Source organism: Sapajus apella, unplaced genomic scaffold (genome assembly GCF_009761245.1).
Source record: "Sapajus apella isolate SASKATOON/1434 unplaced genomic scaffold, GSC_monkey_1.0 scaffold32, whole genome shotgun sequence".
Classification (NCBI taxonomy): domain Eukaryota; kingdom Metazoa; phylum Chordata; class Mammalia; order Primates; family Cebidae; genus Sapajus; species Sapajus apella.
In genome coordinates, this window is record NW_022436972.1 from 15,213,439 (window position 1) to 15,285,527 (window position 72,089).

The 72,089-nt window shown below is 43.8% G+C and overlaps 1 protein-coding gene and 1 long non-coding RNA gene across 3 annotated transcripts; both read left to right on the forward strand.

The window, feature by feature from the left end:
* Positions 1–13,023: 13,023 nt before the first annotated feature.
* Positions 13,024–38,977, forward strand: CUNH13orf42 (chromosome unknown C13orf42 homolog). Its single transcript, XM_032294571.1, has 4 exons — positions 13,024–13,986; positions 34,218–34,365; positions 36,309–36,549; positions 37,520–38,977. The coding sequence occupies exons 1-4, from the start codon at positions 13,573–13,575 to the stop codon at positions 37,692–37,694; spliced, it is 978 nt and encodes a 325-aa protein (XP_032150462.1). The 5' UTR covers positions 13,024–13,572; the 3' UTR covers positions 37,695–38,977.
* A 10,035-nt stretch (positions 38,978–49,012) lies between these two features.
* On the forward strand, positions 49,013–66,413 carry LOC116562380. 2 transcript variants are annotated; one of them, XR_004273904.1, is made up of 3 exons: positions 49,013–49,448; positions 52,801–52,939; positions 66,321–66,413. It is a non-coding gene; the product is annotated as an uncharacterized LOC116562380 (long non-coding RNA). The 2 variants fall into 2 exon arrangements; XR_004273903.1 differs by having other exon boundaries at positions 52,801–52,917.
* Positions 66,414–72,089: the final 5,676 nt, after the last annotated feature.

Genomic DNA, 72,089 nt, shown 5'->3' on the forward strand with positions numbered 1-72,089 from the left:
AGGATGGACATGTTTGCCAATCTTCCTGCAAACCTTGAAAGATTTATGACCTCTAGCTATACCTGTTGCTATTTACTTGTCACACAGAGACTGTTACTGAATGGAGAGGCAAGGCAGGCTGCTAGAAGTACTGTACTTTTAGAGCTCAGAAACGATCTTTAGGCCCTTTTTCCAGCTAAGACTTGAGAAGAAGAACCCTAGTAAACCTTACATAGGGGGCTTGACTACAGAGTAGATGTTACAAGTTTCTTTGGAGTGTGACCAAAAGGAAAAAAAAATTTCATTTAACTCTCAGAAAAAAATAAAGGAAGACCCTGCATTAAAGCCACTCTGTGTGTTATGGGGACAAAGAGATTTAATATAAGAATTAGGGTTTACATGACGGGACAAGAGCTGGCAGAGTGAAACCAGCTGGAAGGTCATGGAAACAGCTGCAAGGTCAGACTGAACACCTAAGTGGGTGGTTCTCTAACATTTGCCTGGAAACTGCGGCAATTTTCAAGAAACTCTGGAAAATCTCCCACCAAACCTAGTGCTTGACAAGAAGCCCAGAAGCCGCTGTGAACCTTGTGGCTGCTGTGGCCCCCATGACCTGAGGATAATTGCCTCTCTTCTTTCTCTTCCAAAGCTCAGGCAAGTTTCTCTCATTGCAAAACTGAACTCTACCCATAAAAGGAGGAGATTCTAGGAAAGGAAGATCCAGTGAGAAGCAGATGAGAGTGATGCAAAGCTGATGACTAACAACACAGCACAACCTCCAAGCACCTAAATTCCTGCATTTACCTCCTTCTTATGTAACCACCCAATGGGTTCACCTTGTCCGCAGCCTAGACAGAGTTGATTTATCAAGACGGGAATTACAGTAGAGAAATAGTAATGCACACAGAGCTGGCTTTGCAGGAGGCCAGGGTTTTATTATTACTCAAATTAGTCTCCCCAGAAACTCACGGATCAGGTTTTTTAAGGATAATTTGGTGGGTAGGCCAGTGAATCAGGAGAGTTGATTGGTTGGCCTGGGGATGAAATCACAGGGAGTTGAAGCTGTTCTCTTATGCTGAGTCCGTTTCTGGATGGAGGCACAGAACTGGTTGGCAGGTCCAGGGGGGCATCCAGTTGTTAGAAATGCAAAAACCGGAAAAGAAATCTCAAAAGGCCAATCCTAGGTTCACAATAGTGATGTGAACCAAGAGTAAGTGGGGAGGTTGCAAATCTTTAACCTCTGGAATAAAGGCTGGTAATATTTAGAATTCCGGCTCCTCTTATTCTAACTTGGTGGTGGTAGCCTTTCATTTGTTTTACAGGGACAGTTTAACTTTTATTTTTCTTTTTTTGACAGAGCCTTGTACTGTCGCCCCCTGGGCTGAGTGGCACAATCTTGGCTTACTGCAACCTCTGCCTCCTGAGTTCAAGCAATTCTTCTGCCTCAGGCTCCCAAGTAGCTGGGATTTCAGGTGCCTGTCACCATGCCCAGCTAATTTTTTTGTAGTTTTAGTAGAGACAGCTTTTCACTATGTTGGCCAGGCTGGTCTTGAACTCCTGACCTCATGATCCACCTGCGTTGGCCTCCCAAAGTGCTGGAGTTACAGGCATGAGCCACCATGGCTGGCCAGGGACAGTTTAGCTTTAAACTATAGTTTCCGTAGCTAGTTAGAACTACACCCAGGAATGAACAAGGACTGTTTAGAGGTTAGAAGCAAGATGGGGTCCGTTAGGTCTGATGTCTTTCACTGTCATAATTTTCTCAGTTACGATTTTGTGAAGGTGGTTTCAGTTATGTGGGACAAATTATTCATTAATGCACTCAATAAATTGTGATGTGTCAGGCATTGGGTTAGGTGATAGAGGTGGATTTTACTATGTAGAAAAATTGATTCCTGCCCCATGTGAGCTGACATTGAACTAAAAGGGAGAAATGGTTCGCATATGCCAACCAGGATGATGTACAGGTATTTTTAGGGCTGTTCACAAATATTCTGGCTCTCCTCCAGACACATGCTAAGATTGTACTTCCCCACCTGCTTTGAAATTTGAAGAGACATATGACTTGCTTTGGTCCACAAAGTGTAAGCAGAAGTGATGCATGTGATTTGCATTTGGCAGGTTTAGGGATCCATGATTCACCATGCTGTCTTCCCCCTGCCATGGTAAATCCGTTGAGCTGAAGCTTGGGTCAGCCTCAGTCCCAAGAGACTCATAAGCAGAGCCCCCAGCTGACCTGCAATAGATATACAATATGCAATATGATTGAGAAAGAAATCTGGGTAACAAGCCAGTAAGAGTTTGGGGTTATTTGTTGTCACAGCAAAAGTAGCCCATCCTAACTGACCTGTAGCAAGAGTGAGAACAATGCCCAGTGCTAGGGTCCCTGGGGGAGGGGAGGAACTCTTTCCAGATTGCCTTGTATATTGGGTAATCATTCACCACGTGTGGCTTTGGCTTAGCTTGCTCTCTGCAGAAGATCAAAGAAAACAGATTAACTAGGGAGACACAGCTGTGGGCAAAAGAGACCACAAGTATCAGTCCTTCTTTCTAATGCTATCAGATCATCTCCTTTCTCCCCCATTTTTTCAGCATGCACTGCCCCCCCTCTTGGTTTGACTTTAGATGATGGTGTACTGATCACTACCAGATTGGCAAGGATAGAATAACAGTGGGTGTTTTAAAAATGTCTTTTTTAAACATGATAATCAGACACAAGAACAAACCTGAAGAAAGGAAATGATCAGAATAGAGATCCACAAGGCCCCGAGGATTTGCCATCCAACTTTAAGACTGGTCACAGGTTATTTCAGGGGAATTGAGAGGCTCTACCTTGGTGTGTCAGTCAAACCTACGTGTAGCGGCTGGAACTCAAGCACAAAACAGCTGAGTTAGCACTTTATAACAAGATGACAGTTAAACAACTTTTTAAGCTTATAAATGCTTTCTTTCCTTTTTTTTTTTTTCCTTTCTTTTTTTTCTTTTTGAAACAGTCTTGCTCTGTTGCCTAGGCTGGAGTGCAGTGGCTTGATCTTGGTTCACTGTAACCTCCGCCTCCTGTGTTGAAGCAATTCTTCTTCAGCCTCCTGAGTAGCTGGGATTACAGGCGTGCACCATTATGCCTGGCTAATTTTTGTATTTTTGGTAGAGATGGGATTTCACCATGTTGGCCAGGCTGGTCTCAAACTCCTGACCTCAAGTGATCCACCTGCCTCTGCCTCCCAAAGTGCTGGCTGGGATTACAGGCATGAGCCACCGCGCCCAGCCCAATGCTTTCATTTCTAATCATATATTTTGGTCATATGTATTTCTGATATATATACACTTTATGTATAAAAAATATTTTTAACATTTACATTATACTGTATTTACTATTTATATATTTTCTGACCTTTTTCTCTTAATATACTAAAAATATTTGTGTATTTAAATATTCTTTTTCTACATGAGTTTAAAGCAACACATTTTTGTACTTAAAAATAATACATGAAATATTTATTATACAGACACACAAAAGGGGATGTATTGTATATACTGTTTTACATTGGACTTTTTCCGCTTATTACATTGTGAGTCTTTTTGCATTATTAATTATTGCTCTAGGACATCATTTTTAGTAACTGTTGTTTCATCATATGAGTGTAGTTTATTTAATTAATTCTCAGTTGTAGAAAATTTATGAGTCCAGGCGCAGTGGCTCACGCCTGTAATTCTAGCACTTTGGGAGACCGAGGTGGGAAGATCACGAGGTCAGGAGTTTGAGACCAGCCTGGCCAACATGGTGAAACCCTGCCTCTATTAAAAATATAAAACATTAGCCGGGCGTGGCAACACATGCCTGTAATCCCAGCTACTCAGTAGGCTGAGGCAATAGAATCGCTTGAACACAGGAGGCGGATATTGCAGTGAGCTGACATCGTGCCACTGCCCTCCAGCCTGGGCAACAGAGGGATACTCCATCTCAAAAGAAAAAAAGAAAATTGTAGCCAAATATTTGTACATATCTATGATTATTTTTATTTTTTCAGGTTAGATTACTAGAAGTGGAATAGCCAAATCAAAGTGAATGCATAATTTTAAGGATTTTGATACATATTTTCAAAATACCCCATACAAGAGTTATTCCAATAGGTGGTATCACTAACAGAGTACTAGGATAACTTTTCCCTGAAACTTTGTCCACCCTTCCAACACTGGGTAGTATTTTTCTCAAAGTCTGGTTTAACAGGTATTAAATGTGGTCTTATTTTAATTGAAATGTCTTTGGTCGCCAGTGAGGCATGCAATTTGGAATCATTCCACACTTCCTGCGGCACCATTCTGGGTCTCTGGGCTCTGATTTGCTTGGTGAATCCTTCACAGTGTTCCTCAGGACAACTTGGGGCCTTTCTGAGTGTAGGAGGAGAACTCCATCCTGTTCTCAACCCTGGGCTCAGCTACCAACCACTATTAAGTGTGTGTGGCTTGAGAATCCATTAAACCCAACCAGGGGGCAGAAGAGGGCAGGGTTTATTTTGACGGGCATTTACTGAGACGGAGCCTTGCTCTGCTGCTCAGGCTGGAGTGCAGTGGTGCAATCTGGATTCACTGCAACCTCCACCTCCTGGTTCAGGGGATCCTCTTGTCTCAGCCTCATGAGTAGCTGGGATTACAGGTGCCCACCACCACACCCAGCTAATTTTTGTATATTTAGTAGAGATGAGGTTTCACCATGTTGGCCAGGCTGGTCTTGAACTCCTGACCTCAAGTGATCCGCCTGCCTCAGCCTTCCAAAGTGCTGGGATTATAGGTGTGATCCACCATGCCTGTGACGGGCATTTTACCGAAGGAGAAACCAAAGGCTTTCCCAAAGTCGCACAGCAATAATTGAGAGATCCGAAAATAGAACCCAGGTCTTCTAACTCCACATCTGGTGCCTTTCAGGACCTCTGAAGTTAGAGACAAATGAAAGAAGCCGGAAAGTGGTGGAAACAGCCTCAAGGGATTTCTCCCTTGACAACTGTTCAGATAACTATTTTTTATGACCACAAACGGGTTGAATCTGTCATTGAACACATATTTATAAAGCTCCTACTACATGCCTAGAAGGGCAGTGTGGATACAGCAGGGAGCAAGAGAAGCCACAGTTCCTGCCCCCGTGGAGCTTCTCATAATGCGGCGAGCATACCCGCTTCTGGTGACACAGCTCCTGGGTTCATTCACATCTCGGCTCTATCACATGACAGATACAGGATGCCGGGCACGTTTCTTAAACTGTCTGCCTCTAAATGTTCCCATCTCTGTAGTGCTGACAATAATCACACCTGATAACTAAAGCTGTAGGATTAAGTGAGATGACACAGGTAAAAGCCCAGCATACATAGTCAGTGCTTGCAAATATTAGCCATGATTATGACTGTAATTCTCAAGTGGAACCTCTACAGACGAAACCATTTACATTATTAATAACAATTACAACTATTATGGAGCGACCATTTATTGAGTGCCTATAAATCAGTGTGGACTTCAATACTTTACATCTGTTGTCCTGTTATGAAGCAGGACAACAGACGTAAAGTGTCCTAAACTTCCTTGGTGGTAATAATCTTCTGAGATGCTTTTTTAAAAAAAAGAAAAAGAAAAAAGGAAAAAAATTCCTAGATTCTCCAATCTCCTTCCTCTAGAGGGCCTTGGGAATCTATTTGTTTTTAAATTTACTACTTTAGCCATTTGTAAGTGTACAATTCAGTGGCATGAAGCACATTCACACGGTGCAGCCGCCACCACCGCCTCCCAACTCTTCTCATCTTCTCAAACTGAAGCTCTGTCCACATCAGACACTAACGTCCCATTTTCCCTCCCCTCAGCCCTCAGCAACCACCATTCTCCTTTCTGTCTCTGTGAATTTCATTATTCTGGGCACCTCATATAAGTGGAATCATACAGTATTTGTCTTTTTGTGTCTGGCTAATTTCACTTAGCATAATGTCTTCAAGGCTCATCCATGTCATCCACGTTGTAGCATGTGTCAGAATTTCCTTCCCTGTTAATGGTGGATGCTATTCCATGGCATGTTTAGAGCACATTTGGTTATCTGTGCATCTGTTGATGGGCATTCGGGTTGCTTCCACCTCTTGGCGATTCCCCTCTCACTCTGTGCACCGTGGCAGCAGGAAAGCATTCAGTGCTTTTCTGACTCTGCCAGAGACAAGCTGATCAGACAAATGTGGACTCTTTTTGAGCATTTAGCACCCTCTGGCATCACCTGTGAATTCACCACGTTTAGTGAAGGTTACTAAATTCCTAACGAACATTCCTTTCCCAGTGCACCCAGGTGCTATTTATAGAACTAGTTCTGAGACCTCTCACTTCCTCTGTATTGAGGATCTGCAGCTCATGCCATGCTTGCAGCCACAGGGCATGCCATACACCTGGACATTCCATACACTTGGGCATGCCGTATGCCTGGGCACACTGTACACCTGGGCATAACACACACCTGGGCATGCCGTATACCCAAGCACACAAATAAGGCCAGACCAGCTGTGGCACTAGCACCCTAGGCTACAACATCCTCTCTTTGGGGTGCTATTCATTATTATGCCATAGACAAGTGGTCAACAAGCTGGATGCATTGTCACTCTTTGCAGGGATTGCTTCACCTAAATATGTTCTGAGTTCTGCTGCTGCCTGAAGAAGAGTTACCACTTCTCGTGGATAAAAGCAGAAAATGTCTTCGTCTTCTTTCTCTTCTCCTTCCTAACTCCACAAATTTATTCTGGTCAATGGGAGGTGATTACAAGTGAAAGGAATGTGCAAATCCTTTTCATTTTTATTTTTCCATTGGCTGAAACAAGGATACTTTCTTCTGAGCCCCTTTGGACCATGCAAGCAAGAGCAGCATACCTAGGGAGCGAGGGAGCAATGACATGGAAGGAGCCTGGGTCCCTGAATGTTCTTGTGGAGCTGCGACATCTCTGCTGGATTAGCTTCCTCTGCACTGTTACACAAGAGAAAAATAAATATGCACATTCTTATCTCAGTCAGTTGTGGAAGCCAAACTGATACTCTAATATAATAGCCTTTGATTAGAGAAAAAAAAAATGGGGGGAGAGGAAAATCTGGGAGGAGAGGTAGGTAGGAGGTAGGTGCAGGAGAAGGTGAAAAAAATACTGGACAGCAGATATTTCATTTATTCCAAGCCCAAAAATACTGTCAGGCTCAGCCTTCTACCTTGGGTTTGGAAAATCACACTCAGTTTTTCTGTTGATTGTCATGTAAATGTTCGATAAAGAAGCATAAGCATTCATGAAGAAGACTATATCTTTTTTCTAAAAGTTCCAATAAAATGCTGTAGTATATCACTATAAAATGATTAAGCCTTAAAGATAAGACTGAGTCCCTGAATTTGTCTTTCCAAAGTATGATATAATCCACCCCTAATTATTCACTTTCCTTTTACATTTTGGGAAAATGAGACCTATTCCTACAATGATTTATGAAACTCAATTTTGGGTGCTCTAATCTATTTTGTTATTAATCTTTGCTGAAAACATTTAGAAAAATAAACTGTCTAGGATATAAAGTATTCTCAAAGTCAACTACAAATAATTTGGGGATTATCCTTAGAAAAATCTGTTCACTGGCTGCTCTCCAATGAAGTCCTCCCCACTCCCACCTGGATGGCCATCTTAGCTTCCTTAGGAAGTGTGGCAGTCTTCTATACCTGTGGCCCAATGAGCCGTTCTTCTAGTATTCACACCCTTGTGTAGTTCCCTCCCCTTAACCTGAGCTGGTCCTGTGATTTGACTAAATCCATAGAATTTGGCAGGAAAACCAGGGTGCTAGTTCCCAGTTTCAGCCTGAAGGCTTGGCCATGTCCAGCTTTGTACTGTTGGGCCCCATGAGCAGCCATTTAAGTATTTCAGCTGCCTGGCTGGAGAGACCGTGTGGAGAGGGAGAGTCTCCCCATTTGCGCCTAGACCCAGACAACCCACTACTGACACTACTGAATGTAGCCACACAACACTGGCACACGCAGCGAAAGCCTAGCTAAATTGCAGATTTGTGAGCAAATATAATGATCATTGTTTTAAGCCAGGAAAGTCTTGGGATGGTTTGTACATAGTGATAGATAAACAAATCATTAACCTTTCCTGAATCATACAAAGCTCCTACTCAAGTTTCCTAAATGGAATATTCTTACAATTCCATTTGCCACACCATCTTCTGTTCTAAGTTTTTTAATCAGTCAGGGTCACCATATACTGTTGTATGGGTTGTACACTGTACCAGGGCAGCTGCTAAGGAAGCCAGTGGGGACTGCTTGCCTGGCCTTTGCCTGGAGAGGGCACTTTTTCTAAAGTGAATGAAAATGTCTTTTGGGCTCCCAGGGGCCTGATAACAGGTACTTTGTAGAATTGAACCCAAAGTCGTTGACCTGGCCTTTAAGACCCTCCTTTAACAGCCTACCATCACCTTTGCCCATCCCTTCCAACTTTCTCCAACCCAGCCTCTCATTACTCATATCCAAGCTTGGCTTAGCCAGGTTGCCCTGCCTTCCACAGTCAGATGTGCCCATTCTGCCTGATGGGTAGCAGTGTACACGATGCTCCCAAATTAGGGCCATGCCTTCTAAAGGAGGATATAGTCCCATCACCAACCCTTTGAGTGCTCAGGCACCAGTACATTTTTCAGTTTTGTAAACCTCAGAGGATCTAATGTTTGCTTACAGGTGCATATTTTGTAGAGGTTTCCAAGCATGCTAACGTAAGAAGGGATGGTGTAACGTGTTATTCTGCTTTTGGTCTTCATAGGTGGAGGGCCCAGGGAGATTTGGAGCTGCTCTTTCCCCAGGAGACTGTGTTTCATCTGTCAGATCTGAAGCACAGGGCCTCGCTGTCTGAGCCAGGGAAGTCATTCTCCAGGGAAAATTCTTTCCTCACTATTCATAGTGCAACAAGAAAACTAAATGTTCCAATACCCTGTGCCAGTGGACTTTGTGACACGGGATACGCGTTGTCGAACTTTGTAATCTTATCCTTCATTCAATATTCAACACATTTATTTGATCTCTTCCTTTTCTCAGTGTCCCCTTCTTCCTCCATGCTCTTCCTTCGTTCCCCCCTTCCCCCACCTCCCTGCCTTCTGGGAAGGGCTGGCTCAGAGTCACCTTCCTGTCAGGGAAGTGACCAAGGGGATTTCTAGATGTGCAATAGGGACCAAGGTGCTGACTGTTTTCTTTGACTCAGGACTCTAGATGAAGTACAGCTGCAGGCTGGTGGAATTAAAGGAGCCATGACCTCGAGAGATGTTCCCACACACTATCCCAGGTTATACCATGATACAAGGCAACATCCCCAACTATAGGGAGGGAAATGATGGAGTGCTCACCTGAATCTATGCCAGAAAGGGACAGGTTGCCTGGTCACGTGCCCTGCAAGCAGATATGCTGTTCACTATAAGGGGAATTGTTGAACATCTTAGGGAAACTTAGCGTTATTCAGGGTAGGGGGTGAAACTAGCAGTTTCTAGCTGATTATTATTGAGGCTGGCCCATTTGAGCCTGTGATCTCTACAAATATTGCAGGATGAAAGGCTTCTTGAATTATAATTGGATTCCAAATATTTGCCTGGAATAATATCTTGGCAGCTATATGCTGGGAGCTGTAAAATAGAAGTAGTAGTAACCATATTTTTATATTCCTATAAGTAACAATTACTATGTTTGAGTGAGCAAATATGCATATTAAGTGCTTTCTATTCTCTCATTTATTTTTTGTTGTTTAATTGTATATATTTAAGGTATACGACATGATCTTTTGATATACAAAGTGAAATGGTTACCACAGTGAAGCAAATTAACGTATCTATCATCTCACATGGTTATCCTTCCTTTCCTGACCAGAACACCTAAAACCCATTCTTTTGGCAAAAATCTCAAATACAACACATTATTATTCGATGTACTCCTCTTGTTGTATGTTAGAGTCCTCGACTTATTCATCTACATATCTGCACATTGCAGCATTAGTCACAGTAGCCAAGATATGGAAACAACGAAGCGTTCACTGACTGGTAAATGGATAAAGAAACTGCCTGTCTGTCGTCCATCTACCATCATCTATCTATCGTGGAATATTATTTAGCCTTAAAAAAGAAGATTCTGCCACTCGCCACAACATGGGTGAGCCTGGAGAACATTATGATAAATGAAATAAGCCAGACCCAGAAATAAAAATTCTTTTTTTTTTTTTTTTTGAGAGGGAGTTTCGCTCTTGTTACCCAGGCTGGAGTGCAATGGCGCGATCTCGGCTCACCGCAACCTCCGCCTCCTGGGTTCAGGCAATTCTCCTGCCTCAGCCTCCTGAGTAGCTGGGATTACAGGCACGCACCACCATGCCCAGCTAATGTTTTGTATTTTTAGTAGAGACGGGGTTTCACTATGTTGACCAGGATGGTCTCGATCTCTTGACCTTGTGATCCACCCGCCTCGGCCTCCCAAAGTGCTGGGATTACAGGCTTGAGCCACCGCGCCCGGCCAAATAAAAATTCTGTATGATTTCACTATATGTGGAATCCTAAAAAAAAAAAAAAAAAAAAGTCAAATACACAGAGATAGAGAATAAAATGATATTTACCAGAGGCAGGGTGGGGGTACAGGGAAGAATGAGAAGTAGGTCAAAGGATATAGTATCTCATTTAATCATTACAGCAGCCCTATGAAATAGGTGGTATCTAGTTTTGGAGGTAAGAGATCCAGAGTTCAGAGGGTTTGAGTAACCTTAAGCTGGTAGGTAGTCGAGCTGTGATTCAAACTCGGAGTGAGGCCCATACTCTCATTCTCTCCTGCCACCCTGGCCTGCCCTTCCAGTCCTGAGCAACATTACAAGACCAGGCTCGTCTAGGAGCAGGCAGAGGCTCAGTCAGCCCTTCTACACCTGCTGCCTGTATCTGCCCCTGCCCAGCATTGCTACACAGCAAAGCCTCTGGACTGCTCAGCCATCACTCTGGGCTCTGCCCTTTACATTCGAGAAATTCTGGAGTAAAGCAAGTTTTGTTACACAAGTCACTTTATGCAGATTCTCTGGCCAAGCCTTAAGGTTCTGATGCCACCAGGAAGACGAAGTCTGGTGTGAGCTCAGTGGGGAGCACACAGTCTATAGTGGGGCTGATGTGAGGGGCTAGGCTGTGGGAGAGGATACAGGCTCTTTTCTCTCCCTGCTTAGATGTTTGTCCACATTCCATGAGGTGTAAAAAGAACCAAGCCTGGGGGCCTGACTTGGGTTTGATGGGAATTTGTAGTTTTCTTGAGATACACTTTGTGGCTAGGTCTGGTGGCTTACTCCTATAATCCAGCACTTTCGGAGGCTGAGGCAGGAGGATTGCTGAGGCCAGGAGTTCAAGACCAGGCTGGGCAACATAGCAAGACTCTGCCTCTACTTAAAACACACACACACACATGAAATACACTTTGCAAAACCACAAGGTGATTTCATACCCGCTTCTTATAGCTGAGGCCATGAGAAAATCTAAATAAGATATATTAGAGAGAGTCACTATTCTGGATGAATTTCCTCCACCAGCAGAGGTGACGAGTGTTTTGTAGGGAGAAAGCAGTCTTTCCCCTCACCCACTTCAATAGGAGCTCCAGGAGGGTGGTGGCTTCAGGACAGGACTGGCACCAGAGGTGACTGATGGGAGTCAGCTGCTGGGTCATGACTGCTGCTTAATGTCCTGTCCAGTTCGGGTTCATGAAATGTTGATGTCAGTAGAATTTTCTCTCAATTTTCTTTCTAGGTCTGACCCTTGGGAAGGATCCAGCAGGAGGTAGGAGTGGAGACAAGAGAACATAGAGGAAGACAGTTTTATTCCCTTTGTGACCAAGAGGTTAGGTCGCTTGTGACGTTCTGGATATGAAGGTAGACTTCATCTTTATTGATTTAAACTCTCTAAATCCATGTAGAATAAGCATAATTGTAAACCCACTGGCACAAGCTACTGAGAAAGGCTGTGTAGTCTTAGCCTCTGGATACCTCTGAGAAAAAGTTCAGTCAGCACTTGTCCATCCTGGGTGCTTCGATATTGTGCCTGAGTCAAGTCAGAGAAATGGGTCAGAGAGAGACTCCCTCTGGAGACCTGGGAACTCAGTGACTTCATGAGTTCATTGAGGTCAGGGGGTAGTAGGACCAGCATACCGGGCTGGAAGCCGGACAGTGGGTTTGTAAAGCTGAAATGCTGCACGTGTGAGGGGCTGTGCCGCCCCAGTGCCTGGAATAATGCCACAGGCAGAGGATGCCCTCAATAGGAAAACATTTGTAATGATATTTTACAGTCACATACAGAAAAGTATGGTTATTGTTCTAATGTAGGATAGAAATATTTAAAAATGTTTTTATTTGCATCACAGACCTCTGAATATCTGATAAAACCATGAATCCTTTCTTTCTCTTAAAACACACACACACCCCCACATAAACACACACCACAGACAGAGCAAACAACAAAAATAAACTGTGCTAATACATTCATTCAGTCATGCTTTACATACAATTTCCGGGGGCTCATAGTTTATCTAACACCCACCCAGCTTAAGAAAATGCCTGACCTAGAGACCGGTGCAGGCTTCAACTCTCTGATTGCAGTCAAGGAGAGAAACAGACCACCATTATCAACAAAATAATGTTTAGCATCTGCCTGAGCAAAATGCTACAGAGGACATCTCTGGAATTCTAATAGATTCGTACAACCCTCTTGAAAAAATAGTTTATGTCTGATCTTAACCAGTCTAAGTTAAAAATGTGCTCAGGCTGAAGAATGTGTCTGCCCCATGAATGTGGCCACCCTTCAGCTCACTGATGCTTTTGTGCAAAAAGTCGTGGTCCGGATATCTGAATCCTCCTCCTGCCCCATAATGGGCTGCTATCCGGTAACGGCTGTGAGGTCCCGTTACCATGGGGCGAGGCTCCTCCAGGACACTCAGATGCCTGCCCAGAGCCCGGCTTATCGGGGGATCTGCAAGCTCCTGCCAAGGCCCTGGCTGTGTCCACCCTGGCCCATCTTTGGGTACTAGATTTTACCCTGAGCAACACACATTTTTTGGGTAAGGGCTGTCCCTGCTAAGTAGAATTTTATTTTGGATTCAGAGAATTCACAACCGGCGCCAACTCAACCCAGGTGGAAATGTAAAAATCCACACCAAGATCAACTCAAACTGAGTGAGCCCATGGCCAGCGATGGAGAGTGAAAAGGAAAGAAAATAACTGAGCAGGCACTCTCTCCCTCCAGCTGCAGCCTTCCACGGGAGAGCACAGAAGGTATTTGTACCAAATGCTTCATAAAGCCAGCCTGGGCACTCGTTTTTGACACCACAGTGCACTACCTTCTATCTTCGGGTTGTTTCTGGCGTCTTGGTTATAGGATGTAAATATCCCCCATGGGAGATGTGCAGGTCACCCACCTGACCAAGCCTGTGCTCCCTGGGATCCCAGAGATCAGAGGCCTCCTGGAAGGCAGATGGTGCCAGGCCTGGATGTCGGCTCCTCTCCCCACAGCTAGATCAGGTGGCGGCAGCACAGGCAGCTGGAAGGTGCCCACAGAAAGAAATCGAGCACCATGTTCAGAAAGATCCACTCCATCTTTAACTCCAGCCCGCAGAGAAAGGTGGCGGCTGAGAGCCCCTTCTACGAAGGAGCCAGCCCCACGGTGAAGCTAATTCGAAGCAGCTCCATGTATGTGGTCGGGGACCACGGGGAGAAATTCAGTGAGTCCTTAAAGAAGTACAAAAGCAGCAGCAGCATGGACACCAGCCTGTACTACCTGCGGCAGGAGGAGGACCGGGCGTGGATGTACTCCCGCACCCAGGACTGCCTGCAGTACCTGCAGGAGCTGCTGGCCTTACGCAAAAAGTATCTCAGCAGCTTCAGTGATCTGAAGCCCCGCCACGCTCAGGGCACCTCCTCAACCTCCTCCAAATCCTCCAAAGGAGGGAAAAAGACCCCTCTCCGGTCTACTCCCAAAGAAATAAAGGTAAGTGCTGCTGAGCAGTACAAGCTAGATGCGGGCTCTTCCAAGAGCCTTGGACAACTGTTTGAAAGCTTCTTCCCACCTGTGTGTGGCCTAATGAAACTGACACATTCTGAGCCACAGCGCAATAGTGCTCAGACACTTTACGTGACCATCTCCCCAGCCTGGCTAAGGGTGGCTACACCCATGTTTATTACTCATTTATTTATTATTAACTTTTATTTTTGGTCAGGGGTACACATGCAGGTTTGTTATATAGGTACATTGTGTGTCACAGGGTTTGGTATACAGATTATTTTGTCACCCAGGTAATAAGCATAGTGCCTGATTGGTAGTTTCTTGATCCATGTTTATTTTTAATATCCAGGAAGTAAGAAGGAGCAGGTAATAGTGTCCACAGAGCAGCTCGGTGGGGAAGACGTGGGCTTTGGTGTCAGGCGGCCCTGTATTTGCATTGCATACCTGTCAATAATGTTTGCCTGGCATTTGGATGACAGCAAATTTTTTCAACAAATTGTGAGGTGTTTTTTTTTTTTTAATTATTATCACATCTAAAAATTCTGGTGAAAAATACAATCATCATATGACTGGATGTTTTCAAATGTTGAGGCGCTTAGCCCCTTCAAGCCTGACAACCATAAGACTCCTCCATCTGTCCCTCGGACCCACGCACTGTGGTGACTCAGGTATAGCCACAGAGAGAGTCTTTGTTTTTTAGGAGATTCCCGGATGGCTTTGGGCACTGGGGACCTCCAGGCAGTCATAAGCCAGAAATGAGTGAAAGAAATCACTTGCATTTATCTCATTGTTTATGCTTATTGCAGTGTTTTGTATATATCATCTTTTCTTGAGCATCCCAATAAAGCCAGTACAGAAGGTGGGGAGGAACTCCTTCAGTATCACAGAAGGCCAAACTGAGGCTCGGTGACCTGCCTGTAGGTGCTAGGTCACCTACGTTTAATTATCAGCCAGCAATTCATTCAGTTACTCTTTCCTTCATTTCCTCAGACTTGTTTTTATTTAGAGACAGGGTCCTCTGTTGCCCAGGCTGGAGTGCAGTGGCACAATCATAGCTCACTGCAACCTCAAACTCCTGGGCTCAAGTGATCTTCCCATCTCAGCTTCCCAACTAGCTGGGAATACATGCACCTGCCACCACATCTGGCTAATTTTAAAAGCTTGTTTTTTTTTGGCAGAGACAGGAGTCTTCCTTTGTTGCTCAGGCTGGTCTCAAATTCCTGACCTCAAGCAGTCCTCCCGCTTAGGTCTCCCAAAATGCTGGGTTTACAGGTGTGAGCTGCCAAACTCAGGCTGTTTTTATTTATTTCTAATGCCTATAGGTTGAGGCTGTTTTGTTGTATACTTCCATCAATCATTTTCTTGGTGAACTGATGAGATGTTTGAAGCAGGCATGTCTCCAGCTTTCTTGCTTTCTCCCCAGAGTGTCCTGTAGGTGGTGTAAGCTCCATTAATGTTGAATGACTGATTGGCCCACTATCAAATCTCTAGAGCTTGGCCTAACTCAATTGGTTTCAACTGTCTGCATGCTATACCAGGTGGGAGCAGTCTAAATCATCATTTTAACTCTAAAGCATGTCAAAAGGGTCCTAGTCGTGGGTCCTGGTGCTAACTCTGTGGTCAGCCAGCTGTAGATCTGTGGGTCAGCAGCCTCTGATGACAGAGGGGGTTGCAGTGCTTTCTAGACTCCTTTCCAGATTGAATATTCTGGGGTTCTAGCCATTGGCTAGGTTTCCTCTAGGCACTACGTTTCCCTGCAGATGGAGCGCTCTCTTATAGGACCTACCTTCCTTCCTTGTTGAGCTCTCTGAAGATAGAGGGAGGGAATAGAAGCAGAGTGACCAGCTCTAGACCTTTGAATGGCTGTGAAGAGGCACCTGGGCCTGATGTAATGTAGGGTTCTCCTTCGGAGATGCCTCTTACCACAGTGCAGTCAGGAAAGAGTTTTGAAAGGATACTGCACTGAAGTCGGTCAGACCAAGATGTGAATTTTAGTTCTGCTGTTTACCAGAGGTGTGCCTTTGTCAAGGGAAGTTCACCTCCCTGGGTCTGTTCTTCTGTCAGGTAGTGATGGAAATGATAATATGAGAAGCAGGCTCCTGCACGTAGTTGTTCCTGGCACGTACCAGGTGCTTCCTCCTGTGCTCACAGACTCTGAAATGTTGGGTGCAGGGGGCTCTTAACAGTCTTTAGCAAAGCTGCTCCCCTTCCCCATGGCTCTGACAGAAACAGCTGTATGATGGGCCTGCCTGTGAAATGATGGGTATAGCCAGGGTGCACCCTGGCTGGTGGGGTGGCCCATGGCTGCCTGGGTCTTTGTGCACTGCAGGGACAGGGGGTCAGGAGGACTCCTTCACCCTGGAATGCCATCACCCCATGCTTTGGGAGAAAACCCTGCTGATGTTCCAGGTTTAGGGAAACCCCATTCTTTCACTTGACTACCTGCTATGAGTTGAACTGTATCTCCTCCAAATGTAAATGTGGAAGTCCTAACCCCCAGTACCACAGAAGGTGACCTCGGTTAGAAATTGGGTCACTGCAGGTGTAATTAGTTAAGATGAGGTAACGCTGGAGTCGGGTGGGCCCCTGATTCCATAGGACTGGAGTTTTCATAAGATGGCCATGTGAGGACACAGAGACGCAGGGAGAATGCCATGCAGACACCTTGATCTCAGGGTTCTGGCCCCCAGAACTGTGAGACCTGTAGCTCTAAACGACAGAAGCCACCCCGTTTGTGGTGCTTTGCTATGGTGGTCCTAGGAAATGAATAGACCACCCTATAGAATTAGCCTCATCTCTTCTCCAGGATTGTCTGAACACACCTCTGTTTTAGCATTCCTCACATCCTACTGCAGTTTGTTAAAATGCGTGTCACCCTGGTGGACTGCAGTGAACTTGGTGAGCTTGAAGCTGAAACAGTACCTTTCTCATTTTTCTGTCTCCCAAGCATAGGAGTGAATACTATCAGTCATTTGTAGATGCTTTATGGACTTTAAAATCTGATGGCTTTTGTGCCTTAGAGAGGGGAGAGGCCTCCATACAGGGAGGGAGCAGTGTTCTCTGTGGCCATGGGGCACCACGGCAGGCCTTCCCTGCTGCCCTCCTTCCATCTAGATACCAGTCCTCTGGCCTGGTCACAGGACCTGAGTTCCCTTGTCTATTCTTCTTCTGTGGTAAGACTGAGTTTAAAAATGGCTTTTAAACTATTTTGATGAAGATCCACTGCAGTAAGAAATATATTTTGGATTTTGACCCAGTTTACCTAAACACACAAACAAAACAAAAGCTTTATGAAATAGACTACTCCTGTTCCTTGCTTAGCACTCTAATGTTTTCCGAAGCATTCTATGCTATTCTAATTTTTTAAAAACATCAATGTGACACAATAACTTGATTTTCCAAGCGATTGCTAGATCAAAACATACAGTTTTCATACTGTGGGGTGAGGCTTTCTAACAGGTCCTGTTGACATGTGCATGACATCCAAGACCAGGGTACAAAATGGTCTGTTATCCGAGTCCCCTGGAGATACCCGGAGCCTAGAAGACCACCCATGAGGGGCGATGGGAGGAGAAGGTCAGGACATACTAGATGCGAGGTGAGCCTCGGGTGGGCTGGGAGCTCCCCCTGGGACCCTGTGTGGTGGGGGTCTCTGCCAGGCCCTGTGGCAATGTACTCCTCCCTCAGAATAGGCCCTTATAAAAATGAATGTTAAAAATCAAAACAACACCACAAATCCATATCTGAAGATTTTTGTGTCAGTATTGGGAATAAGCCGCAGCTTGGGACTCATTGTTTGGACACTAAAAGGTAGGAATTTCTAACCCAGGGCATGATGTGTGCAGCAGAAGGTGGCATGTTTGAAGTGTGTCTGTTAAGGAATTTAAGTCTCTGAACCAACAGGACAAGCCTCCTCCTGCTCTGGGCACCTTGGGTGTTTCTTGCCAGTGAGGAAGAACAGTGATGTTCTCCTCTATACCCACTTCCTCTGCTCCCATCCCGCAGCCCAGGCACTGTCAGAAACAATCAGCTGTTATTCCTGACTTCTAATCACCCTCCAAACCTGACATGTTGGCTATTAATCACAGTCTACAGTGGAGAAAACTGGGGCTCAGGGGTTTTAAGATATTTGTGTAAGGCCATGCACCTGATGGAGAGAAAGCCAGGATTTGATCCCAGTCTCTATCACGACAGAACTACACTCCTGTCGATGTATCTATAGCATCTTTTGACTGGATAACATATTTTGATCTTGAATAACATACAAGATGCAAGAGTGCACCTTAAGATGCAGTGCAGAGGCTGATTTATCCTGCACGCCTGGCCAGGGAGAGTCACTAGGGAGGCACCTGCTCCTACTGCACATGGCTTCTGTGTAGGGTGAAGCTCTCATAAAACGGGAGAGACTGGGCTGCTTTTGTTCAAGAGAAACTTGGCAGAAAGGAAGTGGCCAGAAGGTATGCTTTAAGCTGTTTTCTCCCCACAATCCGTGGATCAAATTTATCTCCATCTTTACTTTCTTCACCTGGCTACCTGTGATTCCAGTTTACTCTAGATCCCCATAGCATTGAAATACTGGTTTATATATCATCTGCTTTTGCACTTCTCAGTACACACTAGGAGAAGAGCTGAGGAAACAGTGCAAGCACAGCTATGACGGAAACTTCATGATGGGTGGGCATTATGTCCTCAAATCATTTTTCAACAAAATACTGTCCTATCTCCCAACTCATTCTACGAAGTATCTGAGATGAGTATCTATGGCAGCTGAATTAGCTTCTATGTAGCTGAATTAGCTTCTGTATCATGTCAGAACTCACACTCTTGTCAGTATGTCCACAGCATCTTTTGACTGGAAAACATATTCTGATCCTGTATAACATACAAGAGGCAAGAGCATGCAGAATTGTTAAGCAGCAACAGAAATAGGAAAATTGGGAGAGAAAAAACATCCATAGAAAATCGAGACCATTCAAAAGAATACGCAGATCATAGAAGCTAATTGAGCTGCCATGGATGAGCCTTAGATTTGGCTCTGCTCTTGCTGGAAGCTGAGATAAAAAGAGCTGGACTTGTTTCAAAATTCTGATGATCTGAAAAGAACCATACCCATTGCTTAGGGGAGTGAGATTTTTCTCCTGACTTTGAATTTCAGAATATCTCATATAGCACCTGACTTAGGGAATCTCATGTGATGTGGTTAATGATGCCCTTAATAATATTTTAGTAACAGTTTATTAATATATTGTTCATTTGTCCATTAACACATATTTATTGAGCACATACTATGTGTCAGGGGTTGTTCTAAATGCTGGTGAAGAAGACAAAGTCCCTGTCCTCATGGGGGGAATCAGTCTTGTGAGAGAGCAAGGCCAGAGTTGCTGGCGGTGATTTCTCAGAGCCTCAGCTGTACCAACACAGGGTGTGGTGCTGAACTGCATCTTAGTGAGAGACGACGGGTTGGCAGCTTAGCTGAGTTCAGTAGCTTCTGCCAATCTCTTCTGAGCCCAGGGAAGAATTCAAATGCCAGAGGTATGGTTAGATCGATCACACACCCTTCCAATGGCCTTTGTCAAAATTCTCTGAAGACGTGGTTCACCCCAGGAGAGAAACATGTCTGTGAAAAGCAACAAGTTGTGCTGCTGTGTTTTTTGCTATTCCTACTGCACCCTGCATCCTAGCATGTTAGACAGCCGAATGCTCCCCGTGCGGCTTGTCCCAGGGTCACGTATCAGATGTGACTGGCTTCGGCCTCTCTGTGTGTCTGTCCTCACTTTCTCGTTCTTACTCGTTTCTTCAAGCTGCAGCCCTCTGCTGCCGTGACGAGCCCTGAGTTATTTTACTCCCCTTTTTTCTCATCTTTTCATAAACATCGCTTCTCTTAGCTTGGCTTTTTTTTTTTTTTTAATAATAGCTTTAATTCACATACATAAAACTCACTCAAAGTGTACAAGTCAGTGGTTTTTAGTCTATTCAGAATTGTTTAATCTTCACCACCATCTAATTTGAGAACGTTTTCATTAGAAATTTAAGCTTTCTTTTGATGGGGTATAATAAATGTAACATAACTTTTACCATTTTCACGTAGCACTTCAATGAGTGCATTTCAGTGTCCTCAAATTATGAGTAATGAAGCCTATTACAGTAACAAATTCTTAAGAAATTAAATGCTTTTCTTAAACTCTTGGACTCAGGTGAGCCTGAGTCCACTCACCCTAGCCTCCCAGAGTGCTGGGATTAGAGGTGTGGGCCACCGTGCTCTGCCTACTAAATGCTTTTCTTTGAATGATTTTGTATCAATTTTTTAAAAGTAAAAGTGCATACTGCTAGATATCTTTTAAAATGTTAATAGCCAGACAATAACCAGGGTCCTTTACACTAGACTCCCATGAGCTTTTCCAAATTATCATGTGTATAAATGCATAATAATTCATCTAAAAGACTATTAAGCCCTAATTAACATATTTTTAGAACACTTTATGAAAGTATTTTTAGTAGTAGCCTAGAAAATGAATTCCTTCGAAGCTTGTGGATACTCTCAAAGTACCTCATTAAGAAATCAGGAGAATGTTTTGATAAAAGGTTTGACAACTATTTCTTTAAATATGAAACAGTCTTTTAAAGTAAACTACTTTAAAATTACCATTTTAACTATTTTAAAGCATACAATGCAGTGGCATTAAGTACATTCACAGTGTTGTGTAGTGATCACTACCATCCACAACTTTTTCATTCCAAACAGAAACTCTGCACCCATCGAATGCTAACTCCTCATTTCCCCCTTTTCCCGGTCCATGGGGGCCTCTATTCTACTTTCTGTCACTGTGAATTTGCCCGTTTTAGCACCTAAGTGGAATCACGCAGTTCTCCATCTTCTGTGTCTGGCTTATGGCACTTGGCATACCGCCTTCAAGGCTCGTCCGTGTTGTTGCCTGTGCCAATTTCCTTTCTGTCTATGACTGATCAGCCTGGGTTTTAATGGGAGGTGAAGAGGAAAAGTTGAAGCCTGTGCTCTGCATCTGACTAGAGTGCTTGCTGGCATTTGGGGTCCTCCCTGAGGGACAGCTCCCCATACTTTTAGGGCCAAAGGAACAGCAACAACCACAGCCACTTTGAGAAATGGGCCAGGTAAGTGGCCCAGTCCTGGCTAGATCACAGAGAAAAGCCTTAGGAGGCTGGCGACAGAGCCAAGCTGCTGTTTTGGGGTTGGCAGCAGAACCTATGGAGCCCCGTGGCTACCGTGCAGTTCAGATGGTTCACATTGGACATTTTCTCAGGTGGGGGTTATTGGTTGATATTGCTTGGCTCTGTGTCTCCACCCAAATTTCATCTCAAATTGTAATCCATCTCATGATAGAGAGGGAGTTCTCATGGGATCAGGTGGATTTAAAAGTGTGGCACTTGCTCTCTCGCTTGGTCTTCTCTTTCCTGATGCCTTGTGAAGAAGGTACTTGCTTCTCCTCACCTTCTGCCATGATTGTAAGTTTCCTGAGGCTTCCCCAGCCATATTGAACTGTGAATCAATTAAACCTCTTTCCTTTATAAATTACGCAGTCTCAGATATTTTATAGCAGTATGAAAACGAACTAACATACTGGTCACAGAAGAAACCTCATTAATTCTTTCATGTATCTCTGAGTAGCTTGGATTTCTGATCTATCTGCCTAGATGAACTATTTACAAAATATTTACCCCTCCTGGTCCCTCAACTAATGAAATTCACCTGTTATAAAAATGGTTTTAAAAGAACTGATTGAATTCTAAAGAATACCTGCCAAAAGTGATTGATTTTTAGTGAAAATAGTTTTATTCTGAAAATAGTTAGCTTTCAGAATCAATTTTCTATTAAGGCCACTTGGCCTTGGTTCATAAAATGAGACCATATCAATAGCCTGTAGGCTCTTCCTCCTATGGCAGTAGGGTCTGAGTCCAATTCATCTAAAAAGACTCCAAAATCATCCATATAATAATTACATATGGGATAGGAAGCAGGTTCTGGATCTGTTTTACACCACTGAGATTTATTTTTCAGATCCGTTGAGAATTTCTGCAAACACAGTGATATTAAAATGCAGGTTTTCTGTGAGCATTGGTTACTGGTGGGGGCTGGGGAGCTGTCTCTATCACTCAGCCGGTGTCTGGTTTACAGAGTTGAAAGGCAGTAAAAATTCAATATGAACTGCAAAAAAATTTCCTATTATGCTTGGCAGAGCTCTCTGCAAGATGGCAGACAGTATAATAATGATTGATAACCATGCATATGATTCCGGCAGTCCCTCTCAGTCAAGCCACAGGACGTGTAATTATATTCCTAATCTATCCTCCGAGCACAAGCTGTTTGCTCTGCCTAGAAACAATGCCTCCTCCTCTCCTTTTTCTCTCCCTCACACTACCTTGTTCACCTGGCTAACTTCTTGTCCATTGAGACAGCAGAGACAGCACTTCCAGAGAAGCCTTTTCTCACATCCGCAATTTAACACAATGGATTTCCCTCCTCCCTGTGTCTGAGCCTTGTTTTAGCACTCAGCACACTAATTGTCCGTTCTTTTGCTTATCTATGTCACCAACTGTGAGCTCATTGAGCAGAGGCATTATATCTTATTTATCTTTTTAATTCCAACCTCTAGCATGGTTTTAGGCACATAGTAGGTGCTCAGTAAACCAATTACCTGAGATACTCCAACTGTAATTTAAGAAGGAAACTGTTACAAACTTCGATGAAAAATCTGGAAAAGTCATAGGTCTGTGGTTTTGATGAGCAGAGGTTTGCCTTTTCTTTTTTTTAGTGGAGTGGAATATAGTTTGAGTATGCTTGTATGGAAGCATATCCTAATAACTAAAATAGCCACTATGTAACTGATTAGAGCCCACCATCAAAAACACATGATATATATTTTTTCTGATAATAAAGTTATATTTGCATATAGGGTGAAATTCATAAAACAGTATAGGGAAGAAAATAAAAATATCTTAGAATCCCACCATCTAGATGGAGATACTCCCTATATAATTTTTAGGTATATTTTCTTTTAGTCATTTTTTCCTGTGTATTTGCACATATGTGTATTGGGGTCATAAGATAAAATGAAGAATGCCTAGAAAAAATTAGAATTTTTTAGTACAAGGATGTCCCATACAATATTTGGCATGTATTTATATGAAAAATTATTCATTGTTTATCTGAAATTAGACTTCAGCTGCCATGCTTTATTTTCATTTGTTAAACCTGGCAACCCTAATGTCCATATATGTATAAATGCACTAAATTTGGTTCATACCATATATACATCTTTGTATTCTCTTCTTAGTGTTATATATTGTGGGTCCTTTTCCATCTCATTAACTACTTTTTAAAAACAAAAGCTTAAAAGACGAATTGAACAACTCACCTTCTTTAAACAATTGTTGAAAGTTATGAAGAAACACATTTCACTCTATGTCTGTAAGGCATTTTTTTAGTGGAGATTCCTAAAGTGTGATTGATGAGTTGAAGGCCAAAGGTCATTAATTTTTAGGAGTTCTTTTACATATTACTTTCCAGAAACATTTTACCAATTTATGCTTTTCATCAACAGTGGGTTTCCAATAGGCTTTTCTTATTGCACTTTGTCAGCATCAAGTACTGCCATCAATTTAAAAAGTTTTCCAGTTTGATAGATAAATTGCAGTATCTTAAGGTACTTTTTTTATTGCTTGCATAATGAGCTTTGCAAAGGGTCATTGAGGAATGACCTTTTTTATCGTCATAAAAAATGTGTATATCTTATTTAGTGGATTGTTCATTCATGTCTTTATACATTTTCTTCTGGCTATATTAAAGTTTGTTATTTATTTATAGGGACTCTTCTTATATTTTGTCATGTACAGGGGTTTTTAAGGATATTGGTGCATTGTCTTCCATATGTGTTAAAATATGCATAACCTTTTCCAAGTTGTTATGCATCTTTTCATTTATGTGACATTTTCTGATGTGCAGGTACTACTTATTTTTGTGTCTTCAATTTTTGTTATTTCTTCCATTGCTTTCATGCTTAGAAAGTCCTTCCATTTATCAAGATCAATTGCATATTTGCCATATTATCCATTTTTAATAGTTCTGGTTTTCTTTCTTTTATTTTATTTTAAACCAATCTCTTTGTCTATCAGCAAATTATTTGGATATGTAGTAGGAACTGAGAATGCAACTTGAATGTTTCCCGAATAGCAAAGTTTCCCAACACCATTTATTGAAAACTGGCATTTATATAATGGTGTACATTCCTTCTCTTAGTGGATTGTGACATTTTACTTGCTGTATGTGAAGATTTTACACTATGCTTTAAGTCTATTAATTTAGTTCTGTCAGTTAGGCTTTTAACAGTTTGATATATATGAACAACATTTTATTAACTTAGTGTTTTGTTAAAGCCAAATGATCATTTAGATGACATATATAGCCAGGAGTTACAAGAAGCTGGCAAAATAAGTAATGGCTTTAAGATTATAAAGCTGGGCCAGGTGAGGTGGCTCATCCCTATAATCCCAGCACTTTGGGAAACTGAGGTAGGAGGATTGCATGAGGCCAGGAGTTCGAGGCTGCTGTGGGCGATGGTCACAGCATTGCATTCCAGCCTGAGACAGAGAGATATTCTGCCTCTAAACAAACAAAAAGATTATAAAGCTGGTGAAAAAGTCAGCCTAACACTGTCAGTTGGATCCAGTGAGTCTACAACCTCTATTACCAGAAACAAAATATATGCAGCTGTGTTCCCAAAAACTATTTTAATGTTTAGTTATAATAGATCATATCATGATTTAGTTATACTAGAGTTTCTGACAAACTTCTTACTTTTATCTCTGTGATGATTTTCTCAGCTCAATTGTCTGTTTCACTGATTTTCTCTAAAACCCTGGCAAGTTGATTATTAGCTCATCTATTGAAAATTTGTATGTTGCTATGTGTGGATATGTATTTAAGTTTCAATGACTATACTTTTTTCTTATTTTTTTTCTTCTAAGTCTAGAGGTCTTGTTTCATAAACTCCCGTTCTTTTTCCATAAAACCCTATTTAATTATGAGTATACCTTTCCTTAGGTGCTGTAACACAAAAGAAATAGATAAGTATCACTTTTGACTTGGTCCTGTATATCCATCCCAAGGAGAGCAAAAGGCAAATAAGATGCATTAGATGGAACTTTTAAGGTTTAAAACCTGAAAACATTATTTGGTAATATTAAATTGCTTGTGGGTAAATTTGACTTGTTTTGCATTTAATTTCACCCAGTTGAATGATCCAAGGGTAAAATGACCTTCTCAATCAGGACCAGTTCCACATTTGACCCTGGAAATTTCATCACCAATATTGACATTCAGATTCCTGGGTATGATTATCCAAGAAAGTATTATTAGTACTCCATAGAAATCAGAAGTATAGAATTCTTAAAATTGGCCAAATTAAGTCCAAAAGTATAAATTAACAACATATGAATTGGTTGGAAATATAAATATTAGGTAAAATAGCATGTATATAATGGTGTGCATTCCTTCACTCAACAAATAGTTATTACTCCACATCAGGCACTGAAATAGTTGCTTGATGTTCATACATAAAGACAATCTATTTGCCCTAATGTAGCCCAGAGCGTAAGAAGCATCATTGTTTGAGCCACACTGGTGTGTTGAGGTGCCTTGGATGAGAAACAGGTGGAATTACAACTAGAATGTTGGGAGCTGTGGACCTCCTACAACCTGTCTCATGTATGCAACAGTCAGCAGTGTGCATTTATCAATAGGGGTATGTCATATTTGTAAGTATTATTTGCCAAAGCCATCTCAAAGAAGAGGTTGAGGATCATTGGTCCAGTGTGAATTAATACAATGCGCTATGCGGACCTAGCCAATGAGATAGAAAATGAGCATAGAAAAGATGTGCCTGGGTCTGCCTGTGGCGATTGGTGAAAGCTTCAGAGAGGAGATGACACGAGAGCTGACCCTCTGAGGAGATGAGGGGAATTGCCAAGTAGAAGAAGTGAAAGGGGGCTGGATGCTTAGCCGTGGTCTCCTTGGCATTGGCTGGGTTTAGATGTCCCCCTGCTTCTCTGTTCTGACAGAATGTTGCTGTTTACAACTGGAAGTTTATTTTGTAGAATTTGCATCTCTGGTAGAAAAATACTGACAAAGCCCAGAAGAAAATGAACAGACTGGGGAAGGTGGCAGCCCAGGTACCCAGAGGGAGGTGAAGCCAAGCAGGTTGGCAAGCTGAGATGAAATGCAAAATAAATAAATAAATAAATAAATAGAAACCGCCCTCCAGGAATCAGAAATTAAAATGAGAAATACAAAGGAGTTTTGTTTGGAAAGTGCAAGGGATTCCATCTGAGAAAAGTAATCTGAGGCCCAGGCCTGGGGTGGGGAGATGGAGCAGGGAAGACTTGGAAAATGATAACCCTAGGGCCATGGAAGGTTAAATGTGAAAGGCAAACTGGAGTGGAGCTGGCAATGTGATACAGATGCTCTTAGAGAAAGCTTCTTCTCCTGGGGCTGCTTCAGGGCTAATGGCAAAGGGACATGGACCCTGTGAAACTCAGCCAGGAAGGCTGCAACCGGAAACAGCCTGCATTACATTTGGCTTTTCCAAAGACCAAAAGGTCTGGGCTAGGAAAAAAAAAATCAAGCTTGGGAGGGAAGCAATCCACTTTTGCTTAGAGTTGTGAGTTCATGGAGGGAGGACTATTTTGGGTTTCACCCAGGGGTGTTGACGATTGAAGTCTCATTTTGCACAACCACCTCTTTGTAGATTTTCCTGTGGCAATAGCCTGAGCCCTGAAGGAATCACTGAGGGAAAGTCATAGTGTAGGTTAGAAAGCCCCATGGAAATTGTGAAAAGGCAGAAAAAGCTGAGATCAGCATGAGTTCAATCCAGGAATAGAAAAGGCTCAGCCCTGACCTGTAGTTTAGACTTGGTACTTAGAAAGTCATCATACAATCCATTTGGTGACCTTTAAAAGTGTAATTCATGAAAGGACAGTAGAAACTCTGTTAACCAAATCCTGCTTATCTAACTTGCCAGATTATTTGATGCTCACCATTCTCTCTTTAAGATACCTAGAGCAAGCTGGGTATTTATGAATAGAAGCCTATCTCAAACTATAGTATTACAGACAAAGTACAAAATGACATATGACAAGACTTTTCATTGCTGCACTAATAGCAAAAGATTGCAAACTACCCAAAAATCTATCAATAGGGGATTGTTGTTTGTTCCTATGCATGTCTGTACAATGGAGAACAATGCAGCTATTAAAAGGGATGAGGAGGATCTCTATTTACTGCTATAGAGTGATCCTCAGGATACACTGAGTGTAAAAAGCAATGCTTACAAATGTGCATGGTGTGCTCCTTTTTTTTTTTAAAGCAGGTCAATACAAATATGCCTGCTTATATTTTCAAATAAATGATAGAAAGATAAACAAAATACTAAAGAAAAGATAGAGGAGAAGGAACTGACATGAAAACAAGCCCTCTCTTGAATGTTATAGTTTTGGTTTTGGAGCCATGCATATTATTTACATAGTTTTAAAATATTAAAGAAAAAAGAAAAAAGCAATCCCTAAAACATGAAACACAACAGAAGCATAGGACTCTAACAAATTACCAAGTCAAAAGCATAATCACACAGAAAAGTGTTATTTCAAGAAACTTTAAAACAGAATTTTGGTTAGAGAGTCCAAGAACAAAACACATACAAACACATACACACAGAAATGCACACACACATCTTAAACTGCATTCAATGGGCTTACTATTGGTAATGTTGGTGTTACTATTTTGAAATGATTATATATAGTAGGGTAAAATAAATAAAAATCTTTTTAATGTCACATGGAACCAAGATTTTCAGTTTAATAGAGATACAAATATAAATTAAAGAAGTTAAATATGAAACCTCTGCCATTCAGTTTGAATTAGAGAGACTGTCAGTTTCTGCTCAGGATGTAGAGAGCAGGAAAGAATATCACTCTCATCCTTACAAGGCCATGGAGTAGGCTGCATCCCCAGGGACACAGTGCCCACCTGAGACCAGGGCCTCATCAGAAAACAGTGAATGTCGTCCTGCCTCTCACCACCATTCTAAAAAAGCATCAGATAGAAACTGACAGTGGAATACTGCTAACAGAGGGGCACAAGTGTAGAGGGAGAACCTCTCTTAAGGAAAGCACAAAGTAAAGACCTAAAGCTGAGGATGCTGCAGACACTGAGGATACAGCAGACACTGAGGACAAACTCTCTGGAAAATTAGGCTCTACTTTAAACACAAGATATTTCTAGAGAGATTTAAAGTCTGTGATGCACTTGGAGTAACCATAGCAACCACAGACCCAGTCCCAGCTAAAATCTTATCTAGATTGACTCAAAGCCAAACTAAAGGCCTTGCCAAAGGAAAGGCCATTTGCAGGCATAAAAACTTCAGTGTCTACTGACCTACATAAAATGCCTGGACTTCAACAAAAAATTATGAATTATATGAAAAAGCAAGAAAAGAATAATGCAGTGCCTAGCAGCAAAGCAACTGATACAACCAGACTCAGCTATGACACAAACATTGGAACCATCAGACAGGAACATTTTTAAAAACTATAATATGCTAAAAGCCCTAATGGAAAAGGTGGAAAACACATAAGATCAGATGGATAATTCCAGCAGAAAGATGGAAACCATGGGAAAGAACCAAATGAAAAGACTAGAAATGAGCAGCACAGACCAGAGATGAAGAATGCATTTGCTGGGCTTGTCAGTAGACTTGAAGATGGGTCCAAAGAGATGACCAAAACTAACACAAAAAGAAGATATAGTTAAAAAAGCAAAACAAAACAAAACAAAAAAACAGAGCATTCAAGAACTGTGGGACGATGTCAAGGAGTCTAACATAAGTGTGGTTGGAATCCCAGAGAAAAAGAAAGGGAAAGAAAGAAGGGAGTATAAGAAATATTTGAGGGAATAATGGCTGAGAATTTCCCCCAAATAAATCACGTACACTAAACCACAGATATAAGAAGTTAAGAAAACACCAAGCAGGATCAATAACACAACAACAGCAACAAAATGATAAAGCCGCCGTATATCATAATAAAATTGCTGAAATGCCAAAGAGAAAAAGACACATGACACAGCATAACTAAGATAAAAATTATAGCAAATTTCTCATCAGAGATGATGCAATCCAGGAAACAATGGAGCTGCATTAGTCTGTTCTCTCTGCTGATAAAGACATACCCAAGACTGGGTAATTTATAAAAGAAAGTGGTTTAATGGACTCACAGTTCCACATGGCTGGGGAGGCCTCACAATCATGGTGGAAGGCAAAGGAGAAACAAAGGCACATCTTACATGGAGGCAAGCAAGACAGCTTGTGCAGAGGAACTCCCCTCTATAAGACCATCAGATCTCAAGAGACTCACTATCATGAGAACAGCACGGGAAAGACCTGTCCCCATGATTCAATTACCTTCCACCCGCTCCCTCTCATGACACATGGGAATTATGGGAGCTACAATTCAAGATAAGATTTGGGTGGGGACACAGTCAAACTATATCAAAAATGATATCTTTAAAGCACTGAAAGAAAGAAAAAAATACTTGTCAACAGAGTTCTGAAAGCAAAAGAAATATTTCTTAGACAAGCAAAAACTATGAGAATTCATTCTTAAGCAGACCTGTAGTACAATAAATATTAAGGATACATTTTGAAGTGTACATGTGGTACCAGATAGAAACTTAGATCCACACAAAGAGGTGAAGACGACTGGAAAAAGGTAAAAATACAATTTGTGGGTTTAAAACATTTAAAAATTCTCTAAATTATAACTAATTGTCTAAAGCAAAAAGGGTAGCAATATATTGGGTGTTTACAGCATAATTAAAAGTGAAATGTATTGTAGCAGTAATGAAAAGTGTGGGAAGATGAACCATGAACACAGTGTTTTAATTTGAATTGCAAGTATCAGTATGAACTCAAAATTTGTTTTATTTCTAAAAAAATTACTGTTTTCTAGTTTATTACACTGAAAAGGCCTAGAAGTAATGACAACCCTGTAGCAATAAAATCCCTAACCTGTATATTGTGCTGTCTAAATACCACTTCCAACTAAAAATTAAGTGTTTTTGGAGAAGTAACAGAACCCAGGTCTGGAGTAGAAAATGTACAAGATGAATATTGGGCATTTGCTATGTCTAAAAGTTCAGAGGCTCTCAAGGATACCAGGATTGTGTCAAAGAGACTCAGGATCCACCTTGAAAGAGTTCTTGATGTCAAAATACAGGACAGTGGGAGTATCAAAAAGGATAATTACAACTGATGAAATGACATCAAATATGTTAAAAATACATGAATTTAAAATATTACCCCCCCCCAAACAAACAAGCAAATGAACCTTATTGGTTATCTTGAGAACTTTCTAGGGTATCAATTTATTATATGAGAGAAAAAGAGCAAGTATTCTGCCATTCCTAAACAGACTGTGTGGTTAATGAGGGAAAGTTCTTCATACCAAAAGCACAGTTAATAAATGCAGGAAGGTTGAAGAACTGGAAAAGCAACATTTTGCAACTAGTAGTAAAATAATGAATCTAGGCATAACTGCTAAAAGCATTCAGTAAAAGGTAGATGGCAAATTTTCTAGTTGATGGATCAAGTCAACATCACATAAACCCCCAATCAAAGTCAACATTGCATAAAACAGGAAAACATGCATTGTGTGCCTCCTAATATGTGATACACAGCACTACTAACATTATTTAAAAAATTAAATCTGAATTGATTTAAACCTTTAAATCTGAACTTTGCAATTCAGTAGCCACCAGTCACATATGGCTATTTAAATTTAAATTTAAGAATTAAAAGTTCAGTTCCTCAATCATGGTAGCCATTTTTCAAGTACTCAATAGCCACACGTGGTTAGTGGCTACCATAGTGGACAGTGCACATGTGGAACATTCCCAGCAAGCACTACAGAAAGTCCCGCTGGACAGCCCTGCCCCAGATCTAAGGACCAGTATAGGGGATTTGGGGAATAGAGAAACATGTGAACCAACTCCCAGAAGAAGGAGTCAGTCAAATGTAGAATGTGAGAAAGTCTATAGAACAAATGACACAGATTCTTCAATTAAATGACCTGCATAAAACATTAAAGAGACTGGAACAGGTAGCAATTAAATGTGGACCTTGTTTGGATCCTAACTTGAACAAACCAACTTGTACAAGACATTTTTGAGTCGGTCAAGAAAAATAGAACATAAATTGCGTACTTGCTGATACTAAGAAATTACCGGTTTTGTTGAGTATAATAATATTGTGGGTGATGTTGCTGAAAACTCTTATCTGTTAAAGATACATTTTGAAGTATTTATGAATAAAATTATCTCTTTGAGGATTAGCTTTCAGAAAAAAAAAGTGAGAGATTGATAGATGAACAAGAATGGCAGAAAGGTGAACGGTGGTTGTTGATGATGAGTGTATGGGATTCATGGCTCTCTTTTCTATAGTCTTTCTATTGAAAAATTTTTATAATAAAACATTTTTAAAACTAGGATATGCCTATGTACTTCTCAGCTTCATAAGTTGAATGATGTGCTTATTAAAAATAAGTTACATTTGTTCCCAAACTGGTGTGTTTAATTTGGACTTATTATAATTTATAATAATGTATTTTAATTAAATGATAAAATATTAAAATAATCAACTGCATTAAGCTAAACACTGATGGGAGTTGAATTCTGGAGACTTGGAGACGTCCCCTCCATGTGGAGGAGGGTTTTGAGGTGCAAAACCACTATGGACCTTGCATTATTATTAAATAATACTTAAACTTCCTCAGGGGTCCGGCTGGGTTGGGTGGCTTTCTCCATTCTTTGTTTCTCTCTTCTCCACTTCACCAAAAGTCTCTAAAATGATATGTGTCATACTAGACTAAGGTTAGGTACTGAGACCCATGGGAACCTAGAGGATGGAAACTTAGCCCAGGAAAACAGTAAGCTTCCTGGAGAAGGAGCAGTCTCAGCCAACTTCAGTGGATGAATCAGAGTCAGCCAGTGAGAACATCCAAGGCAGAGGAAGCAGCAAAAGAAAACGCAGGGAGAATAAACAAGTATGGACCTACCTCCAGGCTGAGGCCTCTGTCACCTGCCTGCAGGAAGGATGCCTGGCAGCTGGGCCTGCTGCACTCAGACTAAGCCTCCTGGTTTTTTAGTCTTATCCCATGCCCAGCCCTTGGTGTGCCTGGAGTCACCCAGTCTAGAGCATCTTCACTTCCTGAAGGTTGAATTGTACCTCTTCTCAGCTGCTACCCCACCCATGATGTTCTGGGACCTGGTCCTTCTCCTCCATCACATTGGTCACCTCTCCACCTGCTTTCTGATTGGCAGAAGCTTTTGGAAATCTCTCTTTCACGGGTGGCCTTTCTCTTGTTCTCTTTGTTCTTGAGATTTCTACTTTTCCTCTCCTCAGTTTCATTTTAAAAGATAAAGGCCATCCATGGAAAAGAGATTTCCAAAAGCTTCTGCCAGTCAGGAAGCAGGTGGAGAGGTGACCAATGTGACAGAGCAGAAGGGCCAGGAGACACTGCTATAAAGATACTACCCAAGACTAGGTAATTTGTAAATAAAAGAGGTTTAATTGACTCACAGTTACATGTGACTTGGTAGACCTTAGGAAACCCAATTGTGGAAGGCAAAGGGAAAGTAGGCACCTTCTTGGCAAGGCAGCCGTAGAGAGAGAGCAAGCAAAGGGGAGGTGCCACACTGTTAAACCATCAGATCTCATGGGAACCTACTATCACAAAAGCAGCAAGGAGGAAACCACCATGCTCCAGTCACCTCCCACCGGGTCTCACCCTTAACATGTAGGGATTACAATTCAAGATGAGATTTGGGTGGGAACACAGAGACAAATCATATCAAGGGTGTATATTGTGGTCCTTCAACATCTTCCTCTAAGAAAGCTCTTAGAGCTTTCCTTTTATATTTTGCAAGTATAAAACGAAAAAACTTCTCTATTTAAAAATGTTTCTTAGTAGTACAAAATGCATACATTTAATAAACATCTTGTACACACAGAGAAGCTGTTGTTTTCTTTCCTGACACACCAGTCTATAATTAAATCATATTCACTGTTTTCGAAAATGCTTACATAAAATAAAATACATCTACATTGGATCAAATGTGCCTATGTTAACACATCTGTCCCTTTTATCTCTCCCCAAGTTCTCTTATTTCCTAAATTCCTCAGAGAGCTTTTTGTTGGTACACATATTGATTTGGTCAATTCTGGAGGCCATGAATTCTCCACTGAAACCCACCATGGATCTTGAACTTCCATGATGTCAGTCACTCATGACTGGATTATTGTGAAGATGAACTGAGATCATGAAAGGAACAGTCAGGAAAAGCCTGGAACCTGGTTAGCTACTGAATAGATTTTTGAAACTCTATTTTATTATTCCTTGTACTTTTCAAACAGTCATACTAATTTTAATTTGTTCTATGATTTGACTGTAAATTTGGTCCCTTTAGAAACTGACATCTTTATTTTTTTTAAAAAAATTATTTTTAATTTTTGTGGATACATAGTAGGTATATATTTATGGGGTATGTATATATGGGGTACATGAGATGTTTTGAGATGGGCATGCAATGTGAAATAATCACTTAATGGAAAACGGGGTATCCATCCCCTCAAGCCTTTATCCTTTGTGTTTCAAAAAATCCAATTATACTCTTTTATTTTAAAATGTACAATTGGGTTATTATAGAAACTGACAACTCTTAGAGCATTTTCAACATATTGAGAGATCTATCATGTCTTTCCCGCTGTGAGCGTCTCATCACCTACCTAAGCAACTGTACAGCCTCCTAATTGGGTGTTTATCAGCAAGGAAGAAGGCTTAAAAAAACACTAATTATTTTGTCTAATGTCTGACAGCAAATCTGTGACCAAGAAAGAAGTAGATCTTGTTGTCCTTTCAGTCTCCCTTCCTGAGATAATTAGAAATCCATTGACCTACAGCAATTATGGGCCTGGCATATCTACCTTCCTTCCACAGGGCACTTACTCATAGCTACCTTTGAAACCTCACAAATCCCTAACTCCATGCGCATTTTGTTTTAGCAACATTCAATCCTTTTCTGAGTCTCTGGCTTACTGGCTCAGGCAACTCCCTCTTCTCCCCTTCACCTCTAGCAGAAAGCAACACCAAAGAAGTACTCGCAGTTCAGCGCCGATGTGGCTGAGGCCATTGCTTTCTTTGACTCCATCATTGCAGAGCTGGACACAGAGAGACGGCCCCGGACTGCCGAGGCCAGCCCGCCAAATGAAGATGTGGACTTTGATGGTGAGTGCCAGAAGGCAGTGGGAAGATGGTGGCTGAAGGCGAGTAGGGCTGTGATGCTGTGAGGATGGGCTGGGGGCTCCGGGGTGGACTTACAGGATAGGCCATCAGGAATCTCATCTCCCTGATCAAAGGGAAGCCCTGCACCTCCAAGCTGGAGCCTGGCCCTGAGCCCGTCCTCCGTGGGGATCTCTTGCTTCATTTGTCTCTGCTGCCACTGCTCCAGCCTGCCCCTCTAACATTCTGGGGCCATAGTTGGACAAAAATGTTTTCCCTGTGTTCCACTTACCATGGCCAATAGAGCAAGACTCTGTCTCAGAAAAAAAATGGTGATGATGGTAAATTTTATGTTCTGTATACTTCACCACAACTTAAAAAAAAAAGAAAGGGAATAATAGACAAACTGTATTTGAGAATCCAGCTTCTGACTCTGCCTAGGCTAGGTAGTAGGGTGGTGTGTAGGGCAGGAGAGGCCCACGGTGGTTGCCCAGACCCAGCCTGGACAGCTGCAGCTGGAGTGGGGTGAGGCCTGAGGCCACGAGTCCCTCCTCACCAAGGTGTGTCCTGGGGTGCCCCTCTTGCTGGAGAGCAAAGAATCCAAACACATTCATCAGTTGAGCCACCTTTATATTCCATCCTGTGACTGTCAAACCACTTGTTAAATCTTTAACTTGCCCCCCATGGTGTAAATTAATGATGGTCTTATTCAGTGGGCTAACTGGCCCTTTATACCAAGGTCACAGCTTTTGGTACCAATATTAAATAATTCATGAGCATTTTCTCTAATGCTTGAAAGAAGATTGTGATTTATTGTTGTTCTGGCCTTGATAGATGTGTATCTGTGAGATTTGGGGTCTCAACTCGGGTTCTCTGCAGTTTCACAGAAGGTTAACCCTGCTCCCAAGCTTATTCTTACCCTCCTCCTCTCCCACAAGCCCCTCCAGTCCCTGACAGAGAGCAACCCTGCTCCGGGGAGTGAGGGAGGCCTAGGAAAGTCAGGGTATTGGTGAAAGGATGACAGAACTCAGTAAGGATGCAAGGGTCATTTTCAGAGTTATAATTTTTAATAAAAATGACCAAATTCATTTTTATCAAATTCATGAAATGGCCACTTTCCTCTGATAACAATACTATATGTTCATTGTAAATCAAATTAAACAGACAACATACAGAAGCATAAAGAAGAAAGTAAAAAATATGACCTGCAAAACTACCACCCAGAGATAATCATCATGGTTAACATTTGGGGATATGTCCTTCTGACTGTGGTGTTAACACACACACACACACACACACACACACACACACACACTCATACATACACACTTACAGACTCATTTTAATATTTTCAAAATAAAACTAGGATCTCATTTTATTTAACAATTTACAATACATCTTGGGCTACTTTCCAAGTCAATAAATATAGATCTGTGTCCTATTTTTTTTTTTTTTTTTTTTTTTTTAGTCAGAGTCTCACTCTGTCGTCCAGGCTGGAGTGCAGTGGTGCAGTCTTGGCTCACTGCTACCTCAGCCTCCTGAGTAGCTGTGACTACAAGCACCTGCTGCCATGCCTGCCTAATTTTTGTATTTGTTATAGAGATGCGGTTTCTCCATGTTGGCCAGCTGGCCTCAACTCCTGACCTCAGGTGATCTGCCCGCCTCAGCCTCCCAAAGTGCTGGGATTACAGGCATGAGCCACCACGCCTGGCCCATGTCCTCATTTTTAGTGGACATATATATGTTCCATTGCATTCCTCCTGCACCGCAACTGCAGAGCCAAATCTTCTTTGCTTGGCTATCAGGCCTTTCTAAGAATTCGTTATTAGAAACATGGTTGTCTGTACCCACTTCTGGTAAATTTTCAGTCCAGTCCACCCTCTCCTTTGCCTTATGCTCCTCCCAATGGCAGGTCCTTCCTTCCCGGGTCACATGCTTTTCTCTTCCAGTGGCCACCAGCTCCCAGGAGCACAGCTTGCATTCTAACTGGATCCTGCGGGTGCCACGCAGACACTCCGAGGACATTCCTGCCCATGCTGTGCACACGGTAGACGGCCAGTTTCTAAGGAGTACCGAGCGCAGGACCATGGGCACTCAGGGGAGACTCGAGAGGCACCCCATTTATTTGCCCAAGGCTGTGGAAGGGGCCTTCAACACCTGGAAATTTAAGCCCAAAGCCTGCAAAAAAGAGTAAGTGATTGGGCTAAATTGCATGACCAAGATGCTCGCATGGCCTCCAGACGCTTGGGGTGATCCTTAAGGCACCTTGAGCTCCATCTTTCATGCCAGCTTATTCTTACATATACATATGTTGTCGGGAGGTCTTAGTTTCGACACCTTTTTCGGTAGTCTGCACTCTGGCCTGGTTCACTGCTTTTTCCTGCTCCTAACCTGCTTCTTCCTGGGTCTGCCTCCCTTTCTCTCTGGCCACTTAGCCCATGCACTGTGCCATCTGCCTTCAAGGATTCCCCCCAGTGCCATTGACACATCTTGTGCTACAGACTTTTAATGAGTTTGAGGTTGAATAGAGCATAGGGCCGAGTGGAAGACAACATCAAGTGAATGAGATGCCCCTGTCCCAAAGGCACTGGGCAGGCTCCGAGGTGAAGAACTTGCTGGCCAGGTGCCTCTTGGCCCATCTTACCACCATCTCCTCTGGCCTCTTTCCTTTTAGATCTTCCTTCCCCACGCCTGGTTCCCATCACTAACCATCGAATTCCTGTCCTCTACTCACTCAGAGCAGTAAGTTATTTCTTGGTTTGGGCAACCCAGGCCATGCTGCAGGGCCTTGCCTGTTGCAACAGAAGGGCCTGCCAAGCCTCATCAGCTGTCTTGTTTTGCTTCTCCAAAAGCCACTAGACCCTATTGGATTTAGGGGTTTTCTAGATAGCATTTTCCTTCCACAGTAACACACCATGCACTGGACATATTAAAATCACAACCCAGCCCTCACCACCCATCCTCCCCCTTCAAGGCCAGGCCAAGGTCCAGCTGAGGTGCACCCACTGCCCCCAGGGCAACACCATTTGGTCCTTCTCAAGGGCCAGGGCTAGGGCAGTTATCTGAGGGTCTCCATGAGAATGGTGGTCATCGAGCATCCCTTCCCTCTGTGTGGCCAGCCAAGCCAAACTAAACCTTCTGCCTCATTCCTTCCTTCTAGCCTGGGGAGCTCCAGACAGATCCTTTTCAACTTCTCAGGAGAAGACACGGAGTGGGATGCAGAGCTCTTTGCGTTGGAGCCCCTGGAGTTTCCTGGGGAGGACTATTATGAGACAGAGAACCCCAAAGGGCAGTGGCTGCTTCGAGAAAGGCTGTGGGAGCGGACAGTGCCCTGACTCCGTGATTCCTTCCCGTGTCTTAGCCGGGTCGCGGAGAAGCTGTCTCCTTTCAGCGCAGCACGAGGTGTTTGGTAGAGTTGAAAATGCAACTTGTAACACGGTCAAACCCCTCAGCACATCGCCTGCTGGTGCCGCGCTAGTGCCAAACAGACCTGTGGCTTCCCAGGGGGCAGGTCTCAGGACACTCTCAGAGCCTGAGTTTCTCTGCGTGGGCTGGTGAGCAGGGACTTACAGCCTGCCTGGTCTTCAGGAGCTAAAGGAATGGAAGGTCTTGAGTGGAGTGTCTGGCTCACTCCCCTGACCTCACCCAGCCCCACCTGGCCTGGTCCTCATTCTCCAGGTGTCCGTCCAGGTGGCTGCTAGCGATGTGCTCAGTACCAGAAACAAACTCACCTGTAGATTTCTGGGCCAAAGCTTCAAAGAGGTAGCTCCTCTTTCTATGAGGCTCAGAGACACACTGGATCTGCACTGAGGCTACCTTCTTGTGTGCAGAATGCAGGTGAGAAGCAGCTCCCTTTGCTCTCTTTCCAGAGTTCTCCAGAAACTCCTGCTGCATTAGGCTAAGATGAGGCTAATGACCTGGCAATGGGGTGAGGGAAGGGGTGTGCTGGGGCCTGCCTTGGGACCACACTATTTCCTCTGGCCCAAAAGCTCAGCTCCCCTTCCCACAAGCAATTGGCTACAGAATAAGGGAGATGGGGTGATTCTTTTTTTTTTTCTTCTAATTCTTACCCAGAAAAATCTTTTTAAGTATCCATGGAGCCAGTTATGACAGGCCACACCTTTCTCTTTCCCCAGTTAAGAGAACAATCAGAATCATTACATTCTTCTGGCATAGAAGGGATTTTTGTATTTCAGGAACCATCTGAATCAGAATTACATTTAATACATTCTTGGTATTTCTAAATACTTTTTGCATTTTTGCATATAGCTGTGCCTGTTCAAGCTTGAGAACCACTGGTGTGGAGAATACACTGAACTTTATCCATTCTTACTGCTTTTTTTCGTATTTCCTTATAAACCAGTCTGTGGGTGTATAAGGGCCTTTGGGCAGAAGGGAGGGAGAGAGACTCAAAAAAAACCTCAATCATTTATTTGAATTAAGCCAAGGACATTCTAGGCTAAGTTTACTCGGAGAACTGAACACAGCCTTCCTTTCCACCATGACTGTGGGACGATATTCTTATTGTTCCATGTTTTAGGAAGAACCTTTTATTTATGTAAACCTGATTATATGAATCTAAGGTTATGTAACTCTTAGAAAAGACAGCTACTAATTATGTTGCATTCTTAGAAATTTTATCTCAACATGTTTTCAGAGTGAAACCATACTGGAAATGTTTTAATACTTCTCTTTATTATTGTTTAGGTGCCAACCTCACTGTTCGGAAGGTTTCTTTCATTTGTTGCTTGTACTAACCCAACTATAGCCAGAAGCTTGACTGGAAAATAAACATTTAGGAGGTTTGTTTTATAAACTGCATTAAAGCCTGCCACTTACCACCATGGATCTTTCTTTTCTCCAAATGTGGCCTTGTTTGAAGCCTCATCTATAAAAGTTCGCTGTTGGGGATAAACTCAGGATAAAGGTGTCTTTACTCTGCTCTTATCTAACTACAGTTTATCATAGATCCACCCTGAAATTACATGGTGAAGATACTGTGTACAGTTTGTTTTTACAGATAAGAAAAAATAAACACGACTGAGAGGATGTTTCTGTCCTGATATTTTTAAAGCATTCATTGCTTATGGGACCTGAAGCTGTGCCATTTTATTTTGCTTTGTTTTGTATTTTTTTTTTCTTTCAAGAGATTATACATAGAGAGCGTGAAAAATTCCATGATTGGGAAACAGAAGGGTATCTTGTCTTTGGGGATAATTTTTAGGTGTTTGAAGTTGGTGATAAACCCAAGGATCTGGGCTCTGCCTGGGGAATCTTGAGATGGTGTCTGCTGGGGTTTGAGATAAATCAAATCTGAAACAATAAAAGTCAATTCAGAAAACCCAGTTGAGTTGACGGATTCTTTTCCTCTTTGGATTGGCCAGTTATTCAGTGGAATCAAGCTGGTCACTGGGGCTATGTTAGCATCTCTGGCTTTCCCAGGATTCTCAGTTTTGATACATGAAAATCCACCTATCCACAGACAGAATGTAAAAAAGAGAGGGTGTGTGTCCCTGGTATCTGGCTTGTTTTTTAGCCCTGGTTTCTAGCTCCCACCACAAACTGTCTTCTACTTCATGGGGCTGCTAGTTCGATTTAAATCGTGTGTACCCGGCCGTGTGCCATGCAACTGAGAGCATGGCTGCCAAGACGGACCTTCCTGGTGCCCATTCTCAGACTCAGAGCCCAGGGTGTCTCCAAGAGGACATGGTGTTCCTCTCACACTGATCGCCTTTGCATAGAGGATTCGTTTCCTGTTGCTGTTGTAATAAACTACCACAGATTTAAAGGCTTAAAGCAATATACATTTATACTCTTACAGTCTGGAAGTCAGAAGAACCAAAATGAGTTTCACCAGGTTAGGTCAAGATGTCAGCAGGGCTGTGTTCCTTCTGGAGGCTTTGGAAGAGAATCCATTTCCTTGCCTTGTTCAGCTTCCCGGGGCTTCCTGCATTCCTTGGCTGGTGACCCCATCCTTGCATCACAGCAACCTGTTGATTCCCTCGTGGCATCTCCACCTGCTCAGTCTGAGCTCCTGCTTCCCAATTGTAAGGATCTTTGTGATTACATCACTCTCACCTGGGCAATCTAGGGTATTCTCTCCACCTCTAAATCCTTAATTTAATCAAATCTGCAACATCTCTTTTGCCATATAAAGTGACATTCGGAGGTTCTTGGGATTCAGATGGAAACATCTTTGGAAGGCCATTATTTAGCCAACCATACAGTATCACAAGATGTTCTAGTCCTTCTTACAGGCCCAGCCCAATTCCCTTTTAAGCTTCATTGTAAAAGTCCGGTATCTGTGGCTAACTCTGATTTTACATTTACATTCTCTCATTTACACATTCCTTTGCTTCCAGCTGCTCCCTTGTAATTTGGTTAAGGTAAAATTCTGTCTTGTCTGCCAGGTTCCAATTTCTGAAAGACTTTTTAATTATACAAAACTCCCAAGTGGAAAAATATGTCACTTCAACCCTATAAGGATGAGGAATGGTCCTAGATAAACATCGCTGCTGGTCAAGAGTGATGTTTTCCTTCAATGAGTCCACCACGTCTTTATTAAGTCAACTGCTACGTGCCAAGCACTTGATCTGCTTTCTGCCCTTTGGCAGTTGGTGATCCAAAGGGAGAAAACAGGATGAACGCAGAAAAGCAGTGCTGAGCTCCTTCTGCCTCACTGAGTATCACTGTCTTCCTACAAAAGGAGCGCTGGGAAGGGAGGATCCCACGGAGTTTGGGGTGTGAGGGGAGAGCGTCGTGGCTGGGGTGGAGCCTTGATGGGCTTGGACTTTAGCAGAGGACTGCGGGGGGCTGGTATCCTCCCGCGGGGAACAGCATGCAAAAGCACAGCCATGGGAACAGTAGTAGAAAGGGCAGGGGACAGTATAGAAGCGCCCTTGACTGAAGGGCAGGGTTTCTATTGAGCAGCCGTGGAACATCGGATTGAAAAGGTTGGAGGAAGTCAAAGGAGAAGCATAGAGTTGGGCAGATGGGGATGAAGAATATGGCACCATTATTGCATCTTGAGTTGCAGAGTGGAGAGGTGATGAGAACCCAGTATAGGGAGCGAGAGGATCCCCAAGGCTGTCCCCTGAAACGTAGGCTTTAACCAATCCAAGCTGCCATGTCCTCGGCAAGAGGGACTCTCCAGCCCTTGTCCCACTCCTGGCTGTCCCCTGCCTCCCTTGGTTTCTCCATCTTCTTTGACTTCTTTCCTTCCCAGGGTGTGGTGTTTGCCCCTAAACTCCCCAAATCTGGCTGGATCAGACTCCTGTGGCAGGTCTTACCCATGGTCCCATGTCATTCGCCTGCATCCTTGGGGTCTGTCTTTCTCCAGCAGTTCCAGCATCCCTGATCAAACATCGGGTGCTCAGCAACACCCCCCACCCTAGTTCTTCATCAACACGCTGGGTCTATGCAGTTCTCCTTGAAAGGAGGGGGGGAGTGTGGTGCAATGAGTGGAGGTTTAGGCAGGCACACTTTGTAAATCAATTCACACAGCCATTCATAGCCAGTTTGGTTGACCTCACAGGCCACAGAGGACGCCAGTGCCAGCTGGACAGTCTCTTGGGGGAATTGCCTATGTTTGTTTATCCTTTCATCTGTCATTTGACGAATACCATTGAGCACGTACTCTGTCCCAGCCCTGTGTTCGGGGATATAACATAAACAGAGCCTCTCACAGAGCTTTCAGTTTCACAGAAGAGACAGACCTTAACCAAAGGATTGCAGCAACACACGTGAATCAGAATTGTAGCATGTGCTGTACCAGAGGCCCAGGGTGTCCCCAAAAAGTTATAACAGATAAATCTGAGCTAGTCAGGGCAGGGTGGCTTGGGGTGGACATTCTAGATCCTACACGGTTTCATTTGTCAGGCTCCAGTACTCAACAGTCGCCTCTTCAGAGAGGCCTCTCCTAACCACCAGATCTCAAGCATCACTGCTTCATCCCTGCCATGCTGAGGTTTTCTTTGTAGTGTATGCCATGATCTGATGCATAAACACACACACACACACGTGTGCACATGCACACATGTCTATGTCCCCATTCGACTGTGAGCCCCATGTGGGCAAGGGCTTAGTCTGTTCTGTTCACTCTATCCCTGGAGCTTAGAACTACACCAACTGCATGTTGACTGAATGATTGACAGATTGTGTAAATGAATGAAGTGACCATGAGCTGAGACTAGCAGGAGACCATGAGGCATCAAAATGTCAAAGGCCGTGGGCCATGGAGCAAGACTGAGGGAAGATCATGGCGAGGGACCTGTGCTGGAGGGAGCATGGCCCATGTGAGGAGGCTCCAGCATGTCCCTGATTGATCCACAGTGCATTATTGAGCACCCGTATTTGCCAAGCACTCTTTCAGGCCCTGACGGCAGAATAGACCAGATCCCTTCCTTCAGAGCTTTTCAATTTGGGGGCAGAGGTATACAGGCAATAAGCAGTCAGCCATGACATGCACATATATTTACATAGTGAAAGGGCCAGGGTGAAAGTCTGTGAAGTCCAGTGGAGAAAGGCAGAGTGTGGAGAGGCAGAAGGTGGGTGTTCAGCCAGAGGAGGCCTCTCAGAGGTGCTGACACTTGAACGGAATGAAGTGGGGGATGAAGGGAGACCAGGAGGAGAACCGCCCAGGCAAAGGGAGGCCCCATGTGAAGCAGCATCAAGGGATCTTGACGAGCAGAAAGGGAGGTGCTGAGGAGTTCTCGAGGGTCTGAGCAAGGGAATAACATAATCTGATGGCATTTTTAAAAGATGGCTCTGGCTGTTGAGTGAGGTTTTGACTGGGGATGCAGGGTTGGGGACAGCTGCTGAGCAGCTCTGTAGAGTCCAGGTGGAGTAGCTTGATCAGGGCAGGGAAAGGGAGGTAACCAAAGGTGATTAGATTTAGGGTCAACGCTGAAGGAGAACTTTCCAGTATTTAGGTTAGCTGTGAATTCGCTGTGGAGACATGGGGTAGTGATAGAGCTTCCCTTTGTTGAGCTGAATGAGGGATGGGCTGACTGGTAGGGGTATTTGGTGGTGAGGGAGATCAAGAGTTCTATTTTAGGTACGCTCACTTAGAGCTTTCTGTAGACCTCCAAGGAGAGATGTCAAATGGGAAATTAGACACCTTTGTGTAGAGCACAGGGGAGTGGCTTGGTCTAGGCTGTAATCCTGGGGCCATCCTCACAGAGATGGAATCTGAAGCCACGAGGCGGCGAGGTCACCTAGGTGCTGAGTGGAGATGTAAGAGGGAGGAATTTGACACCTGGGGCCTGGAGCACCGCAGCTGCAGAAGCTAAGCAGAGGAGGAGCAACTGAGGTTTGAGGAAGAGAGGGCTGATGCCGAGAAGGAAGCGCTCCAAGGGTGGTGGACTGAGCTCAGAGGCGAGACGGGAATCGGCAGGGCCGGTGGTGCAGGCTCCAAAGCCAGGTGAGAAAAGCAGTCTCAATTTTGATTTAAAATCGGATTGTCCACAGCCCAGAGAGCTCACTAACCCTTCTCACGAGACCCAGATCCGCGCTGCTTCTTACTGTTTCTAAATCTCAAGCCCGCCTGAGAGACAGTTGCCTGTAGTAGGAACCTGAAGTGTCATTCATGACTGAGGTGCCACTTTCACTTGGTGGCCTCTGGCCTCCACAGGGTGGGTGTTGGGATGGACTGTGGGTCCCAAGAGCCCCCTCATGCAAAGAACAAACTCTCCAGCCTCACCCCATCTCACACAGTCTCATCCAAGCTGCGGGCCTGAGGCCCTGGCTGTGTAAAAGTGGGCCGATGATTTAGGCTCTCTGCTTTATTTTTCTCAAATGGGAATTGGACATGATAGTAACATTTCTTAACACATAGTGTCATAGTGAAGATTAAATGAATTTACACCTGTTAAAGTGCCTGGTAGATAGTAACTGTTAACTATTGCCATCGTGAAAGAATGTTGATTTGTGCTCACTTAGGATATTCAAAAATTTTGCCGTACAATCTGAAAATAGCCATAAAAGAAATTCTCAAAATGTTTCAATTGGAAGAGTATAGCCTCCTGAGAAAGCTGTTTTAACGAAGACAGCATGGCACCAGCTTGTGGTTAAGAGCAGGCTCTGTAGGCAGGAGGTCTGCTTGGATCTTGGTTCCTCCACCTCCTGGTTGGATGGCCTTGACTGTGCTACCCACCTGCCCCAGCCCCGGCGTCCTGACTGTAAATGAACAAAGCTCAAGTGCCTACTTCACGGGACCCTCGTGGGCACCCGATGGGATAATACATGTAAAGCACTTGGCACCGTGGCTGGCGGACTAGGCATAATAAATATTCAGTTAATATTATTATTAGGGCTCTTAAAATACATAAATCTGCAAGTTATATTTAGTTGGTTACAATGTGACAATCCTTTATTGCCATGCCTCCTTACATATGGTCCCCAGATCACCGGGTTTATTTGCAAATTTCCTTTATCAAATGGAAGTATAGAGTAGGTTAGACTGGAAGGTTGTCGACTTTGGTCTCTAGGAGCCCTTACCTAGAGTGCCAGTGTTGCGAGACCTCACCTCCAATCTTGCCTGGGTTCTGTACATAATGTGCAAAGCCAGACGTATATTCACTTTGCAGTTCTGGAACCCCTGCACCTGGAGAAGGTCGTGGCCTCATTTTCCACTGAGGGACACTACCACTCAGGGAAGACAAAGGACTTTTTTGTGATTAATCCACGTCCCAGGTACCAGTTCCAGGGTGAAGACTCAGACTTGAGGCCAGTCCTCTGAGCCATGCTCCTCCACCTGGTCAGGATTTGTGGCTCTTCACAGCCACACACCTCCCTGCCTCCTTTCCAGCAGCAGTGATGTACAGTGGCCTGTTGGCATGTGGAGCTTCGGCCACACGGTGGCGCTTTATGCCCAGCAATCCCACTGGTCCTCTTTATGCATCACTGAAGTTTGGAAAATCAAACCGTAAAGGAAAGGGCCCTGCCCTGTAGTTCTTAGAATACACAGATATCATTGTCAACGAGTATGGGGCTGTTAGCAATGGTGGAGGCGAACTGGGTTCACTAGCTGGTTACCACCGTGTAGGAAATGCCTCAGTTCTTGCTGGTTTCATCCGTCCTAAGGGGAAATCGGAGGACCTCTTGTTTGAAATCAAAGGATCCAGAATTCCACATTCAGAGCCCATTTTCAGGTGCTTTTCACCACATTGTACTTAACCATATGCGCAAATCAAAACCTCAATTTCCAGCTTGGTACATGAAAGAAAATGGGCTCACATAAGCCAGAGTTTTGATTTTCCTGGAAAAAGAGATTTTTCTGAAGATATTACCTGACTCTGACTCCAAGACAGGCCTAAACCTCTTCCAGAAAAAAAGAGAGGGGTTAACAGCGGCTAGTTTTATTCTACTCTTGAAGGTGATATAGGACATAGGCCTGGGCATGAATGACCAGCTCCGACACTAACTAGTTTCGGAGCCTTAAGGAGGCTATTTCACGTCTCTTCACCTGGATGCTCTCATCATTCAAGGGTGTTCATGATCAGAGGACCTATGCCATAGGATTGTGGTAAGGCTGAATTAATATTAAGCAGAACCAAATGAAAGTGGTTCAGTTGGCCAATATTCTAAAGTCTTTGACCTGTGAAACAGCAATTTCAGGTGGCTCATTCTGAAACACGGAAAGTGCTTTGTGCCAGGCATATTGTGGGGCTTGATGAAAGTGAGTGATTATCACAGCTGGCATGAAAAGACTGCAAGCAGTTACTATGAACATTTAGGAAAACAACTGCCCTGTCTTCTGGATATATTTTTTCCTAAAGCTTCTTACTGATACATGACTCAGTTGTTTCTGCACACTAAAGTTTGTAATATGCAAATACGCCAAAAGAAATCTGGCTCTTTATCACAGCTCTACCTTTGGCCAGGGTATCCCAGCCTCAAGACACCTTTCAATGAGTTATTAATGTCACCAAGTGAGATAACTTGAGGCCAACCCAGTACCTCTTTCATTCCGTGCCTCTGAAGGCCCTAGATGGTGGGGAGCTCTCTCTGCAGAGCCTGCCTCTCAGAGAGCGCTCTGTGGCTTAGACTGATGTGGAAATTGATCCTTGCAGTCCCTCTGATGCACACACATCAAAGTTGACCTGTTCTATGTCCTTTTCTTCTTAAGTGACTGCTAGCTAATCTGATTAGCCAAAGGGATAATATTTTTATTTTGTCAGGAGTTTCTCAAGTTGTAGCCAAAAGGAATGAGACTTTCAGAGACCTGGCAGGCCTGGGGGTGGGGGCATGTTTTCTAACAGACGGGCCTCTGGAGCCCAGCTTCAGCCGCCCCCTGTCTTGTGTCTGGGAACACCTTCCTCTGCTGATATAGGCCCTGGAGAAAAAGCCAGCAGTGACTCAGAAACCAGGAAGTCGGAGGTAGACTAGGGGCAACAAACCAACCGCAGGAAAGCCTTCCTACCAGGAATGAGACAGCTGCCTTCCCAGAAACGCACAAACAAACCACCAAAAACCAGATCGGGGTTCTATTTTCTTCTCAGACACTTACGTTGCATTCTCCCTCTAGTTTCTTTCCTTAAATGATAGAGGTTTACTCTGGTGACCTCCCAATGCTATCCCGCCCTCCCCCCAAGTTCATGAAAGATAAAAGATGTGTGTTTGTCACTGCATTTCATACACAGACCACGAGAGATGAGATGTGGCTTATTGGACCTCATCACGTAACACAGAACACGCATCAGGCGAGGCTGTGTCCATACTTATGTCTAATTTGGGGAATGATGTTTGAACTCTTCCATGCACGAAATGTAAGTTAAGTTAAGCCAGGCACAGCAGAGAACATACTACTGTATGATTCGATTCATGTGAAGTTCAAGAGCAAACAAAACCAGTCTATGGTGATAATATGACAGTAATCAGAACAGGGGCAGTTGGGGTGGTAGGACTGACTGAGAAGGGGTACCAGGGAACCTTCTGTGATGACGGAGATGTTCTATATTTTTATTAGGGTATGAGCTACACCGTAGTACACATTTGTCAAAGGTCATGAAACTGCTCACTTAAGATAGAAAAAGGTAACAGCGAAAAATGTTCCTCAAAACAATAATCACAGTATGGGCAGGGAGGTCCGTTATGTCATGGAAGAGAGAAGGGGAATTTCCATATCGTGAAATTTCCTCCCTGGCTGTCTATGCAATTGAAAAACATATAAAATGTCAGCCAATTTTCCAGACAGTTTCAAAATCTAGGGCCTTTTTTTTTTTTTTTTTTTTTTTTTTGGGTACAAGCACTGTCTATGTCTTTTCAAATGTTTACAGCGTATTTACAAAAAGTAGTCCGTTAGGTGGCAGTTGTAATTAGGGAAACTGGCAGTGAAAATTAACACATACCATAAAAGAGGGATAATTACTCCACTGTCATATACAATATTATTATCAAATAGTATTCACCCAGGAATCCAATTGGTTCGTTCCCGCTCAGCCTGGTTGTTACAGGAAAGACCCTCCCTTCCTTGTTACCCTGGGTATGAAGCTGCCACGTTCCATGGATGATATGCCATATGGTACTTAACATCAGAATCAAAATGAGCTTGTGCTTTTTGTGTGAGATGTTGAAATTTATTAGAAAATCAGAAAGCCTAATTTCCACCAAGTTCCTGAGAACTGCCATCTGCCGCATGAAAAAGAAAATGGAGATTTTTTTTTAAAACCATTTACTTATTGTGAAATGTGAGGGTGCTGGTGTATGTGTTTCAAAAAGCGGTTGGGGGCGGGGAGGGGTTTGTGAGAGAGCGCCAGAGCAAGCCCACTTGGCAGGGCAGAAAGAAAGAGTGTCAGCTGAATGGAGGCAAGGGCTTGCGAAGCGTAATTATGGAAATCATCTATTCCCTGAGCCTTTTTTTCTCCCCCTGACCACATGTTCCTTCCACCGAGGAGCAGCACATAGAGTCCAGCTTTTGAGAGTAAGTGAAGTCCCCACTTGAGAAAGAAGAGGGGGCTTAAACCAGCCTCTCCGGGTGTCAGGTCCTCCTATGGAGAAGCTGGCCTGAGTGAAGCCAGAAGGGTAAAGGCTGAATGGAAGGAGGAGCAGGAAGTCTTTCTAAGGAGAGCGACAGAAAGAAGGGCAGGCAGGATGGAAGAGGGATCCCAGCAGGGGGGAGGAAGGAGTGCCTACTGAGGAGGGAAGAATCTTTCAACACACTGCGACGCCTAAGGAAAGATGCTGAAACCTTTCGCGAGGTCGTGCTATGCCTGGACATTCATTCATTTCGGCGGACGGCCTCCGCTGTGGCGTTGTTAGGTCCCCGATGTGCTGTCTTAATCACGAGTCACGTCCGTCTGGTCCCCCACACCTCCACGCTGCAGCCTGGAGGGCTTACCCCAGCCTTTGATTTTACCGAATTTATTTATTTGTTCTCTGTTTGTTCACCAAAGCTAGCATGAGTGTTGCAACTGCTGCAGGCAACATTCGCTGGACCCGGTTAGTGGCTGGACTTCTCACCTCTGACCACAAGTGATGCTCAGGAACTAGACCTCTGGCAAACGGCCCCACCAGGGCCTGAAACGGAACGGTGATGAGGATGGAGGATGAGGCCCGAGGCACCAGGGGACGTCATGCGATGGCACCGTGGGGCCACGTGTCGGTCAGGGCAGGCCGTTCTTGGACGGCCTTCAAGAGATTTAACTAAAGAGAGACTGAAAAGACAGCTCAGCAGCCTCATCTACAAGGTAGTCTTCCTGCAGGAGCTTAGGGGCACATGCCTTTCCGTGCTGGGAGAAGAGCGTTCTGTGGCGTTGGCACCTCGGGGAGAAGCTTCAGGTTTCACGATGAACTCCTGAGAGCTTAGCATCCGGGGTGTGCATGACTTGGGGTGCCAGGCAGCAGGTCCCGCTCGCTCCCCGGAGGGGACGGCCTTCCGCTTTACTCCCCAGGCAGCCGAGGACCCAACAGTGCTCCTTGCTTGGAGGCCAGCGATGAGCTCCTAATTTCCCTGTGGGCCGCCCAGACCTCTACAAGACAGGCTTCCAGAGACGCTGTGCGTTCTCCGGAGCGACCAGGGCAGGAAGGGCGGGCGCTCGGTGCTGCCCCTCAATCGCCGCGGCCCCAGGAGCAGCAGCGACAGGAACATGGTGAGCAGCTCTCGGCACCCTCGGCCCCGACGTTCCCTCAGCTTCCGTTTGTTAAGCACCTATTGTTCCAAATGCTTGTTATCTAAGAAGTGTGGCTGTAGTTTCCTGAGTGCTTACTAAGTGCCAAGTACCTCACACATATTACCTCATTTAATCCTTACTGAAACCCTGTGAGGAAGGGACCATTCTCACCCCCATTTTCCAGATGAGACAACTGAAGGCCAGTAAGATCTGGCCTGAGTTAAACAGCAAGTAAGACTTGGGGTCAGCAATGAGCCTCATGGTCCGACTCCAGAACCATTTCTCTATAACCCCTACAACCATCCTCCAATCGAGCAAATGGTATTACTTCCACTTCAGCTCATGAGCAGGCTGGGCTCAGAGACATTAGGCAATTTACCCAAAGCTGCACAGCTACAAGTCACAGAAACAGAAACCCTTCTGGCTCAAGAGGCCAAGCCCTTTCTCCTAAGCCACATCCCCTCTCTGGGCTCATTGAGGCTGCCTTTTCTTTTGAAGCCACATTCCCCAGCCAATGCCTGGCAGGCACGGCGAGTAGGGCTGGATATGCAACATGAACACATCTTTACAAGAGAAAGATTTGGTAAACCTTAACGTTTTCAGATGTTTTAATTGCTTCTTTGGAACACAGGTGTTTTTTGGGGGGTGCCACAGCTATGGCCTAAAGTAGCCTCTGAAAGATTGGGGTGCTGCCTGCCAATGACAGTCCCCGCCTGCCTGCTGACCTCACCGGCTGAGCGGTACTAGTTCCAGATGGTTAGAGAGTTTGGTGCTGGCTGCCATTCTTGCCCACTTCAACCAGTCCCTCAAATGTGTAGAGTGTGTTCTACCGAGTATCCCCCTCCACCTGGGTGTGGGCAGTGAACACCGAGGCCCTGACATGCGCTGGACACATTGTGTGAAATCCATTGCCTCTTTTGTTCTCTCCAGGGGCAGAGAAAGTCACCTGATTTTAGCGGACAGGAAGAGGACATGTTTGTAATTAGCAGAGGGTGAAAGGGCTACTCTCTGATCTATAGGCTCAAGGTCCCTAAATGATTAGTTCTGCTACCGGCTTGGGGAACTGCTGAACACCAAAGACAAATGCTGAACTACATGTCTTGGTGGCCCTACAGTCATCAAACAGAGGCCCACTATCGGGGTGGTCATGACCCAGAAGTAGATGATGTGGTTATCAACCAGCAGTGGTCTTTAAATTCCCTGATGCCTCAGTTTCCCTTGTTACACACCGGAAGGGTATCTCTAGTCCTCAGGCAGTGGGCACGATGTTTTATTTGACTGGGCATACTTTTGCAAAGATTGCTAAGTCAAACAGTTGCTATCTTTGTTAACATTGGATTGATGTTGAATAACTGGGGTCATGTAAAGATTTTCCTAAGTTCAGACTTGAGGTTTAAATTCACTACTTCCTTCCTCAATAAGTATTTGTTAAATACCTACCATGTATCGGACACTGTGTTGGCATTTTAGTCAAAATACAGATAAATGACGCTTACTTCTTGGCCCTGAGGAGCTTGCAATTTAACAAAGAACAGAAAAAAAAAAATATATATATATATATATATACACACACATACACACACACACTCATATGTGTATATATGTACATATGTATGTATATCCATATATAAACACACACATAGTATATGTAAGTATATACAAATACATGCACATCCATGCATATATGCCCGTGTGTATGTATATGTGTGTGCTGATTGATATAAAATATGAGCATGTGCATGTGATAGTTTAACACGCCAGCCCTGTGGTGATGAGGACACAGAAGCATCCAGCAGTGAGCCCGACAGGGAATGATGGCTGGGGCTGGTCAGACCAGGCTGCCTGCAGACCAGGCAGCATCCCAGTAGCATCAGAGCCTGGCCTTGCCCTGGGCTGACTGGGTGAGGAAAGAGGAACCCCTATCCATTGAAGAAGTGCCATCTCTGTTTGGGGAAGGTGGTAGGCATTTTGGATGAGCCTAACGCAGCAGGAGTAGATGAAACACTGGGAGGCTGGGGCAGGTGGATCGCAAGGTCAAGAGATCAAGACCATCCTGGCTAACATGGTGAAACCCTGTCTCTACTACTAAAAATGCAAAAATTAGCTGTGCATGGTGGCACGCACCTGTAATCCCAGCTACTCAGGAGGCTGAGGCAGGAGAATCACTTGAACTTGGGAGGCAGAGGTTGCAAGGAGCCGAGATTGTGTCACTGCACTCCAGCCTGGCGACAGAGTGAGACTCCGTCTCAAAAAAAGAAACGAAACGAAAAGAAAAGAAACATAAATTAAGACAGTTCTAGAGAGTGCTCTGAATGCCAGGCTAGGGTGCAGGCACACACTGGGGACGGCAGAGCCGGAACAAGATGGAGTAAGGAGTAAGGATGACATTGGTGGTGGGGAACTGGAAATACAACCCAGTAGGACAAATACTCCCATTTCTGGAAAAGAACTACCAGCGTTTAGACCCTTTCCTTCCTGTTGGCACTGGGCTCTTTCACGTTAAAAAATTCCTATGTATATGAAAATCCAAACTTATAAAATAAAGCTGGAGCCTGATATTTGTGGGACAAAAGGATTCTTCCCTTTAGGAAGAAATCTTTTGGAAGCTGGGCTCACAAGGCGCTTTCAAATATAATTCAATCACCCCGCTTTGGTTAGGAGCCCCTGAGTTGTGGAAGGCGGGTGGCCTGCGTGGGGCACGCTGCCCCTCACTAAGCAAACATGTTCATGGGTCCTCCTTTTTTTTTCCCCCATGGAGGAAGAAGAAGAGCACAGATTAATGAGCAAACCCAGAAGACACGTTTTTCTGTTAACCTGGTGCTGTCTTTCTTACTGGAGTCTCCTCCTCTGCTTTCCTGCACTCCTACATTCTCCACACGCAACCCAAACTAGATTCATTTACGTATTGTAAAAAATTGTCCTTTGACTGCCTTTTTGGAATTGACATGAAGTGTGTGCCCTTCCTTTCTCCCACATCTAACACTCCCCTGCTACTGGTGTGTTTTTTAATTCTTGAACAAACAAGTTCCTTATTTCAGAGAGGATTATAATTGACAGTAAACACTTTATTTAACTCTCTCTAATTATAATTCGATTTCAAATGTAGTTCATATGTTTTCTCTATGGAAATAACCCAAGCGGTGGGCTTCCAGGTTTTCCGTAAGTTGAGAATGAGTACAGCTATTAAATTAAATCATGAGAAACAAGGAAAAGGTATCATTAGTTTCTCCAAGAGGATGCCATTGTACATTTCCTAAAAGACATGAAGATGTCTATGACTGGGGATTTCATGCCTCATTATACATATTTTTCTTCTGGTTTTGTATTCTAGTATGGATTTATCAACACCTGTCTGCAGTCTCTTGTGATAGAGAAATTTGGCGAAGAAACATGGAAAAAATTGAAGTAAGTAAATGAAAGGGAAGATGAAGTATCCCTGGAGCAACTGGTAAACCTCCAGTGTTTTTAAGGTTACAGCTTTTTACTGACATTTTGATTAAGGCAGTCAGTTGAATGGACCCGTCAAAAAAGATACAGCTGGTTCTCAAAGAGATTCATTTACTAAGGAGATCAATTCAGTAGTGTAAACATATGAGTTAGATACAGAAAACACCTGGTATACCTTAGCTGTCTTTAATGAAGGTATCAGTCTTAATTCCTAAAATCAGCCTTAAAACAGGGTCTCACTGTAAATAGTACTAACATTATTTTAACTTTTATCTCATGAATGAATTCTCATTTTCTAATCACAGAAGAGAGAGCAACTGCATTATTTCCATTGCACATCAATGGAGCTGCCAAACAGAAGAGGGGAGACCCCTTTTAAGTTTGAGCTGAGTCACTTCTTAGGTGTTCCTTAGTTACGTCTTGGTTTTTCTCCTCTGCCTCTGTCCAGTAACCCCTTAATGCCATCATTTACCTCTCCTTACAGTCTCCTCTCTGGCTCCTGCAATCTTGTGCTGTCTGCTTTCCTAGAGGCTCCCAGCCTTAAAGTATTAGGGGTTGGGGATGCAAGTGCCTCAGAAATCACTTGATCCTAGGAACGGAAAGGAAAACAAAAATATGGAAAAATGATTGGCTTCCTCAGTTCATCAATGCCATGCAAATTAAAACAATTAGACACTGCTTTGCCGATTAAATCTCCAAAAAATTTAAATGATAATAACCAGTTCTGGTTAAGATGCAGCAAAATGGGTAATTGCTGATGGCATAGTAAATCAGTGCAGCCCCTTTGGAAAGCAGTCTGACAACATGCACCAAAAGCTGTGCAAATGATCAAATGCTTTGAGGCAGTAAGTCCATTCTTGAGAATCTATTCTCTTAGAAACACACACCTTTACGCACACATATACGCATATGTATGCAAAACGATATAATTTAACTTTATATTTAAAAATAATTAATAAAAATTGTCTTTAGAAGTTAAAAACAAATGGAATGACAAAAGAATATGCATTATTATGTGATGATTGCAAAGATCATGAAGCAACTTGCAAATTTTAATGACAATACTAAGTTAAGAAACAAGAAAAAAAGACCCAAAAAACAGAAGTCACATATCTACTAGGTAAATCAAATGAAAAAGGATTAAGAGAAAGACCCAAATAATAACAAATAGTGACTGAATTAGATACAATATTGGATGATTTTTTTCCTAATATCAATTTCCCAAATTTTCTTTTTCTGTTTCCCAAATTTGCTATATGGTTTTATTAATGTTGTAATGTAAAACCAATTTAAAATGCTTAATGTAAACGTTTCCTCCCCTTTCTCCTACCCCATTTTAAAAATAAAATAAATCTAGCTGAGAGCACAGTGACTAACTTGCCCACAGCCAGGTCCTGCCCAGACCCACGGCCCTGCACAAGCCTGGTCACGGCAGCCCACTGCTCACACACGTGGCACCATCAACCTTCTTATTCTGGGGAAGGCAGCCCAGGGTAAATCAGCATCTCTGGGGTAAATTGCTTACAGCTTCACAAGTTTAGATGGATAAAAGGATCTCTGGCCTCAGAGAGGTGAAGAATACTCATTTCCAAATATTTAAGTAGGAGCACTGAGTAATTATAATCAGAGAAATTGGTGGACCCTTGAGCGATTACTTAGCCCAGATCTCAGTTGACAGGTGAGGAAACTGAGGCCCAGAAAGCCGAAGTGACTTGGCCAAGACTGCACAGCAAGGGGACAAGGGGTCAGGATGCACTGTCGGAACCTTAAAGCGCCTTTTTTCAGCCCCCTATGCGGCCCTGGGGAGAGACGCGTTTAAAGACTATTTATTTATTTATTTATTTAGGGCCATTGTGTTGTAAAGGCTAAACTCAGTAAGAATAGAGGACAGGAAAGAGCATTCTTCTTATTTTAAGCACTTACTTTGAGCCACGCCTCTTATATAAAATCTCATAAAAGCCCAAAAAGAACACTGCAAGGCAAGGTATTGTCCTGCTTCACCAAAGAGGAAACTAAATCCCAGAAAGGACTTTGCTGAGGACTGCACAGTAGATAAGGGGGTTGGGGTGGGGACACAAACCCAGTTCTGTAACGGCAAAGACTCCTCTTTCTATTAGGCCATTCTACCTGGGGAAAGGAAGAGCAACTGGCAATGGGAATTCATTTTCATTCATACTCAAGGCTCTGGGTGAAATAAGAAGTGTCTTTAAACATGAGTTTACTAAGTTTCCATAGTAAGTCTGGTACTGCGAAAAACACCAGAGAATTAGAGGATTAAAAAGCAAATAAGCCATTTGACCTGGATGGCTTTAGAATCTGTAGCAACATTGCAGGTATGCCTGGAACACGGGAACTAGGGTGCTGAAGGGCCATGTCTTATGGGAAGCTGGGACCATTTCCTCTGCTCTGAACTGGACAAGGCAGGTGAGCTCCAGCCCTACCTCTGCCTTCCACGGGATCAGCTGCTCCTATGCAGAGGGCGAGCAGTCTTAGGAGGGGGAAGGCAGGCTCAGCCAGGCTGTTGGATGGACATTCCAGGGTGGGGCGGGGAACGAACTTGGGAAATAGTATGCTCATATTCTCAGATGTCACAGGGCCTTGTTGCAAGTCCCTAGGAAGCAGTTGTTGGATTCAGCAGGAGCTCTGGGGCTGCAAGGCTGAGCTCGAAGCCCAAGGCTTACAGTCTGTCTGTATGACCCTGGCATGGCACTTAACCACTCTGTGGCCCAGATGTTTCGCCTGAAAAGAAAAATAACAAAAGTAGCTATCCTCACAGGGGTCATTGCAAGTATTAAATGAGATAGATAATACAAACCAGGCATTTAGAAAAAATGCGTGGCCTAGGATGAGCACTCAACAAATGTAAGCTGCCGTCACATAATGGCTGCTTCAGTGCTTGCTATTGGCTTATTTTCAAGATGCTGGTCCTTGAGTGGGTTGGGGGAGAGGTGGCAGCAGTGGCGTGCATCCCGTTGGACTGGATTTGCATCTGGGCTCTGCTGCTCAGAGCTGTGTGGTCATGAGCCAGTTGCTTCACCTCTCTGAAGCTCTGTTTTCTCCTTGATAAAGGGAGAAGAATGTACATATCTTCTAGGATTAAGGAGAGAATTGAGTGGTACAATCTACATAGAAGTACCTAGTAGAAACTCAGTAAGCACCCTTCCTCCTCCTCTGAGATATCGGTGCTACATTAGGATTATATTATACTTTACATGACTAGAAATCACTTTATTGCTATGCCTTCCATCTTGGAGAAGCAGATGTTCCTCAGAGGCTTCCTGGTTGCGCAGAGGAGACCTGGCCTCCTAAAGTTCATGTGACTTGCTGAATGGCTCTATCTCCACTCCTCCTTTCAGTCTGACCTCCTGACACTCAGTATAGGTCACTGTCTAGCCCTGCCTTGAGGAAGCTTCATAAATGCTAGGGACCAGGCTGTAAGGGGGAGAGATGGATTTTTGTTTGATTTTTGATGTATGAATCTTCTACCATCTGATTTCCCGGTTAGGACCATTAGCCTCATCTCAGCTGCTGCTTAGAAGAACCTGTAATGCCTAAGAGAAAGGCCGGGGCTCTGGAAATCACTGAAACTAGCCAGAAGTAGCCAGAGCACTTAGACATGAGCAGAGGCGAAATGACATGTTCAGCTCTGCCTGTGACAGGCAGCTGAGATGTACTGTTTAACGAGGGACTGTCACCCTCCAGGTATGACTGAGCACAGGTGGCATGGCCAGCTGCTGGACCCTCATCGGTTGAGATATTCAGCATATCTTTCCAAGTCAAGGGGGAAAAATATCCCCAGCTTCCCATGCGTAAGTGGATGGAAGAGACATTTTCCTGTTTGTGATCCTTGGTGTGACCTCCCTGAAAGGCTGGAATGTCATCTCTTTGTTCCTTTAGAAGAGCAGTTCTCATAGCATTCCCAAACAAACAGGAAGTTCTGGAATCCGCATGACCTCCAAGGTGATAAAGGACATTTGAATGAGGGTGTAAGAGTGCAAGGGAACCAGAGGAATATGTCTGGGAATAGAGAACCCAGCAGGGCACATCCTGGGTCTGTGTCGTTAGGTTTTCTCTCTTTCATGGTGAAGTTTCAATTCTCTGCTTAATTGGGCCACAGAGGATGTTTGTATACAGAGCACTAGACATTGATATGATTGCACTGGAAATGCATCTTTAAGCCAAAAATAAAGCCAACCAAAAAGTCCACCAGCTATGAAAATTGTATCATATTAGAATTTACTTAAAAAAAAAAAACCGTATGCAGAAAACTCACCTTTTAAAGGAGAAATTAAGGCAAGATTATTGGCTCTGCAAAAAGATTTGCTTCAGGCCACATTTAAATAACAAATTCCCTAGTGTTTTTAAAGTAGAATTTCAGCTAAAACCCATCAATTCCTACAGAAATTTTAAGCAGAAATGATTAGGTAAAATGAAGCATGTTTCCAGGCCTTATGACATAAATTTGATCTTACATGAAATAGGAAACAGATGTTTCTCCTCCTCTCTGGCATTATTTTCCTCTCTTATAGTCTAGATTTATAGATTTCTAATTATAAATCACTTTTTTTTCAGAGACAGGGTCTCACTCTGTCACTGAGGCTGGAGTACAGTGGTATGATCATAGCTCACTGCAGCCTCAAATCCCTGAGCTCAAGCGATTCTTCCACCTCAGCCAGCAGAGTAGCTGGGACAGGCCTGCACCACCATGTCCAGCTAATTAAAACAAAATTTGTTTCTGTAAAGATAAAATCTCTCTATGTTGCCCAGTCTGGTTAGGAACTACTGGCCTCAAGAGATCCTCCCACCTCGGCCTCCCAAAGTGCTGGGATTACAGGTGTGAACCACTGTGCCTGGCCTAAATCGCTGGTTTATAATCTTTTGGTTAAAACCTTTATTGAAATTTAACAATGAGAATCAACTAACGGATTAGGAAGAGTAAGGCCTTCGGAAACAGATAAACCTTTACATTTTGCCTGGGCCACTTACTTGGGGTTTAACTTTGGCAAATGTATTTTTTCAACAAGTAGTTACTTAGCTCCTAGAATGTGGGCTCTGTTCCCTGGGAATGTATTCCAAGAGGGAAGACAGTAAACAAGCAAAGAAACAAAGAAAACTCAGGCTGTACACAGTGCTGTATAGATTTAGAATGGTGACTGAGGGGAGAAGATACCAGTTGCCCTGAGTTGGTCAGAGAAAACCTCTTGGCAAAGGTAATGTTTGAACTGAAAGGAAGGAAGGAGCCATCCTCGAGACAGGGAAGTTGTATGTGTTCCAGAGAAAACAGCAAGTGCAAAGGTCCTGAGGTCAGACTGAGCTCAGTGAAGTTAAGACCAAAGAAAAATCTAACATGCTGGGATTATCATGTGTGAGGAGTCTAATAGGAGATGAAGGTGGAGAGGGTTTTAGGGACCAAAACACATAAATGTGTAGAAGATGGGAAGGAGCTGAACTTGTCTTCTAATTGCAGTGGGTTACTGAAGTTTCTGAGCCTTGTCTTCCCAGCTACTCTGGTGGCTGAGGTGGAAGAATCGCTTGAGCTCAGTGTGTAAATGGAGATAATCACGGTGCTCACCTCGTCCACTTGTGAGGACTAAGGCAGCTAACGTAGGTGAGGGGCTAACTTCCCCTTGGCACTTTGGTTGCAGAACTTAGTCCAGGATTTTGCTTCCAAGGCTCAGTAATCCACTAGGTAAGTAATGTTTAAAGGACTTACTGTAAAGATTCAGAAGACTCTAACAGAGCTCAATTGCAGGAAGTACAGAAATCTCAGAGGAAACAGTCAGAAGGCCTCTTTCCAACTCTGCCTCTCCCTTCATATTTACTCTATTTTGCTGGTTCTCTTTTCTCTCTGCAAGTCTTTTAATTTCTGTTCCTTTTTTTTTTTCCTCTGTCACCCAGGCTGGAGTGCAGTGGCATAGTCATAGGTCAGTGCAGCCTCAAATCCTGGGCTCAGAGGCCTTCTGAGTAGCTGGGATTAGAGGCACATGCTGCTGCGCCTGGCTATATTTTATTTTATTTTTTGGAGAGACAGGCTTTCGCTTTGTTGCCCAGGCTGGTCTCAAACTCCTGACTTTAAGTGATCCTCTCGCCTCAGCCTCCCAAAGTGCTGGGATGCCAAGTATAAGCCACTGTGACTGGACTTAATTTCTGTTTCTTTTAAGCTTTCCTATATGCCCTTTGTATTCAAGAGATTAATTTCTATTTCTTCCAAGCTTTTCTACCCCCTTTTGGATTCAAGAGATCACCATCGTCAGACTGGCTCAGTTTCTCAGTGTCTCAATTGCAAAGGCCTGAGACAGAGGGTTTGATGGTCTTTGGTCCGGAGTCCATATGTATCCCAGTCAGACGGACTTTGGAGGGTGGGCTCTCTAAGAAGAGCATATTCTCCACTCTATAAATAAATACATTAAAAAGCAATGAATGGTTAGATGATTCGAGTGTGTTTGAATGAAAGATGAACAAATGAATGAGAGGTGGATGGATGACTACCAAGCCCAAACCAACCCATCTGGGAGACAGCTGGATGGGATTACATGGCTTCTCTGTGTCATGGGTTCTTAAACAGAGGTTCGTGGATAGAGAACTATCTGAAATCATCTATTAGAAAGTTGTGTACATGTGACTACACGTATTTTCTGGGTATTGGGTTCATAGTATTCATTAGAATCTCTAAGAGCTCTACAATCTTAAAACAAATCAAAGATCCCTGCCTATGCATCCTTGGGATTTTTGTTCTTGCTAAATAGGAAATGCTGTTAACATTGTGATGTCCGGAGAAGCATTCCTTCAAGCACAGTATATTGCAAAACTAACTGAGCCGGAAAAAGTCAGAACGACTTCCATTCATTCCCCTTTCTGGTATTCCTCCTTCATCCAATTGACTCACCAAGTTTCTTACCACCTCCTTCAAGACCAAAAGCTCCCCTCCATTCCCCCCATCTAGCCCAGTGAGTGTTGTTCTCTTCCCTGTGCCCAAGTGTTCTGCACGGGATCTAGAAGATAAATTTAGCAGAAGTTGAAACGGATATCATAGGCCTGAAGCTTATGTAATTTGGGAAGCATCCTTTAAAAAGAATATAATTACAAATAAAAAATTAGCTACAAAAATAAGTACTTCTTTAGAATTAAGGAAGAAAGCTTTAAAGCTGACAGACAACATAAACATCAAAAGCTGGAAACATGTTTTTATTAATAAGTGGACTAACTAACCCTCTTTTATAAGACGTTTTCCTGCATCTTTGGCTGTGTTTTGGTTTGTCTGTTCATTGGACAATGATTTTATAATGTCATTTTCTGTAAAGAGGATAGAATGAATGTTCTAGCATGGCTGGCTGAAAACTAATTTTTTCTTATTTTGTTTTCATGTTAGCTTAGACACATTTCCTTATGCACATCTATAACTTTCTCAGCCGTTTCTTGCTGAAGTGAGCTTCTTTCCTGGTGGCAAGTCCTGGGAGGACTCCAGCCTTTGATCTCCCTCGACCAGTCCCACCCCTGTCCCCTACTTTTAGGCAAGTCCTCTCAGACCAGGTGATCCCACTGGGAATGTGCAGCCTCTCTTTCACATGCCTTCACGGGGGTCAGAGTGGAGTCTGGATGTGTGTTGAGTCTATCAGAAGCAAGTGGTCCTGAGAATTGGGTGGTCTGCAGCCCTACCTGCAGGCACCCAAGACCACTACCAGGGCATATAAGGTGACCCCTAAGCCTGGGGATGGCTCCAAGCTAGAGAGGGCCAGGTGGGGCTGCTTCCTCCCTGTCCTGGAAGGCTCAGCTTCATTAGCTTCCAAAGCAAACCTGACTCACTCTTGGTTTAAATCAGAAATCCTTAAACACTTTGGTTTTCAAAGCCTCTATACTCTCATAAGTTATTGAAGACCCCACAGAGCTTTTGTTTATCTGTGGGTATCAGAGAAATTAAAAACCAATTTTAAAGTTAATCGAAAATAATGATATGTTATGCTATATATAATAGAATTTTGTTATAATATACACTATTATATGTTAGCATAAGTAACACATTTTTATGATAAATAACTATATTCACCAGATAAATAAATTAATGACAAGATGGCATTACTTTACGGTTCTGGAATTCTCTTTTAATATCTGACTTAATGGAAGTGGGATTCCATCTTCTACAATGTATGTATTCTGTGATATGATTTTGGTTGAAATCTATGAAGAAAATATGGAAAGAAGAAGGACTTTAATGCTCTTCTTCTCAGATAATTGTGGCTATTCTTTTAAACCTCACAAAAGCTTGACAAGTGGTAGTTTCTCAAAGGTCAGTTATAATGTTGAATCTGTAACTGCACTAATGATCTTCTTCATACTCTGCTATATTAAAATCTCTTGATCTGTGTTATACTTGGATATGAATCTTTTAGCATCATTTTTTTACTAGCTTGCATTAGTCATTTGGAAACTAGTAGCTCACTGAGTTGTGCTGATCTTACAAATGTTGACATGTTTCACTCTACAATATCAAAATCGCATTTGTCAATATCATCACAATGTCAGCCTCTAAGGATTGGGATGCTAATAAGCTCACAGTAGAAGATGCATTTTTTTTCCCCCAAAATTCTTGTTTTTGCTTCAAAGCTTGAGTTTTGTCATTGGCAACACATTTCTGCCAGTTATTTTTCTAGAAGTGACAGGCTAACTTTGTTCTTTTTTTGAGAAAATGTCTGCCAAATATCCAAGTCTGAGTAACCATAGTTCGTCTGTCAATGTTTTTTTTTTTTTTAAGTGGAAATGATGTTCCATTAAGAAAAGTGGCTAATTCCACGTGTGTACCTATGCAGCAATTTTGCATGTTCTTCACATGTACCCCAAAACCTAAAATGCAATAAAATAAATAAATGGGGGAAAAAAAAAAGAAAAGTGGCTAATCTGGCTCATAACTTAATCATATAAGTACTTTTTCTGGAAGTGACCATTCACACTTCTGCATATAGGAGAAGTACTTCATTTGCCTGTGTATTTCCTATTTTGTTACATAGAATATTCAAAAGATGTGTACTCAGGGTCAAGATTTAATAGCATTGGTAATTTTTGCTACCTCAAAGAGAACAACCTAAAGTGAAACCGGCATTTCTTTTTTACTGCACATATGTGATAGTGAAGAATAAGATGACTCTAAAAAAATATGCTGAAGATTTTTAAAAAGAATACAATAGTTTTGTGCCACTGTCTTGATTCATGCTATAAGGCACAAACCGAGCTTTACCCATCAATGCTTATGTGCCATTAGTGCAAATACAAATCAGTACAAAAGGCAAATAATTTCTTAATTTTGTTTTGAAAATAGTTTGGCCTCATGGATTTCTAAAAACATCTTAGGTACTCATGGGTGTTCCATGGGTCGTACTTTGAGAACTGTTGGCTTAAGTGCCTCAAGAGCCTTTCTAAGTGAATCAGAGGGCAAGGAGGGAAACATCATTGGTGGCTGAGGGAGAGGAGGGGAGGACTGGACTTCACAGCCTTCATGACAAAAATGACCTAATTGAATACTATCATTGTAAAAATGAAGAAATGGAGGCATAGAGGGGTTTGCTCCACGTCATCCAGCTGGACTGTGGCAGAGCCTGGGTTAGCTCTTAGGTCTCCTCCTGACACAGAGTCTGTGAGCCTCTGTCAAGTTAGGTCTGTCACCTAAATTCCTAAATTATCTTACAGCTATTTATTGAGTGCCTGTTGTGTGCCAGGCACAGGGGTAGGTAGTCAGGATATTAAATCAAATAATATATTCCCAGTCCTTCAGCCTGGTACTCTAGGAAGCATGCAGATGGGCAAATGAATTCCACACACAGTTAGCATGAAGACAGGTGATACAGAGAGCCACGGGGGCTCAGAGCAGGGACGCCCGGATCGGCAAGTGGCTGAGAATGTCCAGAATCGGGATTCTGACACTGAGTTGGAAAGGAAGGATCAAGTTGGCCAGATCAGGGAAAGTGAGAGCTTTTCCAGTGGAGGAGAGCCTGTGGGAAGGGAGGGAAGAGAGGGGCTTGAGTATCTGGTGGAATGGATGTATGGGAGAAACGGCTGGATGCGAGGAGGGGGTGAAGGGCTGGGTCACAGAGGCTGGATATGTCCACCTAAGAAGTCTGGGTTTTATTAAGAAAGCTGTGGGGAGCCAGACAGGCCAGTTGGAGGACAGGCTAGAAAGACAGGCTGGTGCTTTTTCTAAATTCCAGATGGTCGTGACACCAGAGCAAATCTTTTGCTTCTCCGGGCCTCTCTTTCCCCACACACACCTTGAGTCACACAGTGACAGGCAAGTTTGTGATACGAATTCCCCACCTACCATTAAGAGAGCTGTTGAAGAAATGAGTTCCTATGGCTTAAACTGATCCCATTCTCTTGGCCTGAAACTTGCTATTCATTTTTCCTGTGGGCTTTATAGCTCACAGTGGACTCTGAAACACCATTACATCAGTTTAGTAAGGTTGAACCACGTAAGATGTATCATTTGTAACCTGTTGCCTTGCCAGACTGAATCCTAGAAAGTGTTTCTGTGCAGTGGTTTTCAAGCCTGGACAGTCATCTCAGGCAAGTGGTTAAAAAATAAGGATTTTCAGACACTACCTCCTGGGGCTCAGGAATCTGTGTATTTATTTTACTCTGCAAGTTGTTCTGCTATAGGAAGGCTGGCCCTGATTTTCTGCTCTGATATTTTGGGTATCGCTAGTTGGACTAACTAAAGAGGAACACATATTGAATGCCTGACAGTGCCAGTTAGACAGATTCCTCAGTCTCCTGCATATGCATGCATACACGCACCTATGTGGCTGACATTTTTCATGTTACACGACAGGTACTCCTCTTTGTGTGAGCTGGAATCATCCACCTCTTACTTCGTTTCCCACATTTGTTGCATTTCCAACTCTCGACCTCTTCAAAATGCTTCCCGATAGTCATTTCTCCTTCTTTCCCCTCTGCATATGAGAGGCTTTGTCATCTCATTGGAAGATATCAATTGGTTTATTTATTTAAAAAAATTCTTGGTGAACATATTGTTTTACTAAAGCAGATTGAATGACTACATATGTAAGTGTGCACTGGCTCTGTGGGAAATGTTATATGCAGGATCGTGGAGATCAATAAACAAGGCTGAAAATCCCTGTAAAATCATAACAGTCTGGGCACGTCTGGCATCCCAGCGACGTGCAACATATATACAAACCCAAATAAATATTCTATGCTAAAATATGATCAGCTCAGCCCACAGGAAAGAACAGGCTGCCAGATCCAGAGATGGGTGAATGGGTGGTCCCATCAGAGGGCCGGGGAGCGCCACAGAGTTGGTTACGTTTCTGATGGTTCTGGAGGTCACCTAATCCTGTCTGAGGTCTTCAGAACACATTATGACAATGTGTCAAGTTTAAATTGGGGGTCTTGTCCCCGTGCTTCTGTTTTGCTCATAGGCGCAGAAGGAAGGCACATGTTTTCACAGAGACTTGCGGGCCCCTGGGGGCGAGTAAGAGGCAACTCCAACATGGTGGTGAGCACCCCATCATGCAGCAGTGGGGGTGTACAGCACTCCTCGCCCAAGCAGGCCATATGCACAGCTGCCTCTGAAGATGCTTAGAAAGCACTGTATAGGCATGGGCCAAAACAGGACTTCTTACAGGTGAAGGAGAATCCAAGCAACTTCTAGTCCAGGATCCTCAACTGTGCGCACAAGGGTTTGTGGGGCTCTCTGAAAATCCCCCGTGGATGTGTGTGTATCAGACAGGTTAAAAAAGGTTGAGAAACACGACTCTTGCTCATCACCTCCATTATTTTACAGAAAAAGAAATCAAGGCCCAGAGAGGGAAACTGATTTTCCCTCAGAGCTAATTTGTGTAAGGAATAAGCTTGGAACCAACGTCTCCTAAACCCCAGCGCTGGTCCCCTGCCACCCACCACACAGCCCCTTTGTTCTCCTTGTCGCCACAGCCCTCCTTGGATCTGCATGGTGGTTCTCATTTCCCCCAACCTCTTTCCCTTTTGTTATCCTGTTTTATCCTTACCAACACTCTTGGCAGATAGGAAGGGCAGGTAATGATAAATGCCACATTTCACAGACAGGAAGATAAAGTCCAGAAAGATAATAAAGAGTTGGTTAAATTTAGAGACGAATAAGGATCCTCAAACATCAAACATTAGAAGGCTAGGTATCCAGAGGAGGGACCAGCCCAGTCTGCATTTTCCTATCGGATAGAACTAAGGTCACTGAGTCAATTCCCAGCAGCACTGTTCAGGAGTGATGTGGGCTTTGAAGTGCAGAGCCCAGATCCTTCTCTTGTCAGCTGGTGACCATCCCAAGACATTTAACCCCTCTGAGCATCTGCCTTCTCAACAGTACGAGGGGTGATAAGCAATAATTTGTCATCTCTTGGGCCAAAAGCACATGCTCAATACATAGAAGGTATTATGAGGTCCCAGAAGGGGGTTTCAGTTGAACATAAGAAAGAACTTTCCATCGAAGAGAGCAGTCTGTAAGTGAAATGTGCTGCCTTGCAAAGGAATGAGCTTGTTGTCACTGGAGGCATTCAAGAAGAAACTGGAAAACCAGCAGTCAGAAATAGCGTGCAGTAAGAAATTGGACATTTAGAAAATTCCATACCTCTCACAATGCCAAGATTCTATGGTGTGTTCTGGATAAGCTGAGTGCTCTGACCCCCCTCTGCTCTTCAGACATGCTCTCTGCTGCCTGGGAGCCTGTTCCTTCTGTCCAGAAGGCTCTTCTTTGCCTTCCTCTCCTTCAGTCTCAGCCAAATCTCCCTTTCTTAGAGAAGCATTCCCTGACCCACCTCCTTCCCCCATTTGTTGACTCAATTGCCAACTACAGTTTGATGACTCACACAAGGGCCAAGGCAAGGGTGCAAGTCTCAGACTCCCAGACTAAGCCTCTTCTCAGCAGGCTTGGCCAGCGGTTGAAGACTGAAGTCCATCAATAACTCCCAGAACATAGCCAACTACATTACAAAACAGTGAGAAACTCAAGCAGTTGCTCTACCATTCAGAGAACAAGACTCTCTGGCATGTGAGTTCCAGTTTACGACCGTATATTAAGTTCTGGACATGTGCTCAGTACAGTGTCACTGCTGTGAGTTCAAAGATAAAAATAAGTCACAATGCTCATCCTCAAGGAGCCCAGTCTAGTGGGTAAGACCAACAATCTTTATGTAAGGGGGAGAAATGCATAGCCTATCCTGGGTACTTGAGAAGGGATGTCTGGGTTCAAACTGAGGTCCAGGGAGAGCTTCTTGGAGGAGTTGATACCCAAATAGTCCAGTGCCTCACATTCCTTATGATCAAGAAGGTCACTGCTATATTATATCTTGCTGGGTCAGTGGATATATTCCTGGGGCAAAGCTCCAGTGATGAGCATTAATTGCACCTTGATTTATCTTCCAGAACTTCTGCAGAGGTACAAGATGCCTTCATGACCTACACGGTGTATGATGACATCATCACCATGAAGCTCATCCAGGAGGTGTGCAGCATTCTGGGTGAGTATGAAAGAACTTGCTTTGCTTTCTTAGAGCTGCCCTAACAAAATCCAGTTGATTCTCATTATTTGCAGTGGTTATAGTCTATCAAGCTGCTGCAATACTGAATTAGTGAATACTGAACCATTACTCCCAGGGGAAATATAGGGTTCATTTCCTGAAAGTCTCTGGTCACAACATTTTTATTAACCAAGCAATGCATAACTTCGTTTCATGTGTGCTTCTGTCAAAAACAATATATTTAATATACATAGTATGAGAACTAAGACAAGAACATAGAGCACAGCCTTGTTCTGGGTTGGCTAAAAGCATTCATGTTTCCTTCCTTCCTTCTTTCCTTCCTTCCTTCCTTCCTTCCTTCCTTCCTTCCTTCCTTCCTTCCCTCCCTCCCTCCCTCCTTCCTTCCTTCCCTCCTTTCTTCCTTTCCTCCTTCCCTCCTTCCCTCCTTCCCTCCTTCCTTCCTTCCTTCCCTCCTTCCCTCCTTCCTTCCTTCCTTCCCTCCTTCCTTTCTTCCTTCCTTCCTTCCCTCCCTCCCTCCTTCCTTCCTTCCTTCCCTCCTTCCTTCCTTCCTCCCTCTCTCCCTTCTGTGTTTTCTGGGCTGCTATAACAAAGTACCAGCAACTAGGTGGCTTCAAACAACAAACATCTATTCTCTCCAAGTTCTGGAGGCCAGAAGTGTAAAGTCAAAGTGTTGGCCAGGTTCACTCCTCTGGAGGCTATAGGGAGAAACTGTCTCTTGCTTCTCTCCCAGGCTAAGGGTTGCTGGCACCCCTTAGCCTGTAGACACATCTCCCCAATCTCTGTCCCCATCTCCACACGGCCTTCTTCCCTGTGTGTTCATGTGACCTTCTCAGGACAGCAGCCATTGGGTTTGGGGCCCACCCGAATCCCTTATGACCTCACCTCATTTTAACTAGCTACATCTGCTCTCTTTTCAAATAAGGTCACATTCTGAGGTTCTGGGTGGACAGGAATTTGGGGACACACTATTCAACCCAGTACACCCTCCCTTTCTTTATTCTTCCTTCTCACCAGCACTGAATACACAATGAGCCGGGCCGGCCTGAGGGGAGGGAGGGGCAGGCAGCCTCCTCAGTCCCAGGTTCCAGGGAGCTGTGCAGGCAGCGGAAGCCCTGCTCTGTACTTCCAAGATCTTTGATGAGGTCCCTCTTTCCATTCCCATTGAACTTCCTTCACCCGCTCCTCACAGGTGTGCTACCTTGGGTCACTGTGAGAGTGTGAGATGACCTTTAGGGATGATCTCAGGCAGACACTGCATCAACCCTCATGCCTGGCACCTGGCACCCAGATACAGCCTTGTTGGAAGTGTCAGGCTAGGCCCAGTCCTGGGGGTGTTCAAGCTGGCTCTTATGCAGCCCGCAGAGGGTCAGGCAGCAGGGGCCGTGGTTTTGAGTTGGTTTCATGGTGCCTCTGAGGGCCTAGCAAATTGGCTTGCCATTCTCAGGAACAATTTGTGAAATGATAATAGGTTCAAGTCAGTGGCAGGTACCACAGTAATCAGCCCAGTGGGCATTCCCGAGAAGACACCAGGGCAGCTAGGTAATGCTAAGCCCGCAGGGACAGGCAGCTTCTTCAGAGTGCAGCAATGATGTTTAAGTATCTGGGTCATGTGAGGCACTGAGCTTATTTCCCTTTTCTTTGAATTTCAGAAACATTCTCTGATGATTAAAAAGATAGGGACAGCTTTACTCACAGGCAACTGGATCTGACAGATGAGAGGGCTTTTCTATGGCTTTCACACAGCGAGGTGACTGACACCTACATCTGTTCTCATGTTCCTGGTCATCTCCTGGATGCAGAACGCCTTCCAGGGATCTGTAGCCAGGAGAGGCCCAAAGTCTCTGCCAAGCTGGGAGGGGGAAGTCATTGAGGCTGCGGAAGCTGGATGTGTGTGGTGCTGAGTCCTCTCTGGTAACAGGTGGTTACCTGCTCCCCCCACCCACTCTGGGCCACCTGCTATTCCATCTCATCAGGCTGCTCTCTTGGAGCTACAGAGCCAAGCAGGGGCCAGAGCTGCCAACGAGGCCTGACAGGTGATGGTGATCAGGGCCAGGAGGAATCTGGAGCCTTAACTAGTTGTTAAAACAACTTCCAACCAGATGTGTGTTAGCCCCTAGTCACTGCCCACTCGCACCTTTTGATAGAACCAATGTTGTGTCTGAGGCTGAAAATCAGGCACAGGGAGTGAAACAGCCATTTGCTCCTTCAGCTCCTGGAACTCAGGCGCCGAAGCAGCAACACCTCCTGGATGCCTCCTAAAGCTGTTCCCAGCCTCCCTTCACGGCAGCACTGGGAGGCAGCTGGCAGACAGGGCTCACGTGGCCTCCCAAGAATCATAGCTGGGCCTCTCCCTGAATCCACCCACCAACTCCACTCTCCAAAGAAGCTTACACAGAGAGAGTCTAGGCCAAAGCTGGCCCAGGAACTGGGGAGTGTCGGCAATATCTGCAAGCGCCACCCCTATCCTGTCTATCCTGTTTTGGGGGCACTTTCAGGCCCCTTCGTCTCTCCAGCAGCTGACACCAGGGGAGGTTTCTGTGGGGCCGGGTTATCAAAAAGCATGCAGCATCGGGCTTTCTGCGCTCGAGTCTGAGCGCAAGGTGTGTGCTCTTTACAGCACTCGGCTGCTCCCAGGGGCTGCGGGCCTGGAGACTGGGCTCTAGACTCAGCTGTGCTACCCAGCTACGGCCTTCTGTGACAGCAGCACAGCCACCCCAGGGGGACACCTCTCAGCCTTCTTGCTTGACACTGCTGCCAAAGAGATTACCTGTTTTATTTTCTTAAGCATCACTTTCCTTTTTTTAAAGTACATGATGATGATGTTAAATGTGTTTTTTCAAACCAGACAGACAGATCCTGTCTTGATCCTAATATGTACCACCCCGCATAGGCAAAGCCCAGTGCTGCCCTTGCGGCTGACAGTTCTGCACGTCTGTGATCTCCATGAGGTCTGGAGGTCCACAAGAATGTCCAATGGTTTGCAATTGCCTCCTTTCTTCCAGCTAAGTAAGAGGAGCATCTAGTTACCTTCCCTCCACCGAAAGAATACAAATCCTTAGGTGGAGACTCTGTAATGAGAGGTGACTACTTTAGGGCTGAAAAGCTGGAGTTTTGACAGAGCCTAGGAAATGGAAGGGCAAAAAAGCATAGAATGGGGAGTGCAATTAAGCCCACCTTTAGTCTTTTCTTGGTTTTATTCCAAGGGATACCAGCAGCAGAAGGACGCTGTGGCTGTATCGTGCAGTCTTGATGTGATCTGAGCCCTCTGCCAAAGAACATCTTGTTGTTATTTCAGAATGAGAATGGAGGGTGGGTTCTTTTCTGTCACACCAGCTGTGTGACCTTGGGCTAGAATTTCATTGAGAGTTGATCTCCTGCAAAAGGAATAATACCTTACAGGGTTGTGGGAAGGAATTAATTAGATCAAGTAAGAAATGGAAGGCATTTAGCAACATGCATGGCACATACTGGAACTTCGGTAGATGTCAGCTGAGTGTGGAATCTGAAGGAAAGGCGGGGTACTTCTATGTTTTGTGCCTCTGGACACTGTTCCTTATCAGAAGAGACAGGCTTTGCTGTTCACTTCAATGGCTGTGGTAACAAATTATTTTCTGCATGGACACAGGGAGGGGAACAACATATACTGGGGCTTGTTGTGGGGGACAGGGGGAAGGAGAGCATTAGGAAAATTAGCTAATTGCATGCTGGGCTTAATACCTAGGGGATGGGTTGGTGTGTGCAGCAAACCGCCATGGCACAAGTTTACCTATGCCACAAACCTGCACATCCTGCACATGTACCCCGGAACTTTAAAATAAAATAAATTATGGGCCAGGCATGGTGGCTTGTGCCTGTAATCCCAACACTTTGGAAGACTGAGCTGGGTGGATCACCTGAAGTCAGGAGTTCAAAACCAGCCTCAGCAACATGATGAAACCCTGTCTCTACTAAAATTGCAAAAAAGAATTAGCTGGGTGTGGTGGTGAACCCCTGTAGTCCCAGCTACTCAGGAGTCTAAGGCAGGAGAATAGCTTGAACCTGGGAGGCGGAGGCTGCAGTGAGCTGAGATCGCTCCATTGCACTTAAGCCTGGGTGACAGAGTGAGACTCTGTCTCAAAAAAAATCTATATCTATATCTATATCTATATCTATATCTATATGTTCTGAGCTTTCTGATGAGTGGCCAACAAATTACATACAGCCGTACAGCCCATGGGCCAGATCTGGGCGCTTGCCTGTTTGTGTAAATCGGGTTTTGTTGGAACACAGCCATGCCCCTTTGTTTACACATCATCCACAGCTGCTTATGAGCTACAGTGGCAGGGCTAAGTAGCTGCAACAAAGAACATATTTCAGCAAAGCTGAAAACATTCACTAGTTACTATCTGCCCTTTGCAGGAAAAGTTTGTCATTTCATGCTCTCAAGGATTGCTGCAGATCTTTTTCAAGAGTCTAAAAATAAATATCTTTTAACTTAAGAACTGCTATGGACTGAATTATGCCCCCATGACCCAAATTCATATTTGGAAATGGGGCCTTTTGGAATTAATTAGGTTTCGATGAACCCATGAGGGTGGGGCCCTCATGATAGGATTAGAGCTCTTATAGGAGAGATTCCAGAGTGCTGGCTCTCTTTCCCTGTCACATGAGGACCTGGTGAGAAGGTGGCCTTCTATAAGCCAAGTAACCATGTTATCACCTTGATCTCAGACTTCTGACCTCCAGAGCTCTGAGAAAATAAATATCTGCTGCTTAAGCCACCCCATCTATGGTATTTTGTCACCATGACCCCAGTGGACTAATATAAGAACTTGAATCAGCTTGTATATCTTCAGAAAGAAATGCTGCATATATATCATGTCACCCCAGTCCACTTTTGTGGCTGTCGGCGGACATCAAACCATGTGGCAGTGTCTTCAGCAGTGAGATGCCATCATATACCTGCCCTGCTGCCATTTCCAACCCAACCAACATGTGTAGGGACAGCAGCCAATCTATAGACCAAGGTATGGGTTGGTCCATATCACCTTTCCACCAAAAGCCAATGTACATCGCTGTGGTTTCTCTGTACCTAGCTTTGAATATTGGAAGTCTTTTCTTCTTGTCGTTTATTTCTATAGCATCTATTTGAAAGAGTAAATGAGTATAGTGAATGCATTTTTTAAGTAAAAATTTGGTTCGCAAAATCAAGTGAACACATGCATGAGATGTGGAATCAGGACAGCCCCATGGTGAAATCAGGAAGCCCGTGGTGACTCTCTATGTCTACAACTCCTGCGACTCTGAAAGAGCAAGACCCAGCCAAAGGGAAGGCTACAGGAAGGACATTTTACTCTCTAACAAAACATGCTGGTCGGTTGAAACTAACTCCTCCCTTTGACAAAGGAAAAAGCGTGCTTAGTCACCACTAGTGAGGGCTTTGCTTTCCATCTGGGCTTCAGAATGCAATTTCCCTACCTTGAAGCAATTGCTGGGACTTTTCCAGACCACTCTGCCACTGCATAGCTCTGTGCTTTCCAATTAGCATAATTCAGGAGGGGACCAGATGGCAGGTTGAGCACTGCATAAGGAATTGTTCTGTATATGAATAAGTGCCTACTTAGTGTGTAAGTGGGTTATTAGTAATCTGAAGTGACAAAATTCAAAACAACAC

Excerpts from the sequence above, each read along its gene's own strand:
- CUNH13orf42 (XM_032294571.1), top strand. The coding sequence starts at position 13,573 with ATGTTCAGAAAGATCCACTCCATCTTTAACTCCAGCCCGCAGAGAAAG. Across the intron at positions 34,366-36,308 it reads TGAAGATGTGGACTTTGATG|TGGCCACCAGCTCCCAGGAG; the intron begins GTGAGTGCCAGA and ends TTTCTCTTCCAG. Across the intron at positions 36,550-37,519 it reads CCCAAAGCCTGCAAAAAAGA|CCTGGGGAGCTCCAGACAGA; the intron begins GTAAGTGATTGG and ends CCTTCCTTCTAG.